Source organism: Oryza sativa, chromosome 11, assembly GCF_034140825.1.
Source record: "Oryza sativa Japonica Group chromosome 11, ASM3414082v1".
NCBI classification, from domain to species: Eukaryota; Viridiplantae; Streptophyta; class Magnoliopsida; order Poales; family Poaceae; genus Oryza; species Oryza sativa.
Window position 1 is genome coordinate 18760806 of NC_089045.1, and position 72089 is coordinate 18832894.

General features: G+C 41.3%; 4 protein-coding genes across 5 annotated transcripts; 2 read left to right on the forward strand and 2 right to left on the reverse strand.

The window, feature by feature from the left end:
* Window positions 1-5308: 5308 nt before the first annotated feature.
* LOC112936989 (probable disease resistance protein At1g61300) lies at window positions 5309-8493 on the reverse strand. Its single transcript, XM_026021676.1, has 2 exons — window positions 5961-8493; window positions 5309-5823 (listed from the first exon to the last, which is right to left on the reverse strand). The coding sequence occupies exons 1-2, from the start codon at window positions 8491-8493 to the stop codon at window positions 5309-5311; spliced, it is 3048 nt and encodes a 1015-aa protein (XP_025877461.1).
* Window positions 8494-18076: 9583 nt separating this feature from the next.
* On the forward strand, window positions 18077-20544 carry LOC107276082 (putative disease resistance protein At3g14460). Its single transcript, XM_015760764.3, has 2 exons — window positions 18077-19834; window positions 19983-20544. Exons 1-2 carry the CDS (start codon window positions 18265-18267, stop codon window positions 20480-20482), a joined length of 2070 nt encoding a protein of 689 aa, XP_015616250.2. The 5' UTR covers window positions 18077-18264; the 3' UTR covers window positions 20483-20544.
* Window positions 20545-22574: 2030 nt separating this feature from the next.
* Window positions 22575-28297, reverse strand: LOC4350511 (O-fucosyltransferase 1). The gene is made up of 8 exons (XM_015762318.3): window positions 28066-28297; window positions 26484-26565; window positions 26324-26400; window positions 26136-26224; window positions 25002-25125; window positions 24628-24911; window positions 24079-24208; window positions 22575-23621 (listed from the first exon to the last, which is right to left on the reverse strand). Exons 1-8 carry the CDS (start codon window positions 28231-28233, stop codon window positions 22986-22988), a joined length of 1590 nt encoding a protein of 529 aa, XP_015617804.1. The 5' UTR covers window positions 28234-28297; the 3' UTR covers window positions 22575-22985.
* A 9793-nt stretch (window positions 28298-38090) lies between these two features.
* On the forward strand, window positions 38091-55547 carry LOC4350514 (putative disease resistance protein At4g19050). 2 transcript variants are annotated; one of them, XM_015760027.3, is made up of 5 exons: window positions 38091-38870; window positions 38968-39131; window positions 39916-40039; window positions 51724-52174; window positions 52246-55547. In XM_015760027.3, exon 5 carries the CDS (start codon window positions 52318-52320, stop codon window positions 54577-54579), a length of 2262 nt encoding a protein of 753 aa, XP_015615513.1. In that variant the 5' UTR covers window positions 38091-38870; window positions 38968-39131; window positions 39916-40039; window positions 51724-52174; window positions 52246-52317; the 3' UTR covers window positions 54580-55547. The 2 variants fall into 2 exon arrangements, with proteins under 2 accessions (XP_015615513.1, XP_066161580.1); XM_066305483.1 differs by having other exon boundaries at window positions 51724-55547.
* Window positions 55548-72089: the final 16542 nt, after the last annotated feature.

Here is a 72089-nt window from a genome sequence, read left to right on the forward strand (position 1 = left end):
TAAATTCGGTGCTACTGATGCTAGCAATGATCTGTATATCATGGAGCAGTTTCATGACTACAAGATGGCTGACAACCGTTCTGTAGTTGAACAGGCTCATGAGATACAAACCATGGCTAAGGAACTCGAACTCCTTAAGTGTGTCTTACCCGACAAATTTGTGGTCGGGTGCATTATTGCGAAACTACCTCCATCTTGGAGAAGTTTCGGTACTGCACTGAATCACAAGAGATAGGAATACTCCGTTGAGGGGTTGATAGCGTCTCTTGATGTTGAGGAGAAAGCTCGGGAAAAAGATGTTGTGTCTAAGGGCGATGGTGGGCAGTACAGTGCCAATGTTGTGCATAAGGCCCAGAACAAGAGAAGGGGAAATACAAAGCTCAACAGACCACCAACTTCAAGAAGCAGAAGAAGAACAACAATAATCCTAATCAGGATGAGAGGACTTGCTTTGTGTGTGGCCAACCTGGTCATCTGGCTAGGAAGTGTCCACAGCGCAAGGGGATGAAGACACCTACAAGCCAGACTTCTAAGTCTGCTAATGTGACCATTGGCAACACTGGAGATCGAAGCGGGTATGGTAATTTACCTATTGTTTTTTCAGTTAATCAGTCTACTAATTAGTGGGTTGATACTGGGGCCAATGTACATGTTTATGCTGACATCTCATTGTTTTCTTCTTATCAGGTCGCACGGGGTTCCACCGTCCTAGTGGGGAATGGGTCACATGCTTCTATTCATGGTGTTGGCACGGTAGATATGAAGTTTACTTCGGGAAAGATCGTGCAGCTGAAGAACGTGCAACATGTCCCTTCTATCGACAGGAATCTTGTTAGTGGCTCCCGTCTGACTAGAGACGGATTTAAGTTGGTTTTTGAGTCTAATAAAGTAGTCATGTCTAAACATGGATATTTTATTGGTAAAGGTTATGAGTGCGGAGGCCTGTTCCGCTTTTCCCTTTCTGATTTCTGCAATAAATCTGTGAACCATATTTGTGGCAGTGTGGATGATGAGGCTAATGTTTGGCACTCACGTTTATGTCATATCAATTTTGGCTTGATGTCTCGGCTTTCCAGCATGTTTTTAATTCCTAAGTTTTCCATTGTCAAAGGTTCTAAGTGCCATAGTTGTGTGCAATCGAAGCAACCTCGCAAGCCTCACAAGGCTGCCGAGGAGAGAAACTTGGCACCACTAGAACTCCTACATTCAGATCTTTGTGAAATGAATGGGGTGTTGACGAAGGGTGGAAAACGATATTTCATGATGTTGATTGATGATGCTACTAGATTTTGCTATTTGTACTTGTTAAAAACGAAAGACGAGGCACTAGACTATTTTAAAATTTATAAGGCAGAAGTTGAAAATCAACTTGATAGAAAGATAAAAAGGCTTAGGTTTGATCGTGGTGGAGAGTTTTTCTCAAACGAGTTTGACTTATTCTGTGAGGAACATGGCATCATACATGAGAGGACGCCTCCCTATTCTCCCGAGTCTAATGGGATTGCTAAAAGGAAGAACCGCACACTGACTGACTTGGTGAATGCCATGTTGGACACCGCGGGACTACCTAAGGCACGGTGGGCGGAGGCATTGTTGACCTCGAATCATGTGTTAAACAGAGTTCCTAACAGAAATAAGGACAAAACACCATATGAGATATGGATTAGGAGAAAACCATCACTTTCTTATTTGCGCACATGGGGGTGCTTGGCGAAAGTCAATATACCAATAACGAAGAAGCGCAAACTGGGACCTAAGTCTGTGGACTGTGTCTTTCTAGGATATGCTCATCACAACATTGCCTATAGATTTTTAATAGTTAAATCTGAGGTACCTGACATGCATGTTGGTACAATTATGGAGTCTCGTGATGCTACCTTCTTTGAGAACTTTTTCCCAATGAAGGATGCACATAGTAGTTTGAGCCAACCCTCTGAAGTAATTCCCAGTCCAATCACACCACCAGAACAAACTGAACATACACATGAACATGTCACTGAGGAGGATGTCAGTGAAGCTCCTCGAAGGAGTAAGAGACAAAGGACGGCTAAGTCCTCTGGTGATGATTTCACTGTGTACCTCATGGATGACACTCCTAAGTCAATTTTAGAAGCATATGCATCTCCTGATGCAGACTACTGGAAGGAGGCTATCCGTAGTGAAATGGATTCCATTATTGCTAACAGGACTTTGGAGGTGACAGAGCGACCCTATGGGTGTAAACCTGTGGGGTGCAAGTGGGTGTTCAAGAAGAAGCTTAGGCCTGACGGTACTATTGAAAAGTACAAGGCTCGGCTTGTTGCTAAAGGCTATACTCAGAAAGAAGGCGAAGATTTCTTTGACACTTACTCACCTGTTGCTAGATTGACCACAATTCGTGTGCTACTTTCCCTAGCAGCCTCACATGGTCTTCTCGTTCATCAAATGGACGTTAAGACAGCTTTTCTTAATGGAGAGTTGGATGAGGAGATCTATATGGATCAACCTGATGGGTTTGTAGTTGAAGGTCAAGAAGGCAAAGTGTGCAAATTGTTGAAGTCTTTGTATGGTCTGAAACAGGCTCCTAAGCAATGGCATGAGAAATTTGACAAAACATTGACATCTACAGGCTTTGCAGTCAATGAGGCAGATAAATGTGTGTACTATCGCCATGGTGGGGGAGAGGGAGTTATTCTGTGCTTGTATGTTGATGACATACTGATATTTGGGACAAACCTTGAGGTGATAAATGAGGTTAAATCATTCTTGTCTCAAAATTTTGATATGAAGGATTTGGGAGTAGCTGATGTTATCTTAAACATTAAGCTAATTAGAGGTGAGAATGGGATTACACTGTTGTAGTTCTATTATGTGGAGAAGATCTTGAATCGCTTTGGCTACATTGATAGTAAGCCTTCTCCAACACCTTATGATCCTAGCTTGTTGCTTCGCAAGAACAAGAGAATTGCTAGGAACCAACTGGAATACTCCCAAATCATTGGCTCGCTGATGTACCTGGCTAGTGCAACTAGGCCTGATATCTCCTTTGTTGTGAGCAAGTTGAGCCGGTTTACCTCTAATCCGGGAGATGATCACTAGCGTACGCTTAAGCGAGTAATGCGCTATCTAAAAGGTACTATGGAATTGGGGCTTCACTATTCTGGGTATCTTGCGGTACTGGAGGGATATAGTGATTCTAACTGGATCTCTAATGTGGATGAGATCAAAGCCACTAGTGGATATGTCTTCACACTGGGTGGTGGTGCTATTTCGTGGAGGTCTTGCAAACAGATCATTTTGACGAGGTCAACCATGGAAGCAGAGCTGACGGCACTGGATACTGCTACTGTTGAGGCAGAATGGCTGCGTGATCTATTAATGGATCTGCCTATTGTTGAAAAACCGGTGCCGGGTATCCTTATGAATTGTGACAATCAAACGGTAATTGTCAAAGTGAATAGTTCTAAGGATAATATGAAATCGTCTAGACATGTGAAAAGACGATTGAGGTCTGTCAGGAAATTGAGAAACTCCGGAGTTATAACGTTGGATTACATCCAAACAGCTAGAAACCTGGCAGATCCCTTCACGAAGGGACTATCACGAAATGTGATAGACAATGCATCGAAGGAGATGGGTTTGAGACCCATGTGAGTTATACTATGGTGGTAACCCAGTCTATGTGATCGGAGATCCCGTGAATTAGAACCTGGGAAGAATAAACCATTAGTAAACTAGAGGAGAGTACCAATCTATACCCTCTCTAAGTGAAGATGCATGTACTCTCGTGAGCTGCAAGGCAGGTTGGCTATGCCTTAATGACTTCTATTGGCTTTAATTAGCGAAGATGCTGTCCTGCAGAGCATTCTTGAAAGAATTCACCTTTGTAAGCTTGACTGTTGGTCACAGTCTATGGAGATTTTGGGTGAATCTTCTAGGAAGCTTACTAAAGACCTAGGAGTATGACTTATACGCTCCACCCGAGGGGTAGTCTACAGACGGTCTAGTACCAGATAAGACTCTGAGTGAAACTTGCTTGCACAAGACTTGCAATTCAAGGCGTAGTCCATTGTTCAAGTTGTGAGTAAGTGTAGCTTGGAGTTCTAGGTGGATGTTCAACCTTAATCAGTCTCCATCGAACCGCTGGTATATAAATAGTACATTGGAAAAGGCAAATCTCAGTGGGATTTTGAGATTTGGTGGGGGATTGTTGGAATTAATAGATGGGCTAAGGCCCATTCGAAGATTAATTCTATGGAAAATCACAAAAGCCCACCTCATGGGATGGCATGCATGTGGAGTTTAGTACCGCCTTGCTTATTCCAGGAGAGGGGGACCTCCTTAAAAGGGAGGATGCCCTCCTAGCCACTTGAAGCATGTGTGGTGGAGAGAAGAGGGGAAACACATGCGCGCACTCACTCGCCTCGCCTGGCCTGGCATGGCAGGGCAGGCGGCGCGCGTGCATGACGTACGCGTCGAATGGTCCGCAAAATTGGCTTCTCACCCTTGCGTAGATGCAGCCTCCTTTTGCTGTTTTGTTTTGCTGCGGGAAATTCAGATTTGTTTTGTTTTGGAAACATTCCGAAAAATTCGGTGTGTGAAAACGGCGTGGAGTCCGGATAGGTTACGCGCGACTTATCCGGTTCGGTTACGCGGGCGCCTTGATCAGGCGACCTATCTCTATATAAACTGAGCCGCTGCCTTCACGCAACATACGCGAAATCAATCTAGGGTTTGCCTCCTACTCTGTACTGCGCCGTCACTCGTAGACTACTCCATCCCGCTCGCCGGCGTGCACCAGTGATCGGGAGAGCAGGTCTCCGGAACCTCTGTCTTCGACGTCCTGCACCGGGAGAAGGCGGCATTAAGGTTTTTGGGAAGCGCTTCGCGCAACTGCTCCCTGTTCGTCCGCGATGGCTCGCCTTCCTCTCCGCTCGCGTGCTGCGCGCCTTCGTCGACGCCCGCAACCGCGAGTAGTTCTTGCCGAGCAACCGGTCTTTCCGCCACCTCGGTACGTGTTCGACATGTTGCGCACATTTGATCTGTTCATGTTTTACTGCTTAGTTTACATGTGTAGATCTAATGATGCGTTCAATCTAGTTTACATCTGCAATGTCATAATTTATTTATGGAATAAATTAAATCATTATGTGCTTATAATTTCAACATTTTGACTTTGCATAACATAGTTTCTATAGGAAGGGGGGAAATGCTGGAGGAATAGTACATGTTACAAATAGTTTCAACAAGCTTTAATAGTTTATGAAACATAACAAGCTTTAATAGTTTATGAAACATAAATTAAGATTAAGATGGAGTCACCGGCCGATTACTCTTGTGTAGTTTTGAATCGTTCAGCCAAAGATGCATCCTGTGATATCAGCGTTTGGTACCAGCTTTTATCACCATTATGTACTAACTCAACATTCTTCAGTCCTGGAGCACTTGCACCATGGATTGGGAACCCTTTCAGGGAGTGGCAACCTCCCAGCTTGAGACTTACTAGTGATTTCCAGGAGAATCTCATGATTTCACCTCCGACCTTGTAGAAGTACTCCATTCCAGGTAAATCCACAAGAGAGAGATGAGTTAGACTAGGAAATGCTTCTGGATCCAACGAGTCACCGACATCTGCAGGATGTGCCGGATATCTGGTATCAGCACTGACAATTTCGTTTCCAACAGTTTCTTCCATTTCAACATGTTCGGCAACAATCTCCTCCATCCTGTAATCATCGGCCACGACCTCCTTCAGAGCCACGTTGCTTTTCAGTGTCAACCTCTCAAGATTACTAAGCATAGCAGCTACTCTTGCAACAAGGACAAAGTCAAGTTTTCTGAGCGCTGAACATTGAGTTCCTTTAGGTTTGGACAGATATGCTGTGGTGGTGGATTTCCTTCCCAACTCCAAATGCTGACAGTTTCTTGCAAGTTGATTAGTTGGATTATCTTCAAGCAAGGAAACGCAGACAAGTTCTTACTTGTGCTCTGGAAGTGGATCACAGACCTCAAGCTGTCGCACTTTGTTATGTGGAGTTCTTCTAGGTTGTGAAATGCAAATTGTTTCTGGTCGTCACACCAGACAAGGTGTGTCAGGCCGTTGCAATTGGTGAGTCGCAGAATCTTCAGAACTCTAAATGTACTGATGCAGCTTAGTGCAGTGAAATGCAGCATTGTTGATTCTTCCTCAAAGCAGCTGTCAAGAATTAAGTTTTCTATTTCGCCTAGCAATGCATCTACCACCCAGTCTCCTATGGTGGTGACTCCCTTGAGATATAGATTCTTTCGGTGTGACTTGACCAGAGTAATCCATTGCAACTCGGTGTAAATGATATAGGACTTCAACTTCCTCACAAAATCAATCCTGAAGATCTGATCATTTAGAGAGAGAACACTGACATCTTTGATAAACAATTGCAAGCATCTGAGCCGTAGTAAGTCATCAATCTCAATCATGAGATATGCTGTTACCTTTGAAGTGTCAACATACAGTTCTTCCAAGTAACGTAGCTTAGAAATTAGTCCCTCCAGTATCTCAAGGGATTCCATCGATGATAAATCCAATAGCCTAAGCTTCTTTAGATTTCCCAATTGTTCTGGAAGTGAATCAATTGAACAACCAGCTAGACTAAGTACTCGCAAGTTCTCCAAGCTACTGACTAACCAAATGCCTCTAGATACCTTTGAATCATTTAGACACAGTGTTCGGACCGCTGCTAGGTCTTTAGTAGAGAGAAGCAGAGAATGGATGGAAGAATTACTCATATCTAAGACAGCCAGCTGCTGCATGCTTTGAAAGAAGTTCTCTGGAAGTTCATGCAGACTTGAGTTATTCCTGAGCAGTAACAACTGTAGGTGCTCGCATACTGGTGCAGTAAGTTTCTCGATGCTGGTATTTATAAATGATACTCTCTTGCACGTTTTAAATTTCTCATTTATTTTGTCCTCAGCAATTTCATATGGTGCAGCAAATTGTTCACAGAATCTTGAGGCAATAAAAACTGCCACATCTCTCACTATATCGTGCATCATGACACATTTGGTATAATTAATTGGCAACAGCAGAAAAGAGTCTTCTATATCTGTGATCCTCATGTGTAATTTTCGCCTGGTTTCCTCTAAAGTATTGAACTCGTTGAAGATGTCCTCTCCTGTCCAGTAACTTGTTAGCTCATTTTTACTTATTTTGTGTCCTCCAGGAAACAAGCTACACAACAAGAACAAAGATTTTTTCTCATCCCCTTCAAGATGGTTGTAACTGGATTCCAAGGGCATGTATATCTTTTGCAACACTTCGGCCTTCTCAAGAGGGTAGGAACTCTCAAGCTCTGACAATGCACACTCCCAGTACCTCTTGTCCTTTCCACACAGGACTGTCCCGATTACATCTAGTGCAAGAGGTAAACGGCCACATCTTTTCGCTATTTTTCCTTCCACGGTTTCTGTTCCAGATATGTCAGGAACTCCTGCTTTGAATTTGCAAAGTTCCCATGATTCTTTCTCAGTTAAGAAGTCCACCGAAATCTCTACTTGTGCTCCCATGTACTTGCAAACTTCGATTTTTTGTGTAGTGACAATTACTTTGCATTCCTCGACTGGTATGCCCATCTTCCAGAGGTCCAAGCTTTCCCAGGCGTTGTCCAAGAACAGGATAGACTTCTTTTCCTTGAGTTTTTCTGCCAGAAAAGCTGCTCTATGAGCATTGAGTTTTGCACTGTATATCATTCCCAATTGCTTGGCGAAACTGTTTTTAATCTCCTCTAGTCCTGGCTTCTCTCTAAGGTCAACTGTTATGACTTCATCAAATTCCTTTTGTGTTTTCATCTTCTCCAAAATTGCAGCCACCAAAAGACTTTTACCTATGCCACAAGGTCCATAAACACCTACTATGTGCACTTTATCTTCTTTGAGTGCGTTAATTATCTGGCTCACAATTTCATTTCTAGAGCCGAATTCCATCACATTATTTCGAAGCATCAGAGTGTTTGGTGGTCTTCGGCAAGGTACAAGCAAAAAAAGATCATTCCTGTGCTTAAGCAGTTCTTCAGCTCGAGCTAGTAGTTTTATGGCTAATGCGCCAATCTGCAGTCGGCGAATTGGGTTCATGACCTCTATTTTCTTTCTAGCTTTTTGTGTGGCATCTGCATCATGCAGATCATGCCTGGCTGGATTTTTACCCTTGCATTCAACAACCAAATCTTTAGCTTGAGTTGCTATTTCTTCAACATCTAATATCCATTGTTTTGTGGCTTCGGATGCTACTCTGCATTCATAATTTGCATGCTCAATGATGGTCTCCATGTCTGTCTTATCTCGAAGCAGTGAATCTACCTTCACCTTCATCTTGTCGACTTCAGCCTCACATTTTACTAAGTGGGTTACCCTGGCCCATAGATAGCTGCCCATACTCTTCACGGGTCCCTGAGCCATATCTATTCCAGATTTGGTTACGCCAGCAATGGCCGCTGTCTCCACAGGCCTGGAGCAATGAATAATGTCAGATAAGAGTTTCATGGAGGTCCTTAGGAATTGATGTGTCTACGTTTATAAAAGAATATGTTAATAATGTGAGGAAGGAACTGAATAAAGAGTTTGCATTGGAGACCTGGGAGTAGTTAGCTATGACGGGGAAGACAACTTCATGCTAGTAATTTTCTAATGTTGTTTCGCTAAATAATACTGCACATTAAGTTCATAGCTGATCTTAAAAATAAATAAAGTCAAAGTTTGACTAGAATGTCTGTCTTTATCTGACAAACATTATTTCCTAGAGTTTACATCTTGTGCAAGTTTCTCTTTGGTTCAAGATTGAACTTGATTTTTTTCCTTACTTTTCTTTGCTCCTTTTGTTGTGCCAATAACAGAAAATAGGAGAGCCATCAAGTGCCAAAATCTCAGTTCTTTAAATAAGGAACATAATCTCATCCATGTAGTCCAAGTGTAAACAAGTTTGTATTTGTCTCAGTTCTTGTGCTGCAACAATCATAGGAGAGTAAGTAATTCTTATGATTCGAGTGGCTTGTTCTTGGAAAAAGGTCCAAACAAGTTAATCTTGGTACGATTCTTCCAATATAATGATCCTTTTATTCAGATTTCGAGTTATTGAGATCTCTCTAGAAATTTCTTCTTTTTTTTTTTGGTCTCAATTGCTTATGTGGTTTATGTGATCTATTCAGGTTGTATCTTGGCTGTCCATAACCTCTGTTTGATCTCCTGTTTCACTGTGGCTTGTTCATATCTGGTTCGTCGAGGATCTTTATGCATTCTTTACGTTTTGATTCTAAGCTTTAGTGGCTTCTTGCTACCTATTTAAGATGGAAGATCACCAAACTATAGATTAGTAATAAAATTATCACAAAACTACTTGTTTTGCACCATGTTAAGTACAAAACTATGATATTTATAACTCTAATATAACAGTAGTGATATTAAATCTATAGTTTTGTGATACTTTGTTTTCAATATGTAGTTTTGTGTTAAACCTATAGTTTTGGGATACAACACCATAAATATGTAGTTTTGTGATAATTTGAACAAAGTACCTATATTTTTGTGAAATTTACTCATAAAATATATTGAGATAAAGAGTAATGTTTGCTACAGAATCTTCTTAACCTGGTTCTAAATTGAGTTTGAAATTTAAAGGGATGGTTGGAGTACCCCATGTACTGTTTGCTCAAAGTTCTAGGGAATTTCTGTAGCTAATCTGGTACTTAAACCAAAACAGGTTGCATCATTGAACAATTCATTGCAGCTAAATCATATATGGTTCACATACGTCATATTGAGGATTTTGTGTGGACCCTGAGATGAACCGGCCTTCTGGTCCTGCAAGTTAGACATGAAATCTATATTACTAAAAGAGACTTTTCAACTTTGTGACAAATCCAGCAAGCTTGTGTGCAAGGGAGAGATCAAAAACTCCATGATACAAGAGCTCAGTCACATCAGAAAGAGATCAGAACTTGCTGAGTTTAAGCATGCCCCATCAACAAAATATAGATAATTAAAGTTTCCCTTATTACCTTCAAGTCAACAGGGCAAGTCAAAACAAAGAACTTGAGCGGCCGATGAGGGAGGGCTGCATGCTCATAAACATATCAGCGTTACTTCTGATTTCAGAATCTGTAGTCTCGGAGAGCTATATAGATCTATGGATGTGTGATGAAGGCCAGCAGTTTCTATCGTAGGTTTCGTTCCATGTTAGTACGCCCCCCACTACTTGCTTCAATATTATAATTCAAAATGACACAAACTGAACACATTTATGCCTTCTATTATAGTGTAATATAGGAGCATGTTCTATGCAAACAAGTCTTCTCGTATACACATCGTGTACATCAACTAATAAACTTCACAAAACATTTTAGAAAAAAAATGTACATGCACTTTTAGTAGTATGTGTAAAGTCCTATTTTCAAATTCATTCTATATATGTAGCATAAAAAAGATAAAATTCTGAAAGATTTATACCCTTAAAACTATTAGAAATTTTTATCTTATTTACATCGCTAACATATAATGAATTTGAGGTTAAGAATTTATATATAATAAGTGTAATGCTATTAGAAGTACATGTATAATTTTTTTTTAGATTTTTTTGGTAAATTTTGTTAGTTAATGTGCACGGTGTGTACCTGGAAAGTTTACGTGCATAAGATACGTTCCCATGTAAAGTTGTCTTAGAAGAGGATGGCTATATTCTTTTAACATGTCTGTTGTCAGACGCCACGCTCGAATTTCACCCTGAACTACACACCGTTTGCCCTTACCCATAGAACATGCAAAACCAAGGCACTACCCCTGCCCCTTCCCTCTCAGTTCCTTGTAGCGACTGCTAAAACTGTTTTGATGACGATTTTGCCAACATGAATGCAATGCTACCTGGATTTTGCACTGTGCTCTCTTCCTCTCACAAAAACGATTAGCTACGAGAGTGTTTTTCTACGTTGAATGGAATGGAATTAATACAAAATAGCTGAATAGCTAAATGCTTTGAGGTAATTAACTATTATAAAGTTGAAAAAACTGATTTAAAATGGTATCTAAGAAATTCATGTGTATAAAGGTTTTGCAAAAATCACAACATTTAAAAGCTCATGAAAAGATACCAGAATTAGAAAATAATGTTTTGTTTTTACTTGAATTTCAATCCATAAGAGGAGATGATATATGGTGGTGGCGTTCCACCCAGCAAGAATAAATCCTATTGTCCATACATATTATATTACGCACATGAGTATGTTTTTAGTAGAAATTTAGTGGGGCTAAGGATTTACCAGTGGTTTCCGTCCCTTTTAGTAGTTTATGTTAGGAGTCATACTCACCGATGTATTAGTGTGGTGTGTGCAGTTGTGTCTCTCTCTTGTGTAATCGAAAAAAAATCCATTCACTACCAAGTAAGAAAATAAATGCAAACCGACAAACAAAATATACTGTCATATGTTCCATACCAATGGAGTTATCTGCATAGATTATAAATATCCAATGTGAGTATTTGAGTACACATGTTAGCGAATAATGACTTAATTAGTACTCCATCCGTCTCAAAATAAGCGCAGCCAATGAGTTTACGTGTCTAACTTTGATCGTTCGTCTTATTTGAAATTTTTTATGATTAGTATTTTTATTGTTATTAGATTATAAAGTATAAATAGTATTTTATGTGTGACTTATATTTTTTAGTTTTTTCAAAAAAAATTAAATAAAACGGACGATCAAAGTTGGACACGGAAACTCATCACTGCGTTTATTTTGGGACGGAGGTAGTATGTCTACTAAAAGGAGTTGATAAATGATCTATAGTGACATGTGCATTAAATATTATAAAAAAAACCTAATTGGTGCAGACGTGCTAGCTCTGTTGCTGGCGTGCACGCCCGTGATGGTTGGCGTGTCTGCGCCCCGACACGCGCGCAATTTTTTTTTTTTGGAACTTTTTTCATTGTATTTTAGAAATTAAATCTTTCACCTTCAATTTCAGTTGACTGTTTTGAATTTTAAGATGAAATTTTGCAAATTTGAGTTGAATGTTTTGAAATTTGAGATGAAAGTTTTCAAATCTTGACTTAAATTTTTTCCAAATTGAGTTGAATGCTTTCAAATCCAAGTTAAAAGTTTTCAAATCTGAGTTGAAAATTTCTAATCTTGAGTTAAAAAGTTTAAAATCTTCACTTGAAAATTTTTAAATCTTGACTTAATGTTTTTAAATCCGAGTTAAATGTTTTTTAACGAGGGAAGAGAAAGAAGATTGGATCACTACTTCGCTTGATAGTGCATATGCGCCAAATAGGAAACCCCACATATTATTTTACCATGTATGTCGTGTAGTTGTCAGATGGAGATACATGATTGTATGTATATGCAATTTTTTAGTATAGTATAATCATTTTTAAACTTAGAATCAATTGTTTATATATTTTTCATGCCCATTGTAAACGTCGGGGACGAAGCTACTTATAGTAAAAACTAAATGTCACAGTCATGTTTGCTCCTAAGTCCCAAGCAAAGTATACATAAAGATTGTATTCTTGGTACTGCACAAGGATAGGAAGAATTCTGTCAAGCCGTCAGCTGTTAGCTTTGATTTTCACTGATAAAAATGAGTTGTCTTGCTTAAAACATTTGCTGACCCAGCTGCAGACATTTAAGCAGCTGACAACATTCTTGAACTCGATCTGTGTGCGAATGATGGAGAGATTAATATAACAGAGGTACTGATAGAATTTAGTAACCTCTTGGTAACATTTGACAAACTCTCACACATGCTTCCTTCTGCGCTCCACTGAAGTTCCAACCTTGTAAAGTCGACCACCAAGAAGATAACAAGATTCTTTTGTTCAGAGTTTCTTCAACTGAAGCACTCTACTGCACCAGGTAAAGAAGTTATCTCTACCACCCCAAATGCCTTCTATGTTTTAGTTATGTAGTAGATCTTTTGTAGTTATATCATTGCTTGATATATTGTCTTCCTGCTTCATGGATATTGTTTCAGTGATATTGACTACATATGGCACTAAGCTGTAGTGACTTCAATATGAATGGTTTTCCTTGCTTTTTTTTTCTTGAACGCGCAAAAGAATTGCACGTTAATGTATTAGAAGAAAAGAATGTTTGTTACACGACACAATCAGTCAGACCGACTTATGCCAAGGAAGGGAAAAACATAAGGCCAAACGACCTAAGGAAAAAAAAAGGAAGGGAATGGTTTTCTTTGCAGAGAAAATGGCATTATATTCTTTTTTATAAGGAAAAATCTAGAACAATTGTTGAAAAAAAAAAGGAAATATAGGGAAAATTCATAAATTTCACTTGAGGTCCCCAAGTGTTCCATAAGGCCTCACTGAAATTAAAGCGCCCCTTTTATAAGACAAGAATGAGAGAAGAGTTCACACAATTACAACATCAGATTGCTACCTGTTCGTAACAAGGCAACACGACCTTCCCATGTTCAATTAATCCTATCACCGAGAGAGCTCAAAGCTATGAGGGAGACTGGTGATGTAAATGTGGAAATCATCCACAAATTCAGCTCACAAGCACTCTTGACACCCACCCTGGCTTCCTTGGCGTTGTCCTTATTAGCTAGGGTTCTCACTAGATTTTTTATATTCTAAGCCATTTTCAAAACCTTTTTTACATATAGACCCCTAGAAAAACTTATTGTACAAATAGACTCAAAACTCGATGTTAGAGTCCTTGGCGCCAAGCCTCAGTTCTAGTTTCCTTTTCACTGACCTCCCACACTCTCATCGCATATTCAAGTCTCACTCCTTAAAAATAAAAACAAATTACAGGAAATAAATAAAAAAATGTCACTTTGGCAATTTTTCCACTTTATCGGACATCAAAACAAAATAGAGGGCATGGGAGGAGGATGGGACCTACACCCTCATCCTTGAGATGAATGATACATTGATTGGTCCATTTTTTTCCAAAATATGACAGCAAATTAAGGGTGGGAGAGGAGGGGGGATCTAGTTCGAGATAGACTATACGCGCAGGTTTTTGATCGGAGTTTCACTTGGAATCTTGTCCCACGTTGATACCTCAAAATTTCATGGTTTTTTTACTAGCTTTCATCGAAGACATAGCTCTGATCTTTTCTGATTAAGATTTAGATTTTATCTCGATTTTCGTTAGCATGTTTTTCAAACTACTAATCGGTGTGTGGGAAAACTTAGAAGTTGCTTTAAAATATCAAATATATCCATTTGTCAAGTTTGTAATAATTAAAACTTAATTAATAATGTGCTAATGGCTTTCTCGTTTTATGTGCGCTAACTTATTCTTCATCTTCATCAGTTTCTAACACCATCTAACTTTGTGCGAAGCTATAAATTGGCAAGATAAAGTACTCCCTCCGTACTCGTAAAGTAAGTCGTTTTGGACAGCGACACGGTCTCCAAAACACAACTTTGACTTCTTGTTTCTATAAAAATATTTATTGAAAAGTGATATATGTATACTTTTATAAAAGTATTTTTCAAGACAAATCTATTCATATAATTTTTATATTTTCAAACTCAACAACTTGAGAGTTATTCATGATTTATATTCCAAAGGTTTGACTTAAACATTGTCCTAAACGACTTCCTTTACCTATACGAGTACGGAGGGATTACCTTGTCACTGATCTTAGGGTGACAGGGCCCACATCGCCTCCCAGCCTGCTCGTCATCCAGGTCATTTTTCAGAGTCCTAAACAAATGGATGTCATGTAAGAGTGATTTTATGGTCTTGGTATTGGGAGGTACTACATTATTTATGTAAAATTTGGTAGCTCTCGATACCTTTAGTATTAGAAGCTACCAAATCTATATTGGGTATTTTTTTTAGAGAGAATTCCTTATATACCACTTAAAATTGGTCTGGTCCCATATATACCATTCGAAATTGGCTCATCCTTTCTATGCCACTGGATTAAGTTTGCCCTCCCTTTCATGCCACTACCGCCACTCCACCGTTGGTTAGCTTCTACACATGTCAGTTTTTTTGCATAAATGACCAAAATAACCTTTGGCCAAAACCAACAACAAAGCATCAGCTCGGACATGCAGGCAGGCGTGGGCAGCGGCGTGCGATCGTGGTGGCGTCTGGAGAAGGCAGGCGAGGGGGCGGCGCCCGGAGCAGGCAAGCGAGGGCGGTGGCGCCCATTCGTGCTGGGAGGGGCGATGCCCTATAGCGACGGGAGGAGCAGCGCCCGGCCGCTGCAGCAAGGGCGACGCCCGGTCGCGGCGGGAAGGGTGGCGTGTAGCAGGCAGGCGACGACGGCGGCATCCAGGGCAGGAGGCCACGAGGCGAGGGCGGTGTCTCCCATTCGTGGTGGGAGGGGTGGCGCCCGGTCGCGACGGGAGGAGCAGCGCTCGGTCGCTGTAGTGCTGGGAACGCCAACGCGCCGTGGGAGCTCGAGGGCACACCCAGTGCGCGGCCGTGGCGTCGAGCTCGTGTTCCGGCCGCCATGGACCATCTCGAGTCGAGCTTCCTCGCCAACACATTCAACTGCCTTTGAGGTCCAAAACCCCCTAAATAGCCCCAAGATCCATGCAGCGTGGTGGGAGATCGGCGTCATCTTTCCCAGCTCTGGCTGAGCTCCGCCTCACACGATTCTAACTACAGCTGCCGCAAATCGAAGTCACCCGCGAGCCTCTAGCCATATCCGGCGACAACACCACCACCGGAGTGCATTTTTCCCCTCTGTGTTTTCTCTTTTGGGACCAAACCGAGCCGGTCGCCGTTCGTCGCCGGCGCCGACGAGAAGCACCGGTGGCGAAGCTTTCCCGTGCCTCATCGGTTCTGGGCTGCTGACGAGTGGGCCCGGCCAGGGAGGAAATTAAGCAAAAAAGTAAATCCTTTTTGAGTGAACAATTTTTTTTAGAACCAGTGAAAAATTGAAGGGCAAATACGTCTTTCTGCTGTGAAGTTAACTGTCAACCAACGGTAGAGTGACGGTAGTGGCATAGAAGGGAGGACAAACTTAATCCAGTGGCATAGAAGGGAGGAGTCAATTTTGAATGGCATATAAGGGAGCTGACCAATTTTCAGTGGCATATAAGGAATTCTCTCTATTTTTTAAGTATCGAAATCAATTGGATACTTGAGTGTATGATACTAAAATATCCTCAAGGTTGGATAGTTGGGAAAGAAACCTGAAAACTACTGTTGGATCGAAAAATAGACGTTTGAGATTTGTTCACGTCATTAGAAGTAAAAATTTTACTCACAGGTTACTCATGAGTACTCATAGTGATATGGACGAATCTTGGATGTTCATTTTTCGATCCAATAATAGTTTTTAAGTTTTCACTACATATGTGGTTTGCACTACATATTTTCCCAGGATAGTTGGCCACCAAAGCATGATACTAGGTTGCAGCAGGGCTAAAATGTCGTCACCACAGAGCATCACCATTATACATTCCATACACTTCATTTGAATGTTTTATTTTTCTCTCAACAGGTAATAAAGCAATTATATTTTTTTGCAACACAAGATTAGCAAGTAGCTTATCCTTGGTCACAATGGACTCCGAAGGGACAGAGACAAGTAGGAGAAATGACAGCGTTGGACAGGATATTAGGGCTGGCTTTGGTTTCTTTTGGATATTGAGGGCCATACTTGACAGGGCAGCATTGCTAATACTTACAACTTTGCAGAATGATCCAAGTTGTCTTGAGAAAGACAAGCCAATGAGAGTACCCCCAAGTAGCGTGGAGCATTCAATCATCCAACATCTAGTAACAGGAGCATCCATTTATCGGCAAATTCCCGTCACAAATTTCATGTGTAAAAGTGAGGACATTAAGCCGCTGTCAAAGAGATATTTTAAGTTTGATGAGGAATTACTTTCACCATCAGTGAGGCGTGCAGAGAGGACGACGACATCTGGATCATCAGGAGACGGCTCCATGATAAATTCATCCCCATCCGTTGACACGGTGATAGAGGATCTAGTGACATGTCTGCATACAGTACAGGATGTTCTTTCCAGCATGGAAACACAGGTTGCAGGTCCTATATTCTGTTATCAACCAATCTTGGAGCAGCAAGACGGCAATTTATTGATGATTGCCATGGGCATAGAAAGGAACTTGGACATGCTTGAATACCATCAGGTTAAGAAGGATGAGAACACTTCGATAAGAATATTCAACCACTTGAAACACTTGCTGCAATCCATTTTACCAGTTTTATCAACAACATTTGAGGAATACCTTGTGAGCATGAATCTGAAAAGGGCAACCTCTGTTCTTCAGAGGCCAGGTGGCTTGACAGCACCCATTATGCCTAATCTGGATAACATCAGAAGCCAACTTGCCACTGCCAGTCCATCTGTGGAGATGCAAAACCAGTCAGGAATGGAAGAAACAATAGAGATGCAGCTTGTGGAGAAAGGACAAGATGGTATATATTTAGTGCCGTTTCTTCTTTCTAATGAGGCTGAAGATTTTGTTGTCCCAATACAGAATATATATAATAATGCAAGGGTGAAACAACATTTTGACGCGAGAATGCTGGTTAACCTTTCTGGCGGATCCACAATGATTTCCTCTAAAGTTTCAGTTACGAGCTGTATAAATGAACTAATGAATGCCCATGTAATCAACTCAGACAATCATTTGCCTCCTGTGCACAGCCATGAATTTATAAACTGGATAGAAAATCTATTTTCTGTTTGTGGTGGTAGTCGAAAGGCACATGACCAAAAGATGAAGGATCTTGAGGAGGTTATTCAGTGTGGTTTGGCTGGAAAGAAGTTTCTGTTAATTTTGCATGGTATCTCTGAAGATCAAATGGCCCAATGGGAGTATTTGTTCAGAGCAATCAAGTCTGGCAGCAAAGGCAGCAAAATTATTGTTTCAACAAGAAGTGCAAATGTGGAAAAATCAGTGAGAAATGTAAATATCCTGCAGAGTGATGAAGTTGAGAACAATGTATCTTGGCGCTTTTTCAGAAACTTTGCCTTTGACAGCTTTAACATAGATGGTTATCAAGTGGAACTTGGCATACAAATGAGTACTCTGTTGAGGCGGTTTCCTATAGCCATGAAAATGATTGGATGCATGTTAAAAAATAACCCTACGAAGAAATTTTGGAGAAGTGTTTACCAAAACATAATCCAAATAGTAATAGACAGAAAAGAAGCAGATGATCACGTCCAACTTCTCTCACTCCTCAAACTGTGTTATGATCAATTGCCTGCACCTGTAGGCCTGTGTTTCAGTTATTGTAGCTTATACCCTAAAACCTGGAGGTTCACAGATCAAAGTTTAATTCACATTTGGATGTCGGAAGGAATCACGGAAGATGTAGGGAGGAGATATTTTGACTGCTTGTACTCAAGAGGCTTTCTTGAACTATTAAATCTGCATTGCAGACAATCTCCAACATGCTATGTTATGCATCGTTCTGTTCACCGTTTGGCAGAAGTTGTCTCTGCAAAATGGTTCCGTAGAGTTGAGAGCAATTATCTGCCAGCAAGTTCACGACTTATGACCCATATGTCAGTTACGAGTGGTTTTCTTCCCACCTTACGGAAGTTCAGATGGCGAATCACTGAGCTGCATCTGCGCACTCTAATTGTGTTTGGTCCATCTGAACATACTGAACCCAGCACAGAGGACATTCTTGATGAAATTCTTAGAAGCCAGAAGTATATAAGAGCACTTGATTTAACTGGATGTGGTATGCAGAAGCTGCCTGAACTGTCCAATGAGTCGAGACATCATCTTCGCTATTTGAGCCTCCAAGATACCGGTATTGGAACACTGGAAAATTTTGACAAATTTTACCATCTCCTGGTTTTTAACATCCGAGGTTGTCAACTAAGAAGTTTGCCAGATCATACTTCACAAAAATTATTGAGAGTAAGGCATATCATTGGACCTGCTTCCCTGGTTTCATCAATACATCATATCGGGAATCTCAAGAATCTTCAAGAGCTACAAGAGTTCAGAGTTGGTAAGCGACCTGGGCATGGTATAGAGGAGCTACAAGATATGAATCTGAGAAAGTCACTCTCTATTACAAACCTCGAGAACGTAATAAGTGCAACAAAAGCAGGCGAGGTTAACTTAAGCTTGAAGACTTGTCTTGTTTCTCTGAGACTAGAATGGCATTCCGCAGAGGAAACCTCGCAATCGATGAGCACAGTAGTTCTTGAACAGCTCCAACCACCGAACTCTCTCAATGAACTGGAAATCAATGGGTACCCAGGCTTCGTATTTCCCACCTGGTTTACCGAAGATCATCTGATAAATGTGAAGAAAGTCACACTGAGGAATTGTTCGTTTGTCAGTGTGATTGCCCCTCTGGCCAAGTTTCCTAGTTTGGAAGAGCTGATTTTAGAGAGATTTTCTATGTTGGAGAGAATATCAGAATCTGAAGAATCTGATCGGACAAGTTACTTCAAATATCCTTTCAGATTTTTAGGGTTTCCAGCAGAGACATCCTGTCGCTTCCCAAGATTGGTTAAACTTCGCATTGAGGATATGACAGTACTAGAAGAATGGACAGAGCAACAACCATGCTTCCCCTGCCTTGAGGAACTTACAGTAAGGAACTGCCCGAAACTCGCTGTTTTGCCTCCTCTTCACCATGCTAGAGTTAACAGGATGCATATAGAGGGGTTGCCATTGATATCCTTTAATTCTTCTAGGATGGGATCAGTTGTTCCTTTTGGTGCATTTCTGGATGTTCCTAATCGATGTCCCAATAGAGTTGAAGCTAGAGCATTGCAGCCATCTAGGGTGTTCATCCTGCGACATTGCCCCAACCTATCAACTTTCACAATTACAGCAGACAATTCTAGTTCTAGCCACGGCTTTGGGCCTCTACTTCAGCTAGAAATAACTGGTACGAAGTGCACCCCTTCTACTCTTTTTTATACGACGGCTTATCATTTTTACTTCTGAAATAGTAACTGCACACATTTCTCGTAAACTAACACTATGCTCTCCCTTGAAATCTGCTAATTATGGCCATCATCATCTGCTCGCTGCAGACTGCAAGAAACTGAAGTCCATTCAAGGTGCATTCGCCTTTGTTGAGAAGCTGTACATTGAGAAATGCCACAGTTCTCTGAAACTGCATAATGGCAATGCGATGAAATCACTCCACACTCTGCATATCGACAGCGTCGCAACGCATATGGATCCATTTCTGCTTGGCCTCCGGGCTCTCAGAATCCTGATCATCAAAGACAGCGAAGAACTGAACTCACTCGATGTATTGCTGGAATCTGACCATTTGCCGGATACACTGGAGCAGCTGCAGTTGATCAACTGCAACAGCATCAAATCGCTGCCATGGAATATGGACCGGGTCCTAGTTCTTGAGAGCCTCCAATTGATCAACTGTCCTAACATGCAATTCTTGCCTTGCCTGCCTAATAATCTGACTGAACTGCGCATCAGTGGTTGCCCCATTCTGAAGGAGAAGTATGGCGAATATGGTCCTGAATGGGACAACATATCCCATGTGCCTTATGTTTCTTTTGATTAAGAATGAATTGTTTTCTGAACGATGTGTTCTTATTAGAGAATGTGTGTTCTTTGACTTGTAGTAGATTTTCATTTAGTGATTATTGGTATTACATTATGAGTAGTAATATTTCTGGGGTTGTAAATCGCTTCTTGCGTGACTACTGACTAGAGTATTATTACTCATCACGCTTCTAATTGCCAAACACTTCGAAATTTAGGGTTCACTACTTCGGTATAGCACAAAAATAAAAAAAAATGATGTCGGAGGTCATCTCATCGAACTTCAGAAATTTCGGAAATCCTATTAATGATAAAAAATAAATTTCAGAAATATCTAGAATGCTCTCGGGAATTTCGAACGAAAGATTCAAACAAATTACTAATAAATTTGAATAGATTTTGCTGCATTTGAGCTTACCTTACCCGTAGCTGCTCGGCTTGCCCACCTATCCTTACCGGCGGCGACTCCATTCCCCGCCGACATCGAGACCTCGCGCCGCCGCCGCCGCCGCCGTGGGGAGCCCTCGATTCGAATGCGATTGCTGCTGCGCGGAGACGAGAAATCGCGATTGGTGAGGGAGAGAGAGGAAAGGGGACGGGAGATTATTAGGGATTTCGACCGTTTAAAACAGCGGTTTTGACCGAAATATTCGATCGCAGGTCACTGGCTGCCGGGGCCCACACCGATTTTCGGCGTTCTTTTCAGATTCTCCCCACGTTCACGGAAAACGGAGCGATCCATTAGCACATGATTAATTAAGTATCTGCTGATTTTTTTTCAAAAATGGACTAATATGATTTTTTTAAGCAACTTTCGTATAGAAACTTTTTGCAGAAAAGTGCACCGTTTAGTAGTTTAAAAAGCGTGCTAACGGAAAACGAGGAAAATCTAATCCTACTAGCCTGAAAAGAACGCAGCCCCGAAATTGCAAACCCATTATATTTCGTGAAACCGTTTTTGCCATGGAGCATTCGGTTTTGGCATTTAGTGCAGGGCAATGGGTTCCAGATTTTGGCTGTGTTCCCAACCTCACTTTCTCATTTACTGCGCGCACGCTTTTTAAACTGCTAAACGATATATGTTTTGTGAAAAATTTTCTATAGAAAATTTGCTTTAAAATATCATATTAATCAATTTTTAAAGTTTTTTTAGCTAATAATTAATTAATCACGTATTAATCAATTTCTCCATTTTCTATGTCTGGATGTGAGGGCTCTCAACACTCACCTAAAAACACAGCCTTTGTGGTTTGAGATTTAAAATTGAGCAGTCAAGAATGATCTCATTTTTATTTTAAGAAAAACAGTTAGGATTGCATGATTACGGGTTGTAATAAGATTTCAGGAATAAATAGCTTGCACAATGGTAATTAATAATGGCTTTTACGCTTGCTGGTTACGAATATTTGCTAGTATAGAATAGAGATAAAACATTGTTGCTTTGGTCAACAACTTAACAATGACTCTTAGTTTTTATAAATAAAAACTTTGTTGTACGAAGGTGAAAAAAAAAAGAATAGTAATAAAAATATATTTTTCAAGTTAGTGTTAGAGCCTTTGTTATCTCACTATTGTAAGGGTGTAGAATTAGAATAAACTTGTAGGAGTATTATATTAGAGCTCATACTGGTTATAGCTTTAAACATGCCCTTAAAATTCCTTTTAGGAATGCGTTCGTTTGGAATGGCTAGAATCTTTCTCCCCTGCACATGCAAAACAAAGTCATTAGCTCACGACTAATTAAGTATTAGCTAAAACAATTTTTAAAAAGAACTAATATCATTTCTTTCAAATAACATTTCTATAGAATTTTCCTTTTACCAAAAACGAATCATTTGGCAGCTCCAAAGCGTGTGCATAAAAAAATCGAGAAAGTAGATCGTAGGAAATGGAAGAAACGAGCATTATCTTGGAATGTTATACTCCCCAATAAGTATTACAGTTTGTATCCATTCTCATTTTCCTGTAACCAAACGCGCATGAAAAGTCACCGTACGGAAACAACGAGCGAAATACAGTATGCCGACCAATCATTGGTCTCCTCCATCACTTGACAATATCAAAGAATGCAGTCCAGCAACAAAATCAGTAGAAAGGCAAGAAAAAGGAAATTCGTGCAACAGTATAACATTTCAGCTGCAATATATATCCCGTATAAAGGCAATATATCCTGTATTAAGGATTCCAGTCAATGTAGCCTCATCATACTTACACACCACATGCCGCACTCAAATCTTTAACAAATGAATAGCTAATATAGACAGAACGTGTATGGTTTTCCCTCTGAAATTCCTAGTTGACCAATCTAGCCAAAATGTGGTTCACTGCTCTCCTAATTCTAGCCTCTCTTAACAGTTCCAGTTAGACAGAATCGTGTCTTGCCTGTGGTGACCAAGCTTTCAACACTCAGCATTACACCATCAGATTCATCCTTTCAACTGAAAATGCCATACCACCAGTATGCGGTGGTCAATGAATGATCCAACATGGTGTTCTCATACAATCGCAGTTAGCCAACTCAATTAGACCACTAATTCTTCTATTTGGCTCGTTGAGTCAGTCTGATTAGTGGATTTCACTTCTTCGATATCTTCTTCACCCTCTACACTCTGAAATTGGCTCTCCAGAACCTCATATATGTTGTCCGGAGGGCATTTGTCTGCACGGTTCCTTGGATTCGGTTGGCAGAAGCACTCAGGCCATGAGTTTGTGTAGAAAGATTCTGGATGGACACGCTTGTGGGGGCCACCAAAATATGTGTTGAACATAACCTGCCTGACTCGCTCCTCAAAGCGAGCGGCGCGACCTTCCTCCCTGTCCATGAATATGGGAGCTAGGGCCTTCCTGTTTGGTGTGATTGTTGTCCGGAAACCATAGTATAGGCGGTGGCCCATTAGGTTGTTTGCAAAGTTGCTCGGGCCATCATATGTAGGAATAAAAATGTCTGACAGGAGACAGACCATGTAATCCACTGCAGAACCCGCGAGCCCTCTTGTATTTTCTTCCAGCTTTCCAGGACCAACAGTGCTGTGGTTTTCTAAGCGTGGAAACATAGCCTTAAATGGCTTCATGAATCGTTTCCCACCAAAGAGATCGCCAGAAGCAAGGTAGATTCTTGTTTTATTGTCAAATCCCATGGATCGAAGAATAAGACCTACCTGCACATTAATAATGTAGAACATGATATTGCGTCGGTTGTTTACAAAAAGTGTTCTTTAATGGAAAAAAATGTCAAGTGGTATGTTTTGCACTTCCTTTCTACAATTTTCCAGCTTTACTAAAGAAACAAAATTTCTTTGCATCTGCTTCAACTTATCATATATGGCATTTAAGGCAGAACTACAAATTAACTACAGCTAACATCAACATTCAACAGAACGAAAATCAAGAAACATGATAAAGAATACAGATTCCAGATCCTGTTTTAGTGGAAGGATGGAACTTAAGAATTCAAGTCAAGTATTAGACATGGTTTAAATCGTGGAATGTAAACAAAAATAAAAAGGTTTGATACCACACAGTAAGCAAATCATCACTAATTTGGATACATAACTGAATAAATAATATAATTGAAATTATCCAAAAAATATATATATCTAGAAAAAGGTTCAGTACCTCTTCTGGAGTTAAAGGGCACTTCCCGATGAGCCTTCTTTCCCTATAAATAAGTTCCTTTTCTGCAAAATGTTCCTTGCGGTACTTGATCAGAATTTTCTGTTCTTGAGGTGTGAATATATCAATGCACCTGTAATTTTCATTTTGGAAATAAGGAAGGTGGTATGCCCAATAATGCACAACAACAATATGCAATATGTGACAAGTGCATGACTTAAACTTTCATGCGTAAGATACTGATAGTAGTGAAAATAGACAATCAGCTATCAATCTGAGAAGATAAATGAACTAAATTGCACATGAATAATGGGTTTTGTTTGAATTAAATGAACTTAGCATGAGTATCAAGGACTGCAAATGACTAAGATTTTCAAGCGAAACTCTAATTAGTTCTTATGAAGACCTCTGCTAAGTCAGGCATTATAGCAAGCTTATACAATGCTAACTGAACCTCAAAGTGACACTTCTAGGCTTAAATGAAGTAGGACGATTTATTCAGCACTCATGCAAGAACACACAATACCTCAGCCAATGTAAATACCCACTTACCCAGCAAATGCAAGCATATCCATCTCAAATCGAAGGTGAATTGACATGAAATGGCCTTCTGTACGGAGCTTATTGACTATCTCACTGCTTGTTTTCATTATGTGAGGCTTGAATCGTAGTGCATGGTAATTCACCCTGCATCTCAATCTCTGGAGCTCTGGATCATCAATGTCTTCTGCCAGGCGGTGTGAAAATGGGGTTAAATATATAGCTCCATACTTCTTCATCTTCTCCAAAGCAACTGTTGTATACCACGTAACTGGTGCATCTCGAGGCGGTCGAATCTGTAAGGAAAAAGGTATTTTATAGTGCACTATATCTCTATACAAACTGATTTTGTACAACTCAAACTAGGGAGTTCATCATCTATTCACCTGATGGGCTTTCAGCTTCTTGGTCTTTCCATTTGTAGTAATTTCTGGAATGACCATAGCAATTCGAACATCATACTTTAATGTCTTGATGAAGTGGAGCACATCATAAATACCTAAAAAACCACTGGGTGCATATATAAATGCAATAATAAGCGAACATTAACCAAGAATCAGTCATTAATACATCATTCAACATAAACAAGTTAAGAAATAATGCATTCTGAAAACACATAAAAGAAGCATAATGAAAGCAAATGTCCGCATGGATCTCATGTGTTTAGGAAAAAAATAACTTGTAAGAAATGCAGCTATGATGGTCTTGCTATGATCACATGTTTGACATGGCATCAGTGCAGTAGCTATGATAGGAGCTGTATGAAATCACAAACAAATGTGCCACATGTTGCTCTACAAGTTCTGTAATATGGTAACACCTCTGCAGAAAACATCCAACAGACCAACACTCAACAATGCAATCCTTCCTAAAACGGGACAAGTTTCTATCAAACATACTTTGAGAACACAAGGCAGTATACTGGTTACATAAATCTGCCTGATGTAGATATTAATTTTCTTTAAGAAAAGCAGATCCTAACATTTTCAGAATGATAAGAACTTGATACTGTGCAAGTCCAGGCACGGATACAATGTGCTAAATTTTACAAAAAAAAAAAAAAATTCGACTGCACGAATCAATTCATAGGAAGATATTTAGCATTATTAATTATGGTAAGTGTCATATATGCTAAGTTGCTAGTTATCATCATTTAGCTTACCAAAAATACTACCAGGGCATTAACCTACATGGCACCAGCTACATGGAAATTATTGGTTTCAATATCCGAATATGACTTTATCACAAATAAGGCATTAAAAAAGCAAAAAAAAAAAAAGGTAATAATCAACTAATGCCAACAATAGAAATATGTTGTGGGAATAACACAACTGAGATGCGGTTGAACCAATAGAATATAATAGTTGTGCTATTTGTAATAAAATTTATGTAGAATCTACTACATAAATTTGCTTGCAGGACATCAGACTTCACAAAGGACACATGGTTTCTTCTAAGCTAGAGTGCTAGACATAAAATAGCCTTGCCCTATCAAAGACCAGTATAAACAAAAGAGATACCTCTCATCATGCCAGAAAGAATTTGTGTCCAGCTCTGGCAGCACTAGTGTAGCATTCATTATTCGTGCAGCAACAACAGCATTACATATCTATGAAAATAGGATGATACCAATATTAATTTCCTTCATTTCATATCAAGAATAATAAGAAATTTGCATGAGAGTGAGATTTTCTTGTGTTCATCATACCGCACTACGTTGTTGGTTCAAGCCACCATTGCACCGGACACGTAAGTAACCATTTGACTCAGACTCTATTGGTGGAGCTGCAAATAGAGATATGACTATTCATCAGATCCACTATACACATCACTAATAACTTCCAAGGAGGTCACGGAGACAAACATACGAGGCCAATAGGTGCGCGGTGCAGAAGATGCCCTCCAACCATTTGAATCTGCAGTTCTCCACAACTTATTTACATCAACATCCTTGAGTAATAGCACTGATGTCAGTGTGAGAACTTTAAATTGGGAATCTAACTAAGAAATGTAAAACTTAAATACATTACATTGGTAATGTGGTAATCCAAATGGGAATTAAAAAATAGTGTGCATAAAAATTCTAGGAAAGATTGTCACTTCCTTTCAGAGCTATTATTTGTTATTCAGATAAAATCTCGCCAAATTTTCCACTTGAAATTACGAGCTGTTAATATGTGTACTAACTATTTTCATAGAAAAGGTGCAATTCTACCTACTATACAGATGCATTTATCATCTCCAACTGTAATTCATGCATGTATGGAGCACAATCAGTTTTTCAGCCAGGTCTCAACTAAGAAAATGAATGGTCATAGGTATATAATTTTCATTTTCTTTTTTTAGTATACTCTTTTTCTTTCAATTAGAATATTTTGACATACAATACTGTCCAATTGGCTATGCAATTCCACAATGAATGTGAAATCACACTTTGTTGTACTATTTAAATGCAAGTATGTTATCCCAGTCATGTCATTCGAAATTGCAGCTAAGTGAAGCACCAAAAGGGATCAGAAAGAGGAAATGCTGATAATAGTTTTATGGTAGCCCCTTCATTACCCCCATACACTTCACACAGCCACAAGATCTGTCAACATTGGTTTGGTGACCGAACTTTGGTCTTTATCCACCACAATACTGAGAGAAACAGAAACAGTTCACACTCACTTGTTTCTTTTCTTGTAGTCCTAAGTAAATGTCACAACACTATCATCACCATTTCCACACCACCACAGTCCAAAAAAGGTTTCCATATAAAGAAGTCCTATTGGACAGAAATTCATATGCAGATGTGATGAGGGACAACAGAAGGCAGACCATCTACATCAATCAAGTGTAAGAAATCACCATTTGCAGTTCTATTGATCATGTTCATCTGTACAACTTCGGGGCTTTAATGTGCAACAAATCATACACGAAGGTAACCTACTCTAAAATAGATGAACTAGCACATTCCTTGTAGAACGAAACAATTACTTAACGGCAGTTTTCGTGCAAGCAAGCTATCGATGTTACCAAAAAAAAAATCTTATCAGTTCCATTACCCATAATAACCTCTTGGCCAAGTTCACACCGCAAAAAGAAAAAAAAGCTATAAAAGGGTTTGTTCGCACTCATGAGGATGTTCCAAGTGAAATGTACACCCATATATATTACTTCCCTCCCAAGAGGGAAGGGATTGAGGGGGAGGGGCATTAATTCCACACCTCATCAATAGGTATGTTGTAACTAATCCCCTCATAAATCCTAGTGCTGTTCTTGCGTTGTGCCAAAATAGGCGAGGCTGCCTAAAATCAGAAGAGAGCACGGAGAATATCCCCATCCTCAAATCTCGCTCCATTTGAGGGTATTCCCAAGATCGATCGAACAGCACAATCATCACAACTGGAAGGAGTGTTGTTGCTGTTCACACGCAAGAGAGGGAAGCAGGAGGCGGCGCACACGCACCTGGAGTCCGTAGGAGGAGCGGGCGAGGCCGAGGCCGAGGCCAGCGGAGGAGGAGGAGGAGAAGAGCCAGAGGGTGCCGGCGAGCAGCGCCAGCACCGCGACCCACAGCCTCGCCGGCCCGCGCCGCCGCCGCAGCAGCAACGCCTCGGCGTGGCCGCCCCTGCGCATTGGGGGGGAGTCGCGAGAAGAGGCGATCAGATCTGGGGGAGTGGAGTGGGCTGCGTGCGCGTGCGGGGGTGGGTTGGGTGGGTGAAGGCTGAAGAAGGTGCCAGGTGTTTGCTTGTTTTTGTTTTGTTGAGATCTTTGATGTGTGGTTTTCGTTTCGGTAGATTTTTCTTCCGGTACCATATATATACACGATTTCGTTCACCTAATCCCTTCTATTCCTCTGAATTTTGCTCAATCTCTTACATACCCCTGAATTTTAGTTTGGATCCCTTCCATGCCCTTTCCATATGAAAGGGATCCAAACTAAAATTTAGGTGTATGTAAGGGATTAAGCAACATTTAGGGGTACAGAAGGGATTAGGTGAACTTTCAGGGGTACACAGGGGAATTTTCTCCGTAGTATAATCGTGATTTAGTTATACTGTATTTGGCATAATTTCGGATCCAAAATTGTATGGAGTTGGGTATTTCTAGCTCCACAAATATATAGATCTGGATTTATGATTACGTATATAATATTTGAATAAATCAATTTGTTTTTCTTTAGGATCAAATTTACAATTTTAACCTACTATAATTTAACATATAAACATCTTGGTTCTATCGTTTGGCATATTTGCAAACGAAAAATAATTTGTGAATAAAACTTTTATATACCTGTTATTAGCGATCAAAAAGTAAAGGCTGAAAAATAAACTTCAATAAAGAAACCCCAAAATCAAATTTAAATTTAAAGTTGAAAATTCAAATTTTGGCTAATAAGCATAAACATAAGCAAAAACATGAGGCCCATCAAATCTACCGTGAATCTGAGATCTGGAGCTCTGCCAAATAGGGCTTTAATTAATTTTTAAAAGTCGCAACAACAAATGTTATTTTCGTGAAACGGTGAATCCTCTCACATGCGCATGCGTTGTGATTTTTTTCCTTCCTCACATACGCGAATCGTGAAACAAATCTAACGTTTCAAAATTATGTGCAAGTTAAATTATAGTTACATGCAAGTTAACGTAATTATACTATAATTGTACTATAATTATATTTGTCAAATTTATAGGAGAAAACTTGTTAACAAATGTATAGCAAAATTGTTTTTCTAGGTGCCTATGCCCAAAATTTAAATCTTAGAACTGAAATTTTATTTAACTTTGAGGTTTTTCTTTATCTTAGTTTGTTTTTATTTATTTGAAACGACCCACATAAGACAGTACGAAATTCCATATTGATATAACAGGAAAAAGTTATAGGATTGTAATAGTGAGAGTCAGTGTTATAAACAGGAAAAGAGACAAACACACCACTACCACCTACCGGTAGCTCCTCGCTCAACCTCGGAGAAGAACATCAGCCACCCCAAACCCTAGAGAAGAACATCAGCTGCCCCAAAACTCCGCCCAAACAAACCTCTGCCACCACAAGGCTAGGAGTACTGGCACTGCGTAGCGCCACAGTGCTTTCACTATGATGTGCTTCTCCTTCGGTCCTTCCCCAACATCACCTTGGAGGAAATTATGATAATTCTACATTAATTACTTCAGATCGGTTCATCCGTCAATGGGCTGCCCGAAGCATACTACCAGTAAGCCACATGATTATATATATCAAGTTGGGACTTGGGAATGCCATTCTCCAAGCATTCCGGGAGTATTAATTCATAACTCAAGCATTTCTTCTATCCTAGTAGTTGCAGTGACCTGAGTAGCACCTCAAGGTCCTGAGTTCAAATCTCCATAGGATCGAATTTCAGATTATGTTATTTGAGGGCTAAATTTCCTGTTTGATAGGCTAAGTTTCTAATTTAAAAAAGGTTGCATATATCCGGTTGGATATAGAGAACGGGTAAAAAAAACCCTCTCCAAAAAAAATAATAAAAAAGCCTTTCTTCTATCCTGCAACCCAAGCTCACGAGGCTACTGAAACTGCTCTGCACGCTTCTTAGGGTGATGAGACCATGGATATGCCAATTATTTCAGCTATAAGTAAGCCTGAAATTTATGGAGAGAAGCAAATAATTGTTTTATTCGGACTGAGGCTTTGTCAATTTTGATAAAGCAAAGGATCTGAAAATGTGTCTTGCAGTGGGCTGTGCAGACCAAGCTATATGGTGGAGAAAAAAACATATATAGTTTATAGAGATGTGGGATCGATTTTGGGATAATTTATATTTGCTTATTTTATATCTGTATGAATTGAATATTCAATTCAAGTTTGCACCATGGTCCGTATTCAGTATATGTACCACATATATTTAGATATTTGACTAACTTGTTACTATCGTTTCCATTTTCTTTTATTTTTCCTAGGTTTCAGCTATTTGGTTACTGACATATTACCTTCATTTTATATTATAAGTCGTTTTATTTTTTTTATATTGTAAGTCGTTTTGATTTTTTTCTAAATCAAACTTTTTTAAGTTTAAACAAGTTTATAAGTATAGCAATATTTTCAACATAAAACAAAAACTATTAAAATATGTTCAATGCTAGATGTAATAAAACTAATTTGGTGCTACAAGTGTTACTATACTTTTCAATAAACTTGGTCAAATTTTATAAAGTTTAATTTTTAAAAAGTCAAAACGACTCATAATATGAAACGGATGGAGTAGTTGATTTGTCATAAATTATGGACAGTTTCTCATTCTTTAGTGGTTGAAGGATGTGGCAAATATCATGTACATTTATTGGTTGATTATCATCCGATCAGATATTTGAAGAATGTAATTCAACAAGCTGAGTGACGCTCAAATATTTCAATTAATGGGCATGTTAAGCTGATGGTGTTTTTTTATCAATATTTCAATTACGATCTTTACCAGGTGAATTTATGTCTCGGTATATATATGGTGATATGTTTTTCACAAAGTTCCCATCAAGAGAATAATGTCAGATCCCTGCAGAAAATAGAAGAAGAGAAAGAATGAGATCAGATCATATTTTTTTAAAAGATTGGGTTGTCTCCTGTCTCAAACATGTACTATATGTCAGTCAATTTCATTTTCTCGTTTTCCTAGTTAAGCACCTTTGGTGCCGTATTGGTGCAAGGATTACACATAAGTTGGATTTAGCCGATCGCAACAACTGTTTCATTGTTTATCTAATCATTCGGATTTAACGACATTGGACCTCCAGCCAATGTATACTTTAACCTTCGGATCAACGCTTATTCTATCATATCACTATTAGCCGATTGACTTCTACTGGATTATATTATTATTTCATTACATTATCATCAGCTGATTATCTTTATATCAATATTTATTCAAGCATCAGAATATACATTGGATATATATAGCCAATTACTCAAAACCCTATCAACATCTGCTGGATTTACTCCATCGACTTGTCAGCCGATCGGTTCTTTGATATGTTGTTTACATGTCTTATCAGTTGTAGAATCAAACTGACTGGCACGCCCGTATCTCATCAATATTTTGAAACTGTACTGGAGCTAAGCAGATCTCACATGCCGTTGTGTTCGTCGACTTAGTTCGTGCCAACATAGATCTAGTACCATTGGCCAAGCGTGAATTTTTCGTCAACAATTTGCCAACCACCGCTACCTGAGTGGAGATACCTCAAAGTATATATAATATTTAGTTATTTTTACTACTTTAAAGCTTTTATAAAGTCTTATAGTAATTTCTCTTTCCTTCTCAATACTTAATTTGCTCATATAGCATGTTCAAAACTTCTCTCTCATGCCCGCAGCAACACGCGGGATATCATCTACTTGTATATATACACAGTCACATACCATTATATATACCACCAAACAATCCACATATTTCACAGTGCTCATCCCAGCTTCCATATATCAGCATGTCTAAAAAAGGAGAAAAAATGTATCTGCATTTTAGTACCAACATGAGTACGTTCCCCGCCAGTATTGGTGTGCTTATACACATACTTATACATATAACTAGTTGCACGTGCAATGTACGTTTTTCATATTAAATATTGCATCATCCTAACATTTTGCTATCACAATATGTATGCAAGGCGATTTATTTCAATGTGGTGATAAAATAAATAAACCAAGCTTCTTGTTAATTCCCATTCAAGCTAAAACATACGAGAAAAGAGCTCATTGTTGCATACAATTAAAATACAATAGCACATGAAATTTATATTGGTAACAAGAAGATCACTAAAACAGAAAAGGAATTAAACTTGATTTTTATATAGTCAAGTCAAATTTGAAAGAGAGTAATGGGTTTTGAAACTAATAAGAACGCATTATTATAAAGATGCTGTTATTCCATATATTTTCAAACTGAAGTTGGATCATCCATTAAGATTGCTTTGAGTTGATTCTAGTTGGAAAAAATAACTCTTCTTGAAGTTGAACTCCATTTAACATACACGTAACAAGATTCAAAGAAGAGAGGTTCAGGGTTTGAGGCAATACCAAAGTAATCCAACGGCAAATCCTGCGTGGATCGAAGCAACCTTTGTCCATTCAAGTAAGGCGAGGCAGAAGAGAGCACGGCAACGTCAGTTGAAGGGAGAAGGCACGCAGCTGAGAGGACCAGCGACCGGGGGCACGGTGGAGCTGTGCATTGTGAGCAGAGCCTGCACCTTGCATTGCAGCAGCTGTAGAAGGGAGGACGACCGGGTGGCGCGACACGGTGGCGATGCCGCAATGCCGCCAGAAGTGAGGACAACAACGGAGATGGATGCGCGCGGCGAGTAGGACTGGTTGCCGGGGCGATGTTAGAGTAGGGGAACCGCCGAGGAGGATTGGAAGGCAAAACTCATCCTTTTTATATTACTATAGATATATTCAAATAAAAGTTTAGCTTCCTTACGTGATCAGTCTCATGGCCAGCCATCCGGTGACAACTAGACTAGTTTATCCTATGTAAAAGTAAAAGTTTGCTTCCAGATATTAGCGCTCCTATATAACAATTAATGCTATTACTTTAGTGTATGCCTTTCTTGTTGTAAAGCACGTAGTGATGTGTGGGGAATACGATATAAACTTGTTAGTTAATTATAAAGAATGAATTGCCAAGTTTCACTAGTGAGCATTTTCATCTTTATGCCTAGCACTAGGTTGACATATTCATCTTATTTAAATGTATGAGTAAATTGCGTTCACGGTACACTAACTTAGCAAGTGGGTGCAATTCAGTACAATAACTTTAGAAATGAGTATATAAGTGTAATAACTTGGCAACTAGAAGCAATCTAGTATAAGAAAGGTACAACAACTTGTAAGGTGGACGTGATTTTGGTATAATAACTTAATAAATGATGTTGTCTCAAAAAAGACTTAAAAATGATGCAACAACGTAATTATTTTGAGCAGTTTTTCCTAGACACATCTAGTTTTTAAGTACTTATTTTGTCAATATACCTGCACAAATTTGGATAAGTACATTTGTTCAATCTAGTCACTAAAATTCAAGTAAATTTTACTATGGGGAATTTTTTTTATTTCTGTTGAGATTTGAGAAGGTGAAGAAAAAAACTGGTGGTGCAAATTGAATGAGCAACATTTCTTATAGATTAAATCCAAAATTGTAAGGTAATATCCTCATGATTCACTATGTGATGGCATATTGTCATCGTAAAAAAACTCATCTAGCACTCGTTGACTACAATAGCACATACCTAGCCAAGTTGTCGCATCAAAATACTAGGTTGATGAGTTATTGTATTGTAACGTACCTACTTGCCAAGTTGTTATACTGGGGCATTAAATTTTTAAGTCTTTTTAAGTAAACAGCCAAGTTGTTGTAGTATGAATGCAATTTACTCTAAATGTGTTATCTTCTTTATCAGCCCACCTTTCTATTGTGTATTCATCAGTTTATTTTAGTCCCTCAACTATATATTCATTTATTGGTTAAACCTTTTATTTGTGATACTTCGCATCTTAAATTCTTCAGAACAAGCCTGATACTCATGATGAAGTTCAAGTTTCTCTTCAAATACACAGGAGACATGCATATTATTTCATTAAGAGAGGAAGAAGGTGGTCGGTGAATCCCATCACCAAGATGTTACAACAGATAACACCAAACACAAAAGAAAAACACAAAAAACAAAAAACACCCACACCGGTCAACCTCCCTATGGAGCTAGCACTATTGCTATAGCAAAAAGCTCATGTAGCCTTGATGCTCCTGCCAAGCACCAAAGGGCACCCTCGTAGCCACTGCTTGGAGGACAACTTCCACATTACGATTAGCCCCACTAAAAACACAGTTGCTTCTATGTTATAAAATCTCCCAAGCTACCAACATAATCAGTGGCGGAGGATGAGAAAAAAATAAGTTGGGCAGCAACATAATACTAGGTAAACGCTATGGATTTGCAATGTGCTCCCATGCACCGCTAGAAGTTATTGCAAAATTGTTTTGATGCAACAAATCATATTAATCTGTGTTAGGATTCAAAATTCCTGAACGAAATTTTCAAAAAACTTTTTTGTGAATTTAGCAAAATATATCCAAATTTGATCAAATTTTGTTCAACTATTATTTTTGGAAGATAGAAATTGCCAGACCAATAGATTAAACCTTTATCTAACTACTAGAGCTTATATACTTAGCTAATTACACGAAGTAAAAACAAGATAATCGGTATAGGTTGGTTGCTTCATGTAACTAACTAACAACAAAGTCAGACCAGCTAATTACGCATGCATGCACTTTACCACCAGTGAAGAAGTTAATCCAGCTAATCACGCATGCATGCACTTTACAAGGAGTGAAAACAAGACAATCAGTGAAGAAGTGCGAGTGCCATATCTCGACATACCGGAACTTCCACCACTCAAAATAATCATCGGGTTGAGCCCCCTTTTACTCATTCTTTCTCAACCCTTTCATTGCTCTTGACCACCAACTAATTCTTTCTCAACCTTTTTCGCTGCTCTTGACCACTAACTGGAGAAGACTCTAGTAATTTGATCGGGTAGAGTGAAAAAAAATACAAGCCTTTGCAAGATCAAAATCCAAACTTGCCCGCTAAACACATAATTGACCAATATATATTGTATGGATTCCATCGCTTGGTCACAAAGAGATCAAGCCTCCGGATGGGGCAAACCTCGCTTGGCAAGACGGTTGGCTGTCCAACATATGTTGTAAACTACAAGCCATATAAAAAACTTGCATTTTAGAGGGGCTCAACTGATCCAAATCCTACTCCAAGGAGCAAACCGAATGGTTCCAATAAAGAAATGTCGTAAGCAGATTTGGATGTGTATAGTCCCGAGCTAGTAAGCTTCCATTGGTGATGATCTAGCCCATCATGTAGGATCACCCATTGCAATATCTCCGGGATGTGAAGATACTATGTATTAACCACAACCGTTGAAGGCTCTTCGATGTCCAATACCCAATTTTGGTTCTCCAATGCTTAGCGAAGGCAAACTTGGCAATGGCAATGAAGTTCAAGTTGTGCATTGCTAACTTGGCAATGGCAAGGATAGCTTGGTTTTATAAAACAAGTTTATACATTTATGCAAGGAAAATTAAAAATAGAGAACCAACATATTAAGAAGAGAAGTCTTTCCTCTACTAATATTTTCTTCGCTCGCCATTTCAAGTGTCCACTATCTAGAATGCAAAACAATATATGTGTGGTCTAGTGCAAGGAACATCGGCAATGACGTGCGGGATGTCTCGAGCGGCTGGTATCTCGTGTTCTCCCCACATCATTTGTAAGATCGAGACAAGGCAACCAAGCCTACTAGAGGGTGATGAATGGTACCTGAAGTCAGTGGAAGCGTTTCTCAAAAAAAGAAAAAAAAAAGGTCAGCGGAAGCCATGAATTCAAACATTGAAGTATCGAAACTCACCCAACCTCAAAACTCAAAAGCACACATATCTAACTGTCTGTCAGACAAGGATACAGGGTTTGGTCCATACCCCTGGAGCTTGACAGAGCTTCTGTAAAACACAAATATCATACTATTGAACTATTGGATTGACATATACAAGAAACTAAACTTCACGACAAAACTAGCCCAACAAGAATCATTTCGGACTTGTGTAGCTTGAGATATTGCCTCCAAAAAATTATTGTAGTACAAAACTTGGAAAACATAAACGGAATATAGAAACCCAAATTACTCCAAAACTACGGACAATAAATCAATCAAGAGTAGCTGTAGGCTGATGATGACAATGGATCCAGATCAGTGCCATATACCCAAGTGGTGACGATGCGCGGGGGTGGTGCTACTGCTGCTTGACTCGATGACGATGATGGTTAAGAGCAACGACAATAAACAAAACTAAATGGGTGGCTGCCCTCAGTAGATGAATACACCCAGGGACGATGGTGGCGAAAATGTTAGAGCGGCGGTTGAAATTTTGTACAAGAAGATGTGCTGCGTAATATTGGATTCGATTGTATTTAACCTCAAGGGGCCGATATGGATAAAGAGTATATGAGTTGGATCTCAAATCCTAGATATATGTAGATGAAAACTAATCCTATCTACTGCAACAACTGGATACTCTGTTCCATCGATATACTCCAACACAAACTTTTTCATAACTCTTCCCTAGTGTCCTAACTCCTAACAAGGTTTTGAGTGGAACAACTTGAATAAATTTGCACGAAAAAGTGAAGTCATGTTTTAAGCCAAAACAAAGCAAAATGGAAGAACATAAACAAAAAGTTGCAAGATTTCCACATATACTTCTTGCTGTATTGATGACAAAATTTATTTCCTTGAAGTTTTTTAAGACGTACCCACAGCATCCCTCTGAAATCATGGGCTAAACCCTAGATGGATGAGCGAATGGACTAAAGCGTAATTTTGTCCACAAGTTTGTCTCATTTCTTGCATCATCCTCTAGCCTATTTATATCTAAAACCACATGCATCGCCCTAGCAAACCACAAATTACATTATTTATAACTCATTTTCCATATACGCACACCTCCATATATCTCTGAGAGCAAGTTCTATGGTACAGGAGACTACTACCTTCAGTTCTTCTATATTACTCACTAATAAATTAAGAGGCAACATATACAATATATTACCTCTAATGCACAAATATCAATACCTCTAATACTCTCACATCTATCTTAAAGTTTGTGTGGAGGTTGCCTCCTGCATAAGAGCAAGTATAATAGTAGGCTGTAAGCCGATTAAATGCTGAGGTGGATGAGAGAAGAGATGAGAGAGAGGAGAAGCGGGCTGTAAACTTACAGCCGGCTTGAACACAAGAACCAAGAAACTCTGTGAGAGAGACAAGTGGGGCCTATATTAATTGTAAAGAGCTAACTATTATATGGGTGGGCTGAGAGAAAGCTGTAAAGAACCATATATCCTTATAATCACCTCTAAAAGACTTGGCTAGCATACCTCGATATTGACAAAGTTACAACGTTCGCCTTCCTATCAATAGATATGTCGCCTATAACTGAAAGAATAATTAGCCGTAAATACGAGCACCCATGTTAAATTTAGGATTTCAATTTAGGTGGGCTAGTTTCAAAAAAAGAACCTAACCAGTTGAGCTATACTTATTTCACAGCTGCAGAATAGAGAAAAATAACTCTAGCTTCACCCATTAACCCTTGCAGTTGTTCTACTCATGATCATTCGTTGAGGCAGATTGCTTTGGATACATGGCCGAGCATAATCATTAAAGCAGGCTTTGATGCACATGGCAAGTCGTTTTCTCCTTGTTTCTTTTGCTCTTTTCCTTTAAAGCATGCAGGATACGGTTCGTTGCTTCCGACATATGTGTTCCTTTAGGCTTTACCTATGCAGAGAATATCATCCCTTGCTTTGTTCTACAGATAATTAAAGTAACCTGTTGATGTCATGCCCCTCTGTTATATATGAGAGAGTGCTGCAATGGCAGGTTTCCTTGCCCCCTCCATTCCTTCCTAACTAGCCATTCTTTTTGCTGCAATCTGCTCACTGTTCTTCTCTTAAGCTTCCATTTAAGCACTTGTTTGTAGTAACCAGTACAGAAAAAGAAAAAAAAACTACTCTTGTTCCATTCTGATATTCTATTTGTCAAAAAAAATAAAAAATCCAAAAATATTTCGGCTTCCACCCAAATTAGGTTTCTCTCTGTAGTGGTGACAAAAACCTCAGAAAAATCCAAAAAGAAAAACTGTTTTTCCTGCATATTAGGTTCTCTGTAGTGGTTGATAAAAAGACATCCAAAATATCCCAAAAAAATTGTTTTCCTCCCACATCAGGATTCTCTCTGCTGTGGTTGATAAAAACCTCAAAAATTCCAAAAACAAACTGTTTTTTCCCGCATATTAGCTTTCTTTGTAGTGGTTGATAAAAAGACCTCCAAAAAATCCAAAAAAAAATTGTTTTCCTCCCACATTAGGCTTCTCTCTGTTGTGGTTGTCGAAAAGCATCAAAAAATATTTTGGTTTCTCTCTATAATAATTGATCTAAAACCTCCAAAACTATTTCGGTTTTCCCACACAATAGGTTTCTCTCTGTTGCAATTTATGAAAAACTACCAAAAAATCCAAAAATATTTTGGTTTTCCTGCACATTAGCTGTAGTTTTTGATCAAAAGCTCCAAAAATATTTTTGTTTCTTCCTTGTTTCAATATTTTTCAAGCTGTTGACAGTTTGTACTTCCTCTTCTCTTGACGTGGAAATTGCATTACCAAGATAACCTGTCAGGTAAGCATTTGTTTCATTGTCCCACTTCTACGTAGTTTGAGAAATATGTTTACCAAATTATTTATTTATTGCTTCTTTCTTTTTTCCATTTTCTCAGAGGCACATAGTTCGAGCTTTTCAAGTAGGGAGACTAAATATACACTGGAACCATTATTGGATTAATTCAGGACAGCGAGTTGCTGCTTTGTTGGTGAAAAACAAGCATTGCATTGTATTCCAGAAGGCTCGACGTTTCACTACAAGTAGCAAAAAAAAGCAGAGGTAAACATTGAGTTATAGAGTTTGATCAAATATTATATCATTCAAGCTTTCTGTGCAGTGAAAGTAAACCTGACGTAGTGTTAGGAATGTGTAAGTTATTCATGTTTTGTGATATACATTTCAATATGTCACCCTCGATGCAAAATCACATAGTGTTGAATGACAATCATTTATGATTATGTAATATTTGAGGGTTCTAAAAGACAACCATCTGAATTCTCCGGGAAGGTTAGCTTCTGTTAAAAATTATTCATAGTAATTTTTTGTTAGATTACCAGCAGTTTACTCCCTATAATGTGTTAGTACTAAGCTAGAATGGAAAACCACAACTATTGATGCAACCAAGAGGGATGCGCGGGAATCTTATTTAATGCTTCGTATTTTAAATTTGGTTTGACTTTTTTTATTTAAAATATTATATTCTTTTATTTTTTTTAATCTCATGATCTTTCTCTCAAAAAAATATGATTAGTTGTTTTGAAGTCAATTATTTAATGTCAAAATTTTCGATGGAGAGAGAATATGGTTGTAACAAGTGGCAAAATTAAAGGAGATTTTTTTATTAAACTACTCACACCAATAGCTTAAAAAAACTCCAGAATCCATCCTTTGTTATTTATATACAAGGGGAAAAATGAAATTATCTCTTTTTAATAAATTATTTTTATCATAATACTTAAGATTGTATACATTTATCCATATAAGTAGATGTTTCCATTTTCCAATGCAGTCAATGTTGTAATTACTTGTCATGACTAATCCATTTCTCTTTTTGCGCATACAGGTATTATCGATATTAAGATTTTCATTCACCAATAAGTACAAGCCACCAGAAAAATTACCATGGGCGAACGGTATAGTAAATGGCATAACAAATGGCGTGATCTTTTGCGAGATGAAAACTTGTGGTAAGTATATAGCTTCTTATTTGCACATAAAGGCCTTCTTGAGAGATCATGAAGAAAATAACTTAGGGGCTATATGTTGTGTTCTTAGTTCTTACCCCTACTTTGAAGTCCGAGTGTGATATTAGCCTTTTTTTAGGGTTTACGTTTTCTCCCTTTTTTTTTGAAATGAATGAAAGATTTGCCCTGGTTTGAATGATCAATTTAACGTTGTTAACTCAAGCGCGAAAACACAATTATACCCTTCTTTGCTGTTGCATATCTGTCCCAACTTTTGGATAGCACTTGCTTTTACCCCTATTTTGTGCATGAAACTTCAAAACGTTTTCAACTAATTTTTTGTGAAACAATTTAAATATGATCTTATTTTTGACAAATATGACAGTTCGATAGAATTTGAATTAAATTTTGGCAGGATTTGATAAAATTTTGACAGAACTATAACTAGCACATGATGGTTAAATTAAATAAGGAACGAATTAGCAATGAAAAAGATAATCAAAATCATCAAGGATTAATCCCCTTATCTGTCATCGGTTGGATCAACGGTGACCACTGCAATTTTTTTATTTTTTGTAAAATTTAGCACATTGTATCCGTGCCTGGACTTGCACAGTATCAAGTTCTTATCATTCTGAAAATGTTAGGATCTGCTTTTCTTAAAGAAAATTAATACTCCCTCCATTCCAAATTGATCTACATATTTCATAGGTACACCAAGACAAAAAAAAAAGCTAATAACTCTCTCATACTATATTTACTCTAGCAACAAACTCAATGCATACACCATCCCCAATATTTCCTAGCCAATAGCAAATCAAGATATTACATGTGGATTATAAATACTTGTGTGCATGAATGCATGCATCAATGTCCATTTACTCCAATACACAAATAACGAATAGGCTTAATAAATGAACACAAATATGTCGAACATTTAGAAATAACCTAAAAAAACTATATGTAGATCAATTTGGAATGGATGGAGTACTTAGCATCAATCAATAGATCGAGCACACATCATCCTAGTCTTTCCTCTCGTCCCTAGCCAATGGCGCAGGCACCCTAACGCCTCTGCATCGCTGCCGACATCTCCGCTCCGCCACCGCAAACATTCATTTTCCCACAACTGTTGGCACCCATACAAAAAAAAAAATGTGATTCCGACGATGCCCACGATGGAGGAATCAACCTCATCACCGACGACAAGAAATCGATTTGGCCAGGGATACAAAAACTATTTTGGTGGCTGCAAATCAAGGAGGAATTACGTACATATTGCATGTAGGAAACCTCCCCTCCGGCCGTCTGCCTTCTGTCATGCCCCACCGAGGAGACGCCGCCGCGGCCTGCTGCATGCTCGATCTCCTCCCCAGGATTAGGGATGAAACTGGTTCGGATAGTTTCCGTTTGTCCGGACCAATTTTCGGATTCGGAAAAATTCGGTCGGAACTATCCGGAATTTCTCGGATTCGGAAACGAATTTGGATTTTTTTTCTCGGATACGAAAACGAATACAGTAATGGTGATATCCGACAGAATCGGAAAACGGTCGAAAACTATCCGGGATTTTTTCCGGATATCGGAGTACTCCATCAGCCATTCATATGAATCAGCCAAGGAGCAGCCCAAGGAGCCCAACCCAACCCAACTATGCGTGTACTGTGTTATGTGAAGTTTCAACTAAACCTAGCTAGCTAGCAACAGACAACACAACAGCCGCTGCCTCCCAAATCCCCCACGCATCTAGGCGGCCGCCGCCACTGCCCACCGCTGCCTCGCCCCTTCACTGCCGCCGCCGTCTCGTCTCCCATCACCACAGCCGCCGCCTTTTCGTCGGCGTCGTCGCGTCGGCCAACAGCCGCCGCCTCTTTGTCGGCGCCGCCTCCTCGCCCGCCACAGCCTCCGGCGCCGCCGCATGAGGCCGGCGGCGAGCAGGTAGGACACCGCGAAGGCGCACCATAGGACGAACTGGACCATGGCGCTGCTGCTGTAGCGCCTGGACCGCTGGACGAGCCGAGGAAGACGAGGAGCACGAGGACGACGGAGCACCAGGGCTTCGATCCGGGCAAGCTGGCGGAGGTTGCAGCCGGCCGGTAGTGGCACACCTGCAGCTATATTGCAGACCAGTGGAGTGGACGCCGGCGACGGTGCAAACATCTCGATCCGGTCTGAACAAACAGAAGCGCAGGAAATGGAGGTCGTAGGATTAATTTTCTGGAGGGCAATTTTGAGTTGTGACTGTCGTTTAAGGGTGAACGACTAACATGGCTGATGTCCTATTAAAAAAATAACGAGTTATATTTCTTCGTTGACTTGTGATGCTTAGATTGAGGGTTTTTTATATTCCGATTAATATCCATCACCGTATTCGTTTCGCTTCGTATTCGCTCCGTATTTGTATTCGATAATATTCGATTCCATTTTTATATCCGGGTTTCCGATTCCGATTTCGATTCCGAAAAAAAATATGAAAACGAATATGATAGTGCTAGTTTTCGACCATATTCGAACCGTTTTCATCCCTACCCGGGATGGAAACGATGAGGTCTTGGGAGGCATCGATATTACTCAGGGGTAGAAGAGTAATCCCATATTTCGTAAATCATCTTTCCCTTTCCATTTCTATTTCTTTAACTCTCAGTACTGTGCGCGTGTTGTGAGCGCCTGCGATTGTACCGTGTTTCTCAACAAAAAAAAAAAAAGCTCTCAGTATTGTGGAACCGATCGATCTAACTGACATCCATAGTAAGGAAAAATGGTGACTTCATCTTAAAAAAAATGTTGAGGTAAATTCGTAAACACTAAAAAATAAGGGTAAAATCATAATTGAGTTTGACAGTTGGGGCATAAACATGATTCTCCAAAGAACGTCATTGGCTACTAATGAATTCTCTCCTGATTATCATAGAGATCAATTATTTACTCAAATCATATGATCTAATGAATATTTGAACATGGACAAACTTTGATGATTGTTTGGATAAAATGAAACCAGCAGACCAAATAAATCCTGGGTAAAATCTGATGGATTTGTATTTTCATAAAGCATCACATTCCTTATTTTAAAACAGAAATAATTGTTTTGGCAAATAAGCACCCTGAGCTAGGGGTGAAAACGGTACGGAAACTTTCTGGATTCCAGACCTATTTTCGAAAATGGAATCTGTCGGTCGGAATTTTTTTGGAATTTTTCGGCAATGGAAAAGGATTCGGAAATATTTTCTCAGAAACAGAATCGAAAATGATAATGGCAGTTTCCGTCGGAACTCGGAATCAGTCGGAAACTTTCCGGAAATTTTCTCAGAATTTCTGAAATTTTTATCGGAATTTCCAGAAATCACAAAATAGCTTGGATTCTTTTTTTAAGCACTGAATAGTTAATACTATGGTGTTTGGCTGTTATTTTTTTAAAAAATATTTGTTATGCAAATCTAAAATTACATAAGAATATTTTTTCCCTGCATTGGGATTTATCAACAGCATTACTAATTTATTACACAGATTATGTTTTATGATGTACTGTTGATACTTAACAATTGGACTTATATGATTGTGTTTTATGATGAATTGTTGACCATTGAGAGTTGAGAATTGGGTTTATTAGTTTAAGGGTTTTTTTTATTCCGATAAATTTTCGTTACCGTATTCGCGCCGGTTCGTTTTCGCTCCTTTTTCGGTTTCGATAATATTCGATTCCGTTTTCGTCTCCGGGGTTTCCGATTCTGATTTCGATTCCGAAAAAAATATGAAAACAAAAACGATAAAGATGATTTCCGTCCGTTTCCGTACCGTTTTCACCCCTACCCTAAGCTTTGCAACTTTTAGTTCTTAATTGGAAGCGCAGAAGGGTAAAAACCATGAAGTCATGTGACTCATCATGCATACATATAGTGAAAGAGTCTCTTGCCCCCACCTTTTTTTTTTTAACTTGTGACCTGCATCCATAGGAAGCCACCAACTAGCTTTCGGTTCTATCCTCTCATCTTTCAAAAAGATAAATACATGGTTTCTTCTTGTTACAGTTTCATATGTACATCTTAGTATTATATCGTGTCATTAATTTGTTCATCCAAAAAAGAACTAACGAAAATCGCATTGTCCACTATATAGCATCAGCCGCAAATCATATCATGTGTCAGTTATTGCTTATATACAGTGCATTCTCTTGGCTGCAAAATCAAGTTTTGTGATATATAATATTTACACAAAATGAGAATTTCTATGGAGTCCTTCACGGTGGGTCCATGCTAGGTCTATCAATGAGCCAAGCTCAAACGAGCTTTACCTGCCAAGGCTCAAGCTTGGTACAGATTAGAGCCAAGCCCAGTATGTTCTGAATTTTGACTTTTCAGGTGCGAAAATTCTAAAAAAAATCTTCCATGTTTTAATAGATATGTATATATGCCACAAAGTCCCAAGTCACTCAGTTTTTCAGATAAAATACGTGTAGTAGGGGGTGAATGGTAGGAACAACAAAAACAAAAAACTTTTAGCGAAAATAAAAGTTACCCTCAAATTAGACGAAATTGCACCGGTCATACCGCTGGATCGCCACCGGTCTCACCGTAGTACCCCCACCGGTCTGACCACTGCTCGCCATTGGTCTGACCATCGTCTTGCCACCGGACGGACCTCCCGCCCGTTAGACCGCTCGGTAGATGCCAGTCTAACCGTTGGGATCTAGAAAAACACGTCTCGACCAAACTCTTAAAAGTAGATCAACTTTATTACACGAAGATGTGTTTACAAATTGCATGAATATGTGTTTAAAAAGTGCATCTAAAGCACTTATATGTTAACTCACAAACTAAAATTGAAGCCTCGAAGCAATCTTTAACTTTTCTCTTCTGAAAAGTTGATATACTTCTAGCCTCAACCCCTCTTCTATTTATACGCAAAACATGGCTGCCCCTAGCCACAAATCCAACTAGAACCGGGACTCCTAATCACATAAGAAACCTACCAAACTAGGGAAACAAGATCCCCTTTCAACACCAAACTTTAATCATTCCAAACTTGGAGTCTAATCCAAATTCGACCTCTCTTTTCATACACACACAACACCACGTGTATATCATATGAAATGGAAACCTTTACCTCTATGTTCATTACACTACTACAAAACATCAAATAGGTAGTGCTAAAATCGGCACCTATAGGCCTTTTCCCACGTACTCGGGTTGAAATCGCAAAAAATCGACATCTTTAAGAAATTATATGTGCCGGTTATATAGGTGTCAGTTAATTTAAAACCAACACATATAATATATTATAGGTGTCGGTTTTTTTATAAAACCCGGCACCTAACAAACCGAGCCGAGTCGACCACAGCGCCAAGCCGAGTCGGCAGGGCCCACCGAGGAGATAAGGCCTGAGTCTTATCCATCCACCATATCCACTTGTTTTCCTCTCCTCTCTCTCTCTCTCTCATTTCTCTCTCGTTTTCTTCTCTCTTCAAGTGGAGGCGGCGGCAGGCGGGTGAAAGGCGGCAGGCGGCGGTGCAAGAGGGGAGGCGGCGGGCGACGGGTGGCGGCGGCAGGTGGAGATGGTGCAGCGGCGGCAGCAACGGGAGGCAGCATCGGCGGCGATGGCCGCGCCCTCCCCTCCGCCAGATTTGGTGGGAGGGGAGGCAGCAGCGGCGAGCGGCGCCTCCCCTCCGCTAGATCTAGCAGGAGGGGAGACGGTGGGCTCCCGTGGCCCCTGCGGCGAGCTCTCCATGGGCGGGGAGGCAGTAGGCTCCCGCACCCAGCGGCGAGCTTCCCCACGACAGCGACAGCGGGATCTCCACAACAGCAGCGGCAGGCTCCCCACGGCGGCGGTGCTTTTGAGTAATTTTTGTGATTGTTTTGTGTGATTTTTGTTGGTGATGATTGTGATTGCGGTAAGTGGGTGATGTGAATGTATGATTTGTGATTTTTTTATTGATTTTTTTTTTTGGCTTGGAGGCATCGGCTCGAATTGAGCCGAGCCGAGCCTTTTTTTTTTTGGCGATCCATACACCTCAAAGGTGCCGGTTCTTGAAGTCGGCACCTTTGAGAGAACTCAAAGGTGCTGCCTGCGAGGTGCCGGTTGCCAAATCCGGCACCTATATGGGGTTTGGAACTGGCACCAAATAGCCTTTATGTAGTAGTGTTATTCTCTAGCCTGAGCATTCCGCGTGATATTCTTGACCGTCTGGACATCAACTTCTCCCAAGCCTAGTCTCGATCCATCACCAGCTATACTCATGTGGTCTCAAGCAACACCTACACATGAACAACAAAGAAACTTCATATTCGAGTACAAGTTCACTCCAACTTGACTCACATTAGCACACAACAATATGACATATGTATAGAAACCATTGAAAAGACATAAACATGAAGTCTGCCGGTCTAACCGTTGAGCAACCCAGTCAAACCGCCCGAATACCTCCGGTTTGACCGGCGGCCACTGCCCGGTCTGACCAGCCTCCTAGCCAACAACTCCGTTCACAAACCGAAAACACTATTCACTGTATTTTCAGCAAATACTTACCCTTGACAATTGTTCATCACATGATTTTTAAAATGTCCTTGTGCGGTATATGAGATTCGATCCTCAGATCTCTCTACATGTATAGCCTCCTTACTATCTCACATACATAGCAAACTTGTCTACATTTTTTCTTCTGACTCTCCCTGTCTGAAACTCCCAATATGCATATTTGAGCCTCCTGATGACTTCAAATAAAAAAGTTGTCAATTACAACATTACAATATTTGTCTCCAACCAAGGTTGCATGAAAACATTACAAACTGTCAGCTAATGAAAATATTTGGGCATTTCTAATGCGTATTTTGGCATGTAAAAGAGCTGAAATGAAAATCTAGTCAGCTGCAAATGTAGATGTCGTGAATCTACAACTTTGATATAAAACTTTTCTTCATATAACTTTATATGAAAATTGTATACATTGTTTTCAAAATAGCAAATACACTTATCAGTTATCAATACCATTTCGGTACTCAATTGATAGGACCATCCGGATAGTACGTGGATTTCTCACACATTTGCTTGCATGTCACTCTGTTAGTGCCATAACATAAAACTGACTTGCGAGTAAAGACATATCAAACACACTTGCGGACGTACCATTGTATTTTTTTTCCAATAATAACATCATGGAGAACTATCAAGTATCAAATGTGTCAAACATTAATTTGATTATGTAAACATTACATACCTTATTGCGCATTGGTAAAATAAATAGTAGGGTAGCTGGCGCAATATTGCGCGGCTAGCACCAATACAAATTTATATTATGATGCAAAATTATCTTATTTTTTTCTACACATAAATATCTTTAACAATTGTTAAATAGTTGACTCTTATCCCGGGATGTTAAAAGATCAAACCTTATCATCATATCATTGTGTTTCCCATGTTATGATTTTTAAAAGTTGCACTAGCCACCACCACCTACTCCTTTGCCACCCCTCCACTTGCTCGCTCGGCAAGCCATCCCTTCTCGTGACCAAACAAAAATCAAACCTTGTCTCGACAGGATCCATCTAGTTTTCAGAAATCATGTCAAACCTTGCCGCCCTATTCCTTTGCCACCCCTTCTCTCGCCCTCCCACCGCCCTCCTTTTTGTTGCCATTAGGATTTCAAAAATCAATCTTTATCATTGTTGGATTCTGTTTTTATAATTTTTAAATGTCTCGCTAGATGCAATTGTAGGGTTATTGGTAATCCATAAACCTACAACAGCATCGGATAATCTATAATTGTTTAGCCATACCAGACGACGCGCCGAAGAAGATGATTGCATATTTGCATCTATATATCTATAATCACTAATCTTGATCGACTAAGGTATCACACTACTAAGAAATTAACATTTGTTGGCGGCTAGATCGCATTTTCTCCGGTGGCTGGTGGCACGCCAGCAACTGATGGCGAGAGAAAATGTACTAATTTCATTGGCGGCCACAAACCGCCAATGAAAAACTTTTGTAGGTGGGCACCCTAAGAGACCTCCTTGCAAAAATCAATTTTTGCTGGGGCACCCTGAAGTCACTTGCCTGCAAAAATGATTTCTAGCAAAAAAAAATGAAAATCCATATCCAAATACCCTCCAATTTAGATCTAGTTATCCTCCGATTCACAATGCAATTCCACCGTCACAAATTCAAAAAAGATTTGACCAATTCACAATGCGATTCTGCCAAGAACGTTGTCGTCGGTATCCCAATGCTAGAGTCATGCTTTGTAGTGTCTTCTCTTGAGGGCGAAGTCGAAGCAACACACCAGCATCGCGTCGGCAAGGGAGGGGGTGGAGGCCAGCCACGACAGGGAGCACGACGAGGTCGGCTGCCTCGGCAAGGATGGTTGTGATGAGGTGGATGGCTGAGAGCTTCTCGACGCTGGACTATGCCATGTGTGGCCCACTAGAGGTGGGTTTATGCTCTTGAGGTCGCATCGTCGCGATTACCGTTTCCGAGCACTACGAGCCTCCAGTTGAGATCCCTTTGCTGGCTTCGGAACCTCAGTCGCAAGGCCCACTAACTGCGGGTGTGGTCAGCGATGGTGATAGCGGCAAGAAGGGGCGGAGCTAGGTAGGAGAGGGGGGTGCCCAAAAATCCGGTCAAGAAAAGTTTTTAGCTATAATTCATCTATTTTTACCATATGTGCAACCCCCCCCCCCCCCGCTTCAATCCAAACTCAAGCACTCATATCAGCCTAAACATGATCTAAAGTAGAGTAAAGCAAGCGAGTGGCACCCTCTCCATTTTATTCTAGCTCCGCCCTGGCAGCAGTGAGCGGGAGACCGGGAGCGGAGGAGGAAGGTCGATGGTGGCATGGCAGCATGCTGCCTAGGAGAGGGAGGAGATGGTGGGAGGGAGAGAAGTGAGGAGGGCTGAGAAAGCTTAGGGAGGCAAGAAGGAATAAAGGCGCTGGTGGGTGGGAGCAACCGACCCCCGATCTTCTAGGATGCCATGTGTGAAAATTAATTTTCATAGGACCAGCAGTAAAAATATTGCTATTTTTACAAGCCGCCGACCAAAAACTGTCGTCTGTTGCCTAGCTTAATTGGGGACCTCTCTATACATTTTCCTAAGTACAGAAATCATTTTTCCAAATGGTCAAAACCCGGTTTTTGCATGCGGCTGGGCAGCCCGTCTGGACCCAAGTATCTCTGAAAATCAATATTTTTCCATGCGTGCAGCCCAATCTTATGCAAAAATAGAAGTTTCACACACAGTCCATTTTCGCATGCAGTCACCTATACCGACCGCATGCGAAAAAAATTTGGGCGAAACAAATTCAGCCAAAACCCTAGATCCCCTTTCTCTCATGAAACCCTAGACCGCCACCGCTGTTGTCATCGTCGCAGCCGCCACCGCCGCCTAAGCCCGCCGTCGTCGCTCTCTGGGATGGGGGCAGCCGGATTCACGCGTCGGTACCGCCTACCCCCAAGGCCGCCTTTGCCTCCGCCTCCGCTAAGCCTGTCGCTACGGCTAGATTCGACAATGCCCATCCCCTCAGTCGCCGCTGCTCCCTAGGGCAGGGGTGCCGGATCCGTGCACCACTGCTGCTCCCAACAACGGGGGAGCCAGATCCGGCCAACCCCGAGGCTGCCTCCGCCTCCGCTAAGGCTGCGGTCATCGCTCTCAAGGGCGGGAGTGTTGGATCTGCGCACCACCGCCGCTCCTGAGGTGGGGGCGCCGGATCCACGCACTGCCGCCGCTCCCAAGGGCAAGAGAGTTGGATCCGCTTGCCCCCGAGGCCACAGCCGCCGCTCTCGAGGGCAGGGGCGACCGGATCCGCTTGCATGTGAGGCTGCCTCCGCCACCCGCCCGCGAGGCCGCCATGTCGACCTCAGCCATTGAAGGTGGAGTAGAGAAGGGGGAGAGGGAAGGGGAAGAGATGAGGTGGAGTGGGAGAGGAAAGGGAAGAGAAGCGGTTCTGGAGGAGAAGAGAAAAAATGAGTAGTGATGCGTTGGAGATGAAGTAAGGTGCGGAAGAAAAAATAGTACGGGGATGCATGGGGCCCACATGCTATCCAAGTTGCCTGCATGAAAAAAAATATTTTCGCTTGCGGTCTCATCACAGGTCTACTTGCGAAAATTGATTTTTTTTTTTCCATGCGAGATTTTTGAGGAGCCGTAAGCAAAAAATGCAGGTCGATTTTGCAGGCACGACCAAGTACGGTCTGTTTGCAATTTATGGTGACCCTCGTACAGAAAAATCAGTGTTTTTAAGACCGTATGTAAAAATAAATAGGCTACCTAAAAAGTTTTTTTAAGTAGTGTCAGGCAGTTCATCATCCGGTTGGTTACTTTATCCAATGCTGCGGGTCATGCATGCTGCCAATTCTTGCCTTGTTGGCCGTGAGCCATCGTGAGTTCCTGAGATAGCTCCCTCTTTGGCGACTTAATTTGTGGCCGACGATCGATAGACTTTGCGTCAAGCAGCAGCTGCTCAACGCTACAACAGATACATTGAATTGGGTCACTGATTAGTGATTAGCGGTGGCAATAAGCGACCGGGCGGGCAACAAAAGCATGTTATCTAACGGGCCGTGCCCTAGTGGGCCGTGCCGTCAGTGTGCCGTGCCGTGCTGGGCCGGGCCGCCCGTTTGGCCTGCTATATGCGGTACCATCCCAAGTACCTGGCGATACTGACGAATAATAGCCTTTGGATCTGATCCAATCAATGGCTCATATTTGGTACCGTCCTAACCTGTTGGACTGTAAAAAAAACTCAGATAGAGTTTTTGCATGTGATTGGTGGCCCGCCTGCGCCCAAAGTTGTGCGAAAATCGGATTTTCGCATACGACCAGCGCAACCGCATACAGTCACCTATACCAAGTTACCAACCTCATGCGAAAATAATTTAGATAAAAAAAATAAAATTCAAAACCACAAAAGCCCCGAAACTCTAGCCCGCCGCCGGCCCAAACGTAAGGTCGCCGGAGTTCACCATTGCTGTCGTCATCGCCGCAGCAGCTCCCGAGGAGATGCTTGCTCTGTTATAGTACACATGAAGACATGAATGTCTTAATGCACATTGTAAAGCGTGTTACTGACCCATGTATTTCAGAATTAAAATCGAACTTAATATGTTTTGATTTGGGGATTTGTTTTTTAAGATATTTTGGGAAGGACTAAATAAATAAGAAGATGCATGTTTGGCAGGACCACCTAGACAACAGTAGAAAAACATGATTTTTTTTTTTTTGCAATTTGCTTTGTATTACATTAGTTTATTTTAACACCATGGAAACCAGGGCTTTACATGTGAGTATGTAAATTGAATGACGTGTAGACTATGCTTTACGTACGGTTATATATCCCTAGTATGATAGCTGTTTTTTTTTTTTGTTAAGTAGTAGTATATATTAGTGCTGTGCGTAAATCATGGATCGATTAAGTTGAATCTTATATATAGCTCGTATATATCCTATGGCTTGAAGATTAATTAGAACAATCATATCACTAGGTAGGAGTACAAATTAACTGCTTCCTCCGTTTTACAATGTAAGACTTTCTAGCATTGTCCACATTCATTTAGATGTTAATGAATCTAGACATATGTATGTGTTTAGATTCATTAACATCTATATGTATATGGACAGTGCTAGAAAGTCTTACATTGTGAAACGGAGGGAGTAACTACTAACTAGTAGTGTCCTAATTTGCATGTTTTGGCTGGCAGGCTAGGCGGCTACAACCAGACAGATGAACGTCGTCAGATTGCGGCATGGTTCTTATTATGTGAATTGGAATGTCGGGGTCGGGCCGGCCGCTTCCTTCGTGCAGGCCATTACAAGGCTCGCTGTCGAGGCGATCAGCGAGGTATGGGGTCCCTTCGATCCCGTGATCAAGGTGCAGCTGATGAAGCCGCCGCCGCCGGAGGAAGCAGGAGAAATCCATGAAAGCTTCGTCATGAGATTGGACCAGCAGCTGGCCGCCGCGGTGGCAGAGCAGCTCGGCCTGCTCAACAACGACCAAGAATACCGCGAGCGCAAGGAAGCCCACGAGGAGGCGCGCTATTTCTCATGGGGCTCAGTGGAGAGTTACGGAACACGGCCGGATTATGCCGATCTACGGCGTCGGATCAACGCCATACTGTCCAGTAACAAGTACCTGCTGGTGGTTGAGAACCTGTACGAGCCCATGACGCCCTATTATTTCGTATACTCTGTGGGGCTTCCTTTCCCTAATTACTCCTTTACAGACTCTCGATGGCTCATATCCACCGTGTCCCAAAAAGTCTGTGACAAAAGCAAGTCAGCACGTGATCAAGTGTATGGTCCCTTCGATGATGACGACACCATGGTGCTCATCCTCTCCTCACTGCATCAGTCGGCCAAGGACATCTCCAAGGCTGTCGTCGGGCACGACGACGATGAGGAGCACTGGCACCGTGCCGCACTCCGGTGTTTTCACTACGCCCTGCTGCAGCTGCTCATTCCATGTGAACAAGACAACAACAGCAATACTACTAGTCACTGAAGAGCTCATCCGTCAATGGGCTGCCCAAGGCTTCCTTGCAACTACCAGCCGTTGTAAGCCAAGAGCAGTTCAAGCAGCACATATCCGCATCAAGGGGCACCATGCTAGTGATATATATCAAGTTGGGCACGCAATCCTTCAAGCATTCTCAGAGTATTCATTGCTCAAGCTACCCTTTTCTCCAGCAAGTGAAGCTAGTAAGGCCACTGAGACTGCCGCACACTTCTTAATATATCATCATCTCGTTGCATCCCAACTCAGTGAACATGAAATATTTCATGAGGAGGAGGAGGAGGTGGGGTTGAAAAACAGGAGATGGATAAGAATGACCAGCAAACAGCAAGAAATGGAGAATCAAGCATGGCATTTGAGCACGCAATTGCTGGGCAAAGAAGAATCCAATGACCCAACCACATTTATTTTAAGGCACTTCTTGCACACATCCAGCCTGCTTAATCTAATTGACAACATCTTGCCTAAGCTCCCTTGTCTTCGTGTTCTTGACCTCTCTTATACTCAACTAGAATCACTCCCTCCTACAGTTTGGTGTCTCTCTAACCTCATACTGCTTTCTCTCAGAGGTTGTCGTGCCATCAAAAGCCTACACAGTGTCTCCAATAGTGGTGGTTCTCACCCAGAAAATGAAAAACACCGAATGATGAACAACTTGCTTTACCTTGATCTCACCCTTCTCAGCATAAACAATTTTCCCAATGATTTTTTCCAAGGCATGACAAAACTTGAAGAGTTGATGCTTGCCGGGTGCTCTAGCCTTGTGGAGTTGCCTTGTTCCATCTCTGCTTTATCCAGCTTATTGACTCTTGAGGTTACAGGGACTAAACTTACATCACTTCCAAGTTCAATGTTTGCGGGGATGCAAAAACTTCAATCACTTAAGCTCATTGACAACAAATTGTTGAATTCAATTCCAATGTCAATTTTAGAAGCCCACGGTCTTAAAGAACTACATATTCAAGGCTGGCATTCAAGGATGCAAGAGGAGATCAAATTGGATGGGCATCCTACCCTGAATTCATTCTCACTGATCAATGCTCCTCACATAAAGCGCTTGTCCCTACAAGGATGTAGAAAGCTTGAATGTGTGGACTTGAGGGACCTTGGCACATTGGAAGACCTGGACCTGTCAGCTACTGCTATCAAGGAGCTCCCAGCTAACATCCCTAATCTGCCTCAGCTGAGGCGACTAATTCTGATGGGTTTTCCAAACCAGAGCCGATTTCCTTGGCATAAGCTGCAGCGGTTCCCTAATGTGTTTTGCTTGGATCACTATGCAGAAGGACATGACAACCATTATGATAATCAGGTTGCTCGTGTCTACGTCAAAGATTCCAGATTGTTTTACAGCTTTAGTGAGAGCACAAAAGAATTAGTACAAGAAGGAGAGTTCTTACAATCTTTCTATGTTCAAATTGCACCATCCACCGTTAATATTAGGAAGCTAGAGGATGAAGAAGACAAGTTGACCAGCATGCTACAGGAATTAGCACATAAGAGATCTCCTTATGGTGATGTGTACCATCGTTGCATAGCATTGGAATTTTCAGTGATGTACATGGCCAGATCTGCCATTCATCAAACCGCGCGTCATGTGCATATGTCTACAATAGATAAGTATCCTCATGGTTTAAAGTATCTTCTGGAAGTTGCCAAATCAATTTATGTGATAAATGATTCTTTTGTCGACTGCCTTACTAATCTGAGCAACTTGGACGAACTGGAGGAATGCAAGCTTCATTTTTGCCATCGGATGAAGCATGTATTTGAAACAACATATCACATGTGGAGAGATCTACCGAATTCATGGGACTCTCAACACAAAAGTGCATGGGCCTCTCGACTCAAAAGTGCATGGGCCTCTCAACTCAAAAGCCTAATTCATTTCTACATACTTGCATACACAAATTCGGCTATTGAAGCTATCGGATTCACTTCACTAAACCACCTGCACTTGGAACATTGCCCAAGACTGGAGAGCATCATGCCACGCAATTGTGCACTACCAAGACTCACAACTCTTAACATCCTATTCTGCTAAAACATCAGCACAATCTTCTTCAAAGATCATGAAAAGGGAGCAATCAACGTTGAGTTCCCAAGCCTTCAAAGGATGCGCCTCCAGGAGCTGCCACTATTGAAGCACCTCTACGACGGCGACGACATTGTCTTATCTGCACCGACATGGAAGGAGCTCCATGTGCGTGGGTGCTGGAGCCTACAGCATCTCCCACGCCTCAGTCAAGAAGACCTAAACCAGGCGGTGCAGGTGAGCGGAGAGAGGGCATGGTGGGAGAAGCTCATCTGGGACGATGACTCATCACTCACTCACCGTAGCTACTACAACTGCAAGTTTCCCCCGCCATTTGCCTCCTTCAACGAGCGTGCCACAGTGACGAGCTACCTCAGGTGAATCGCATCCAAACTCATCAATCTATTCACCCATATATGGGATCATGACTTGTCAAGTGACTTTTCTCATGACGTCCTCAGCTAGCTAGATCATCAACCATATACTCACCACAGGCTATCACATGTACACCTAGCCTGATTGGCAATATTCCACCATACAACCATTGTAGTACCATATACCTATCACATACCATTATACTGCCGATCAATCCACCACATCTCACAATGTGCATCACCAGTTTCATACATGCATGTGTCAAGAGAAAAGGAAAAAAATGCTTGCCCGTGTTCTAGTACCAATATGAGTTCTTTGCCAGAGTTGCTTTGTTGGTGTGCTTATACACATCATATAAATATGTCTAAATAAAAGTTTAGCTTCCTTGATTATAGCCGACCAGTCTCTCGGTCAGCCATCAATGACAGCTAAACTAGTTTGTTCTGTGTGAAATTAAGTTTTCTTCCTGATATTATTGGAATAATATCAGTATTTCTATGTAACAATATCACTGCTTTAGTGTGTATTGTGTTTGTTGTAACTTGTAAACCATGTAATGTTTGTGTGGAGCATATTAATATATGAACCCATTAGTCAACTAAAAAGAGTTGTGTGTAATGTTAACATGTATGCATGCACATTTGATCGTCGTGCTAAAATTACATATATATGTTTGCATGCTCCGTTTCCTAAGCTTGTATCATTACATATTCAGCTTCTCGTTGTGTAGAGACTATATGAACTATCCAAGTAAGTTGATAAAAAGTTGTAATCACAGCCGCTATGCCAATAATGAATTTTGTAGATCATGCAAGTAGCTATATATATTACCTCAAAGTTGGCAAGGCTTTAGTGTTAAAATAATTCATGGGGTGATGACATGAAGTGAATTCTGACATATTAATCAAAGCCAGGATAGTAGAAACGTTTTCCATACTAGTTATGTGTCTTAATGAATTGAATAGCCCTTTTTTTTCATGTTTTATGCTGAGCTCTGGTTTAAATGTATTTTGTTCCCTTTTTTCAGTCCACATCGATGTTGTGTGCTCCTCAGCTTTTCTTTTAAGAGTACTGGAGATAGATATTCATTTTTGTTGAAATATTTTATAGGTGATACTTCATGTCTTAATATCCACATTCCTTATGTGAATTATATTCTTCGTAATAATCCAAGCACTCTGTTTCTTGTAAAAATAAAGATACATATACAACATGTGTAGTTCAACTCGCACAACTCATTCAGCATCAACGATAGCGTTGAGACAAACATGTCGAAGGAACTCGGAAAAATGAACCCCTGTAACTTTGGGAGATGGGATGCTCTCCTATCTTTTAATTTAGGAAAACACGTGACACGTAATAGGGTTAGCTACTGTTTACTAAAAATAGAGGACTCATGTAAGTCGTAGCATGATATATTCAGTCTGACACCTACGCTAATGCGACAAAAGATAAAACCAGAAAGCTGACATATTTAGCAAAGTAGAGATTTTTTTTCCCACCAAGCTAGAAAATAGCGTTCCCTTGCTAAGGGCCCGTTTAGTTCCCAAAAAGTTTTTCCCAAAAACATCACATCGAATCACATGTATGGAGTATTAAATATAGATAAAAAGAAAAACTAATTGCACAGTTATGGGGGAAAGCACGAGACGAATCTTTTAAGCCTAATTAGTCCATGATTAGCCATAAGTGCTACAGTAACCTACACGTGCTAATGACTGCTTAATTAGTCTCAAAAGATTCGTCTTGCGGTTTCCTGGCGAGTTTTGAAATTAGTTTTTTCATTCGTGTCTGAAAACCCCTTCCGACATCCGGTCAAATGTTCGATGTGACACCCAAAAATTTTCTTTTTCCCAAGCTAAACAGGGCCTAATATTTTCTTCGCTCACCATTTCAAGCATACACTCCCTAGAATACAAAATAGGATACTGGTGTGGTCTACTGCAAAGGGCCGGGGATGGATGACAATGAAAAAGTAGCTGCTAGCAGCAATACTACTGACATGTGGGCATCTCCTAAGTCGTAACAGCAGCAAATAATACTACCTTTGCTATGATATGTAGCCATTGTAGTATCCAATGTCATGTAACGACAAGAGGAGCGAGAACGGAGGACAAACTTACAGAGGCATTTCATCGAGTAGTGCATGGGTGCTACGTAATGTACCTTAAATTATAATCCTTGGTCATTCTCTTCATCCCATCAATAAATCAATCCCAGATGATCATTGATCCGATCAATCCGCAGATGAGCAAGGATGAGAAATCACGGGCAAATAAAGAGATGAGGAATGGATTACATTGTAGGATCGAATCACAAGAACTAATCCAACCAGAGGGGGTGAATGGATGGTATACCCAAAAACCAAAAACTTTTAGCGGAAATAAAAGTAACCCTCGAAATCGATGGATCGCGGTCTGACCGAAGTAGTTGCACCGGTCTAACCGCCTAGAACACGCCGGTCTGACCGAGATCAAACTCCGGTCGAACCGCCGAGATCGCCTGCCGCTGCCTGCCTGCACCGCCGGTCTGACCGTCCTAGCGCCGCCGGTCTGACCGTCGCTTGCCGCCGGTCTGACCGCCGAAACCCGGTGAAACACAAATCGAAGAACTCTCAAAGTAGATGACAACTTTATTGCTTCTCTCTGTGTTTACAAAGTGCACCAACAGCACTCCTAACAAAAATCTCTACTAAACTCGAAACCCTAGCTAAACTAGCAACTCAATTGCTCTCAAAGCAATACAAAAGCGATACCGGGAAGCCTCACGCTCCCCCTCTATTTATACATGAGATAGGCAGCCTAAAGCCACGAACCAAACTCATACTAAGAGTCCTAAACACCTTAGGAAACCCTCTAGTACAAGAAAGAAACTTTACATAACCAATAGCACCAAATTTGGACTCTTTCCAAATTCGACTCCGCATCCCATACGCACACAATACCTCCATCGTATGCCATATGGAATCTCCATCAACCATGTGCGTCAACTCTAGCCTTAGTATCCCGCATGATATCTGACCACCACGGACATCGTCTTACCACCAAGCCGACTCCCGGTCCATCACCGCAAATACGCTCCCGAGGCATCGAGTCACCTACACATGAAACAAACAAAGAAACCATATTCTGAGACCAAGCTATCACAACTTGACTCATTGTTAGCAAACAACAGTATTACATACGTATAGTATCCATCTAGAAGCCATAACCATGAAACAATCACGGATATCCAAAGAAACAACCCGAAACCGAAACCGACACAGCATCGGCCGGTCAGACCGCGGGCCGGCCGGTCTGACCGCTACACATGAGCCGGTCTGACTGGCAACCACCGCCCGGTCTGACCGGTCCCGACAAACCAGTAAACCCTGTTCATCTCCTGAAAAAAAAACCACTTCGACAATAATCTCCAAATATCAAAACCAATAATCATATATGCCAATTGTTCATCACAGAATAAGAATCAAAACACACGTTGATCTTACAATCTCCCCCTTGATGAACACATTGGCAAACCCATTAAAAATGTTTTGGTGTTTGGAAAAATAAAATCAAAAGCGGTAAAAAACACACTTCGTACAAACGTACACATCATGCTCGAAAATCCAAAAGAAAATTTCTCCCCCTTTTTAAAAGAAAGAAATTCCCAATTGAACCAAAAGAAAACTTCTCCCCTTTTGAAAAGAAAGAAATTCCCAATTTAATCAAAAATATGCTCTTCTCCCAAAACTCATCTCTTCTCCCCCTTTTGACAATGATTTCATCAAGCATAGGAATTATGTTCATTAATGTATAAGAGCTTAACATACATATAGCATATCATGTCATGTGTTGCAATAAAAAGAAGATGAACCCATCTATAACATAACAAGCATGCATTAAAGTATAACCATGAACCAAAGATTTTACAATTAAGCTTGAATCAACAATCAAAATTCATGATTTCATACGATTTATAATGCAACATCTTAACCAGCACATAGGTTGAAGAATAAACACTAAACACATATAACTATTGCATTTATCACTCTTTCTCAAATAACCTTTTGCACAAAACAACAAAGAGAATTTGATTTTTTTTTCTTTTTCTTGAGCCTTTTTGCTCATATATTTCTCTTTATTCCGGGTACGTTCCTGTCGTCAAGAATGTTTCCAAGGATTCGGCACCCATTATTTTGCTCACATCGAATACGTCATTGTCGTCAAGACTGTTTCCAAGGATTCGGTATTCATTTTTTTATGTTTTTATTCTCTTTTCACAATGAGCAATTAAAGCTATTTGAGGAATAACAAGTCAATAAAGCATATATATAAAGCATTTAAAAATCAAACCACATGCTAGCTTCAACATTGCATATTTTCTTAATTCAAGTATAGAATTTAAGTGTCATGCATCATCTCCCTTAAAAGCAAAATCTAAGTCTCATGAAAAGACTAGAATACATACAAGCTATGCTAGAGACAAATAAACCTTCAAAGTATTGCTAGCATGCACAAGAAAATACCATATGTATAGAACAAAGCTCTCTTTTATTAATTTTTTCATTTTCATATTTTTGCTTGATAAAACCATGAGGTACAAACTCCCCCTCAAATCATGCCAAAAGGAATTCATAAAAAGCACTAACTCCCCCTCAAAATAACCTCCAATTCTCCCCGAAAAAAAATTAAGAAGAAATCAAAGATTTTGAAAAAGACATCCAATTGCCAACGATATCACCAAAATTCTCAAGAATTGACATACATCCAACAGTATTAACCAAAACTACAACCTCAAATACTAGCATATGAAAAAGCTAATAAACAAGAGAGTAGACCAAAATTATGTCAATCCAAAAGTAAAGTGATGTTACCTTGCTATACAATCGTCATCTCAACGTTAAACGCACATGGGGAGTATGCCACCAAAATACCTACGAACGAGAAGATGTCGAAGACTCCGTGTTGGGGTTAAAAATAAGAAATTTTGGAATCCAACACTGAGTCACACGACCACTAGAACCAGTAGGTACATACACACTTACAAAATCAGAATCAGACTTACCAGAAAACTTACCTTTTTGCTTCACAAAAGTCCGATTTGAATTTCGCGCAAAATCAACCCGAGACCGGTCTGACCGCCGCTGTGCCTACGGTCTGACCAGGCCTGGCAACCGGTCTGACCGCTGGCCAATCTGACCAACTGGTCAGTGTCGGTCTAACCGTGGTCCTCGAATTAAAACCCGATTTTTGCCAACGTCGTTTTGCAAAAGCAATTTCTCTTTCCTTTTTCTGTTTATGGGCAAGTCTAAAACAAAAACCAACCAAATGTCCATTTTTTCCACAAAAAGAACAAGTGTACTTTTCACGACAAGTTTGTGAAGTAGATGGTTTTGAAATTAATGGTTTTTCAACAAAAGAAGGTTTTGCATTCACAACATTTGATTTCGAAGAAGATGCATTCAAAGAAGACATGATGCCAGCAGATTTAAACACAGTGTTCTTAGGCTCAGATTCAATCAAAATTTCACCTCTCCTAGCAACACCTAAAACAGTAGGAGGATGTCTAGCATGATAAGCATAAGAATCAAAACCTAAACCACGATTGTGTGTGCTAACCTTAGATTGATCAAGAATCATGTTGAGGTTCTTTTTACCATTAGAAAATCTTTGCAAAGAACTTTTCAAATAAGAAACCTCCTGAGTAAGAGTAGCACAATTTTTGCAAGCATCCAAAAGACCTTTTTGCTTTCTACAAGTTGAACAAGAAAACACCACATCTTGTTTAACAATTTCTTCCATATGTTTAACACGCCCTAAAGCATCTTTCAACTTCATCTCATTCAAAACACACTTTGAACAATCTTGAGAAATCAAAACACCATTGTTTTGTTTTGCCTTATTTGCACATGAAGCATTGACCAAAGAACTTGCACAAAAAGCAACTTTCTATTTTTTTCAACACATTGTTTGTCAAAATCAACTCATCAAGAATATGAGCATGTAAAGCAAATCCAAGAGTAAAAGAAGATTCCAACTTTTTAGATTTTTCAATCTCAAATTCCAATTTTTTGCAATTAACAGAATTGACATCTCGCAAAGTATTAATTTCAGAAAATAAAACTTCACAAGATTGACAATTATCATCATCAGGAATCGAAGATTTTAATCTATCAATTTCAGCATTTAAAATCTCAATTGTGTGATCCTTCTCATCAAGCGCAATAGAATATGTTTGAAGTTTCTTAGCAAATTTGTAAGCAGCATATTCTAATTGATCATAACTAAGCTTTTCTTCATTCTCACCATCAGATTCATCAACATCAGAACTTGCATTACGAGCAATAAAAGCTAGATAAACAACTTGCTTACCTTTGCTCTCATCTTCACCTTCCGATTCATCAAAAGCTGCTATGATTTCTTGGATTAACCACTGCATGCAATACTTCTTCTTCTCCTTCATGTTCTTCTTCTTGTTCATGTCATCCTCTTTGAATTTTCCATCATCTTCCTTCTTGCCTCTCCCAACCTTAGGACAATGCGAGTGAAGATGATCAAGTGCACCATACTCAAAACAACAATTTGGTTCTCCTCTTTTCCTGTTCCTAACATTTTTCATAGCTCGAGAAAATTTGTTAGATAGCAAAACCAAGTCCTCCTCCTCGAACTGTTCGAGTTGATCATCGGACATGGCATTAAATAAAGCAAGAACAGAAGACTTCGATGAAGAAGCACCAACATCCAAAGAAGTTGAAGACGAAACCAATGCACTAGACTTAGAATCACCTTTACGAGAAAGAATATTCATCTCATGAGTTTTCAATTTAGTGTAAAGCGAATCAAAGTCAAAGTAGACATGTTAACAGACTATTGAATAGATGTAACTTTCATCTCCCAAATAGACATGTCAAGACGATTCAAAAAGTGGCGAGAAATCTCAAATTGTGGATAATTAGCATCATAGGAAGAATCAATAGATCTAAGATCACTCAAAAATTTATTAAACCTAGAAAGATAGTCGTCCAAAACTTCTCCAGGTTTCATCTCAAATTTAATGTACTCCTTTTTGAAAAGATTTCGACGAAGTTCTTTAATGTTATTTGTACCTTGATGAAAATTACTCAAAGCAATCCAAATCTCATGAGAAGATTGAAGATGAGCAACATGATCATAATCTGAACGAGAAATACCACTCAAAAGAATGTTGCGAGCTTTGCAATTTTGTTCAAAAGCAATTTTTTCAGCAACAGTATTAATAGCTTCAGGAATCACATAAGGATGAGAAACTTTTCTCCCAAGATCATAATTCTCAGCCATAATGTAAGATTGCATCCTACTACACCAATGAGAAAAATCTGTTCCATCGAAAATATGAGGCTTAGTTGTAAACTTATTAGAAGTAGCCATGGCAAAAACTCAAGATCGGTAAAGATCGAAAAGAGCAAACGTGGCTCTGATACCACTGGTAGGATCGAATCACAAGAACTAAGCCAACCAGAGGGGGGGTGAATGGTTGGTATACCCAAAAACCAAAAACTTTTAGCGGAAATAAAAGTTACCCTCGAAATCGATGGATCGCGGTCTGACTAAAGTAGTTGCACCAGTCTAACCGCCTGGAACATGCCGGTCTGACCGAGATCAAACTCCGGTCAAACTGCCGAGATCGCCTGCCGCTGCCTGCCTGCACCGTCGGTTTGACCGCCCTAGCGCCGCCGGTCTGACCGTCGCTTGCCGCCGGTCTGTCAGCCGGTGTGTCGCCGGTCTAACCGCCGAAACCCGGTGAAACACAAATCGAAGAACTCTCAAAGTAGATGACAACTTTATTGCTTCTCTCTGTGTTTACAAAGTGCACCAACAGCACTCCTTACAAAAATCTCGACTAAACTCGAAACCCTAGCTAAACTAGCAACTCAATTGCTCTCAAAGCAATACAAAAGCGATACCGGGAAGCCTCACGCTCCCCCTCTATTTATACATGAGATAGGCAACCTAAAGCCACGAACCAAACTCATACTAAGAGTCCTAGACACCTTAGGAAACCCTCTAGTACAAGAAAGAAACTTTACATAACCAATCGTACCAAATTTGGACTCTTTCCAAATTCAACTCAGCATCCCATACGCATACAATACCTCCATCGTATGCCATATGGAATCTCCATCAACCACGTGCGTCAACTCTAGCCTTAGTATCCCGCATGATATCTAACCACCACGGACATCGTCTTACCACCAAGCCGACTCCCGGTCCATCACCGTAAATACTCTCTCGAGGCATCGAGTCACCTACACATGAAACAAACAAACAAACCATATTCCGAGACCAAGCTATCACAACTTGACTCATTGTTAGCAAACAACAGTATTACATACGTATAGTATCCATCTAGAAGCCATAACCATGAAACAATCACGGATATCCAAAGAAACAACCCGAAACCGAAATCGACACAGCATCGGCTGGTCAAACCGCGGGCCGGCCGGTCTGACCGCTACGCATGAGCCGGTCTGACCGGCAACCACCGCCTGGTCTGACCGGTCCCGACAAACCAGTAAACCCTGTTCATCTAATAAAAAAAAACCACTTCGACAATAATCTCCAAATATCAAAACCAATAATCACATATGCCAATTGTTCATCACAGAATAAGAATCAAAACACACGTTGATCTTACATACAGTAGCTACTTCTAATGACCAACCTATGCATCAATGGTAGCTGGGTGAGGTATTGCCCTGATTCCTGATAAATCAAGTGGATTCGATGCGACAGCGACGGCGACGGCGAGTGGAAGTGCGGTGCCAAGAACGATATGTGATTGCTGGAACTTTTAGTGCTAGCAAATTGCCCGTGCATTGTAACGGGATTTTAATTGATGAAAATGATCATTAACATGATATTATCATTATTTTATTTTATGTATGTCATCTCTTAAATTTTACATATATTATATCTAACATATGGGTCCTATGAACTCATAATATCATCTTACCTTCCCGTAAAAAGTAGAGATGGTGGTGGGGGTGGTGACAGATTCACCACTCACCACCATCACTACTTATTATTAAAGTAGTATAGATTACACACATTTGATCATGCTTTCTATAGGATGTTATTGTTGGACGCCGTTGTGTGTCAGAGCAATACCCATCTGTGTGTGGTATTTGTCACGGCAGTACCAATCGCTACAATCATATATTAGAGAAGGAAATATATGTGCTTATGTATGCATTAGTAGCATGTGTATTTATAATTCTATCTTCACCAAGGTTAGGGATTTGGGTGGAGAAATTTTTCACTCGAGAGATAGAAAGGGAGGGAGGGGTATTTTTTTTATTAGATTGCCACATCATCTGTCACGTGGGTGTGCCAGGTCAAACAAAATGGGCGAAACAATACAAAATTGGTTGTTGGGGTTGGTACCGAGAGATTGAATAGTTGGAGGGGTATTCTATCTAGTATCGTAGTTTAAGATGGTAAAATGTACTTTCACAAAGTTTTGGGGGTAAATCAGACTTAACCCTACTATGGATGATAGTTAGGTGCGTCCCACAATATTGGATTAAAAATAGAAATGAAAAAGAAAAAGATGATTATGAAATTATTTTATTATCAATCTGCCCTAGTAATAGTATCATAACATTATATGTTCTCCTCACCCCCCCACCTCTCCCCTCCCAAAATTGTAGATAGATCACGCGGTGGCGGCGCCAATGGCGGTTCCGGCGGGACGGATGTTACCAACCCAATCAAGACTAGGCCTAGGAGTACAAGATAGAGACGGCCCAATACTCGTCTCTATGGGCCGGAATGGGTTGCGTGATAGTTTGGCTCGCCTGTGTCTATAAAGGCAGAGATCCAGCATGTAAAGGGGTATCGAAAAACATTGTACCGAATCTCTCTCTCAATATTCAAATTCTCTCCTTCTCCAACTCCTCTGTTTCTTCTTCCTTTCAAATCCCTTCCGCTCTCTTCCAACTGTTCGGCGAAATTCCCAGGAGAAACTCATAACAATTTGGTTTCAGAGCGATTGACCCTGGATTACCTCAAGAAGCCACGGTATCATTCACGAGCGCAAATCAAGGCCAACGAGATGGAGCAGCAACTGTGCGACCTCATGGCCACCATGACTTCGATTCAAAAGCAGAACGAATCGATCAAGGCTTCGGTGGGATCTATCAAAGAAATCAAGCCTATGGTGGTTGAGCTGGCGGGGTGGAAGCCGCTGGTGGAGAAGGCGGTAACCGAGTTGCTAGATGAAGTGGGCGACCTCCGAGCACAGTTCGATCTGTTCGTCAAGACTCCGACGTCGCCGCTCAAGCCGGAGGACTTGCTTCCGACTCCGCTGGGACCAAAGCTACCGCAAGTCAAGGCGGAGGTCGAGCGAGTCAAGGCGGAGGCCGAGCGCTCCGCGGTGATGGCGTTTGGCGAGGGAAATAACGGGCAATCAAACCACCACGAGGCAACGAATCACCGGGGGAAGGCTGTGTGGGGCAATTCTTCTCCTCAGTCTCTCCCGGTCAAGGGTGAGTACAATAACTTTCCCCTTCCCATTCTGTTCATGAGTTGGGTGGGAGTTTTCGTGGTTTCGGTTTCATGAATCATAATTTGGCTTCGAAAGTAGAATGTCCTGGGTTTGAAGGGGAGAATCCTAAGGCATGGAAGTTGAAGTGTGAAACTTATTTTGCGTTGTGTGGGACGCATTCAGATCATTGGATAGGTGTAGTGATTCTCTAGTTTTCGGGTGCTGCATTGACTTGGTTGCAGTCTACTCATGCTCATGGAGTTAGTGGGAATTGGGAGGAATTCGCGGCTTGGGTTTGTGGAAAATTTGGTAGAGAGGAGTTTCAGTGCCTTATTTGTCAATTTAATAGGTTGAGACAAACGGGAACTGTGTTGGCTTATGCTGAAAAATTTAATGATCTGATGCATGGGTTGCATGCGCATCACCCCTCTTGGAATCCTGAGTTTTTTGTTACTCAATTTGTGGACAGATTGAAAGCAGAAATTAGAGCTGCAGTGATAATGCATCGTCCTTCCGATTTGGATACTGCCGAGGACTTGGCTTGTTTGCAGGAGGAAGTATTGGAGTATAGTCGCAAGGAAGGGCGACGTTTTGAGCCAACTTTTGGGGGACGTGGATTTTCTAGTTCTGTGACTGTGACGCTGCCGCGGCAAGTTGGGAATTCAGTGCTCAAAGGGGAAGAAAAGCAGACAACAGATATCTCTTCAATATTTTTTTAATTTTTCTTCTTCGATGTATATAAACCCTTCTATTTTTTATTTTATTTATTTAATATATCACAGTAGGAGCCTCTCCTGCTGTTTCTTGTCAAAAAAAAACAGATATCTCTTCTACTGAGAAGGTGGCCGCTCTCAGAGCTTATCGCCGGCCAAAGGGACTCTGTCATACTTGTGGTGAGAAGTGGAGTCGTGAAGCATCGTTGTGGCCCTACAGTGCAACTGCATGTTGTTGAAGAAATTCTGCAGTTGTTTCCTGAGGAAAATTCTGAAGAAACTGAGTCTGAATCAGGCCCTCCGGGTGATTCTGAAGATGGGGAACTACTGGCCATTTCTAAGGAAGCTGTATTGGGTACTGAGTCTTCAAGAATAGTGCGTTTGCAAGGCCTGATTGAACGACATGAAGTACTGATGTTGGTTGACTCGGGGAGTTCTCACAGTTTCATCAGTGAGCAACTAGTTCATCGGCTGCAGGGTGTGTGCAGTTCTGTGACTCCTCTGAAAGTGAAAATAGCAGATGGTGGTATTTTACAGTGCAGCCAAGAATTCTCTAATTGTCAATGGTGGATACAAGCGGAATCTTTTTGCACTGATTTGAAGGTTCTGCCTGTTATGAAGTGATTTTGGGAATGGATTTAGTGTATTTAGTGCAGACAGGAATTCAAGGAAGGCTAGGTTCATTTGCATAAAGCCAATTTTCATAAATCATTTCACAAACCTAGGACTTAGCATTTTAACTAAAAACATCATTAAGTTGAAGTTGTCACTTAATCATTGAGGGTTCATCCACCATCCCCGAGCCGCGCTTGGTCTGGTTTACCCTCGTAGCATTTCCAACTTAAGCCGACTTCCCCACCCCAAGGGCGAAGTCGCACATCCAACCACATCTAGTCTTAACAGCATTAAAACTTACGAGTCTAGTCAAGCATAGTACAAGTCTCGGTGCTCATTAACCGCGAGCCCGGCTATTCGAATAGATTTAGTTTACTCATACTGCAGTGGATGCATGCTTTTAATCCCGCACTTCACGGCTTGCCCAACACATGAGCCTAGTCCCAACACATGAGACTTGCCACGGCCCGGTTTTTCAGTCACCCTCGCATTTCGGCACCTGCTCCAAGGACTATGTACCCCCATTGCACCACCGGCACAACACACCACCTCGAGCTGGTAGTAAGGAGAGTCCTGGTGCTCCCGAGGACTCATGAGGTTACATTACATATAAGGTTAGGTGTATTTTAATTTTTCTCGGGTACCACACATCACATCCCTTCATCACATCTCACATCACACTTCAGAACCACCATGATAGGGGTGCCGCCCCACGAGGATTTCCTAGTCCACCGGGTCTATACCCACTCGAGAAGAGCGGTCACACTCTGATCGTTTCCTGCCCAACTTCTTGACTCGGTCCTTAATTGACCAGGTCAGCGGCTAGCCGTTTCCAGAACCACCCATATTCTATCCATGCCGCCCCGTTCGAAAACATTTTGTTTCATTAGGTTTTTTATTTTCGCAAAAGGTTTTTGTGTCGTGGGTGGCGCTCATGTCTCCACCCGCCTTTGGGCAATCACTCTCGACAAGTGACCGCCACCAACACATCCATACCCAACTATTATGGAATGTACTATCGTCTATGAATAAGCAGTACTAAGCAAATGTCAATATTTGACCACGCATAAAAAAAATAGACTCAGGCAACAAGGATATAATAAAGGTAACAATATCGAGAATGGTTCATAGACAACTTTAGGTACGCATTTTATAATTAGCATGCAACTTCATTTATAAACAAAGCATTTATAAACTGGGTTCAATATGCTCAAGGAGGGGAGCGTAGTGACTTGCCTTGTTCAGTCAGTAGTTCAGCTTCGACAAACTCGGATCCGTCCTCACACACGTAGCATGATCGATCGGAAAACGAAGAATTACAGTGTAATCTAAGGCTAACGGAAAAAAAAAGAAAATACAAACAAAATAGCAAAAATGCTAAACCAGGCTCATTTTGAAGGGTTTGAAATAAGAAGAATTTTAGCGAAAGTTTCGTCGAAATCCGACTTGAAATGAAAAAGATATCCCCCCCCCCCCCCCGAAATATTGAAAATGGGAGAAAAGGAAAAGAGAAGGGGCCCACAGATCAGTCAAAGGGTCTTTTGGCCAGCCCTAGGTCTACCTGTCAGCCTCACATAATTCGCAGGCGACCAGGAATGAGGAAAAAGGAGGTGGGTCCCACAGATTAGCATTAACCCAGAGTTTTGGAAGGGGATTTGAATCGGTGGAGCCCACCTGTCGGCCACACCGGGATTTTTCCCTTCTTCCACCTCGGTCCCGCACTTGACCGGGCGAGCACTAGCGCTACGGCTGGCCCGCGCCGGTGGCGAGTGGCTCGGAAGGTGGTGCGGCCGGAAACGGCAGGTCCCAGGGGACCTCCGCTGTCTGCAGGTGGCGGCGCGTGGGCTGTGGTGCTGGGGACTGGCCGCAACACTTGGGTGCGGTGGCGGCTTACGCGCGAGTGCCATAGCCATCAACTCGGCGGCGATGGTGGGGCGCGAGGATGATGGGTTGGGGTCGGGGAGGTGGTTAGGGACTCGAAAGAGTGTGCTGAGGTCGAAGGGAGGGGCAGGGGCAATCGAAACGAGCTCACACCGCACACGCTTAACGTGGCGGCGGCGGAGGTCGGCTTGACGCGAGCAGGCCATTATGGTGGAGCGGGGGCTACGACGAGATTTGTGGACGGAGGTTTGTGGACGGTAATCCCGGGGTTGGGATGACCGGTGTCGGAGGAGGGATGGTCGACCACGAGGGTGTAAGCAGCCGGCCAGCGGCATGGCGGAGGTGCTAGCGAGGCATCCTAATAGGTGCCAAACGGTGAGGGGTTTACTACTAGCGAACGCTAAGTACCCTTTGGCGCACTCCTGCGGTTCGGGACAGCTTAGACGGCGGTAGCCAGTTGGTCCGGGCCGTGCGCATCCCGAACAGAACCACGGAGCGTTGCGCGTGCACGCACGCGTTCCCGTGGCGCGGTTGAACCAGAGACCATGGAGGCGTGGCAAGCTCGGTAGGCACGATGTTGGGGACCTAGCGTCCGAGCGCAACAACTGACGAGGTGGCGGCCATTGCAAAAAACGGACGCGACGATTAGCCCATTGGCGACGCCGCGTCACGGTGGCTACGATATCACTGGAAGACACGGCCGAGGGGAGGGTGGAAGGAAGGGAACGAGAAGAGGGTGCTCACCGTGCGGCAGCCGGGAAGCAGCACACCGACGAAGTCACGGACAAACAACGGTCGGTGAAGGTTGAGCGCGTGGTTCGTCCTCGCGCTTCAAGTGTTCGACCGGTGACCGTCTGTGTTCGTTTGGGTTCAAAGGGGGTTCGAAAACGTTCGATCGATTGGATTACAAGTTTTAGATGATTTAGTTAGGGTTCAATCGTTCGTCCCGTGCACGGCGCAACTACCTACCCCCCCCCTCCCCCATCTTGCTCAACCTAAGCTCCGGCCAGAGGCAGGCCGAGGCGGAGCAAGCGGAGCGGTGACAGCCAAAGTGCAAGGAGTGATAGTGGAGAAGAACGAGAGCGAGATGAGGTAGAGACAGGGATGGATTGGGGGCGCATGGCGTGGGGAGGTATATATATAGTGCGCGGGCGCGTGCCAAGCGGATGACGGCGCATTGAATGCGGCCTCCGTGTGCTAGGCTATCGCCGTCGCAGGGGAATGTCGAGGTGGCGGGGGCAACGGGACGGCCTCCCTGTGCAGCAGGGCGCGTGGCGGCGAGGTGCTGGACCGCGCGGGGACAGAGCAACGCGATTCGCATGACGCCGTCGCCCGGGGTAGCTGAGCCACCGTCGCCAACCATCTGTACCGGCCGATACGGCATGGCATTGATGGCCACGGCCGTTCCTCCATGCCGTTGGGCAAGGTAGTAAGCCGAGCGAGGGAAGCGGAATCCCTGCAACGGCTCGGTGGCACTGCGGTAGCCGGCCTGGGAGCGAATAGGGGAGAAGGCGACGAGTTCACCAGCGGGGTTGTCGCAGCGACCGCCGGAGAAGAGGCAGGGAGGGCGGCACAGTGGGAATCGGCGGTCGGCACGGCGTCACCGGGAAGGAGGGGAAAAAGGAAAGGGGATCGAGCCTGGCTTGCAAGGCTGGCTCGACTCGGTTGAGCCGAGCTCAGTGCTAGCCATCCATGGGAGGAAACGGTGTAGGGAGAGGAAGGATGGAGGGAGGAAATTTAGACTTTCTCCTGAGAATAGAAATTGGAGGGGGCAAACATAGACTTCCACAGATGGTCCTTAGATGGGTTGGCTCAACAGGAGAAGAAAACAAGGATAAATAACTTTTCTTTTTTTAAAAGGAAAAGAAAAACAAAAACAACAAATGGAGGCTTGGGTTCAAGATTTTGGCATAAGAGGATCATCAAATAAAAAGCAACTCGACTGAAGAATCGACATGATGCAGATTTTTGTAAAAGATTTCGGGGAGGGACTGAGATCGATCTCCGACTTTAACTAGGGCAAAATTTAGGGCGTTACATGCAGAAAAAGGATGGTAGTTGGCGATTTTGTATGGACTATCGTCATCTCAACGCTATTATAGTTAAGAACCATTATCCTTTGCCAATCATTGATGAGTTACTCGATGAATTGGCTGGAGCTTGTTGGTTAACAAGTTTGGATTTGCGTGCTGGTTACCATCAAATCCGTATGAGATCGGAGGATGAACATAAGACTGCTTTTAAGACACACCAAGGGCATTATGAGTTGTGAGTCATGTCTTATGGATTAACTGGATCTCCAACAACTTTCCAAGGTGTGATGAATACTATTTTTGAGCCTTATTTGCGCAAGGGAGTGCTCGTGTTCATCGATGATATTCTGATTTATACTTGCACTTTGGAGGAACATGTGAAATTGTTGCGAGCTGTGTTTGAGATTCTTTCAGCACATCAACTGCAAGTCAAGCGTTCTAAGTGTGTCTTTGCGCAGCCTTCTCTTACTTACTTGGGGCATGTCATCAGTGCTAACGGTGTTACAACTGATACGAAGAATATACAATTTGTTTTGAATTGGCCAGTGCCTACTAATGTTAAGGAAGTTAGAGGATTCCTTGGATTGGCGGGCTATTATCGTAAGTTTGTTCGACACTTTGGGATCCTGAGTCGACCTTTAACTGAGTTACTTAAGAAGCATGTGGTATTTCACTGGACATCTGAAACTCAGACATCTTTTGAAGCACTGAAAGTGGCGCTGACTTCTACTCCTGTGTTAGCGCTGCCGAATTTCTCTAAAACATTTGAGATTGAGACGAATGCATCAGCTATTGGAGTTGGGGCGGTGCTCATGCAGGACGGACATCCGCTCGCATTCTTGAGCAAGGCATTGGGTCCTCGGAATCGTGGTCTTTCGACATATGAAAAGAAATGCTTAGCGATCTTGCTTGCTGTTGATCATTGGCGTTCATATTTGCAATGTGGTGAGTTCATTATTCGCACTGACCAGAGAAGTCTCTGTTGGAAATATGGTCATATATCGGCATATTTTAATCCAAAATATTAAGACAATAAACATGACATGAACAATGTGTGGTGATTTAGTGATAAAACTAAGCATAACCAGGAGCATGCTTAAGATAAAATAAGCATCAACATCATTGAGACAACGCAATAACATTGCGACTAACAGATGTAACAAAAACAAAGGTAGCAGAAGGATGTTATACCATGTAAAAGTCTCTCCACTAGTTTGTGAGGCAGGATTGCCTCCGTTGGTGTTGTCGATCGGTGCGTCTCCTGCTCCTGGCGCACCTCCGTTGACGCTGCCACCACTAGACATTGCGATGCAGATCGAAAAGAACAACGATGAAGAAAGAGGAGCAGTCGTGTGGTAGCACTCCCCAAAATCCTGATCACCCGCCTACCCGGTGC

Coding starts and splice junctions, on each gene's coding strand:
- LOC4350514 (XM_015760027.3), top strand. CDS start 52,318: ATGGTCCCTTCGATGATGACGACACCATGGTGCTCATCCTCTCCTCAC.
- LOC112936989 (XM_026021676.1), bottom strand. CDS start 8,493: ATGAAACTCTTATCTGACATTATTCATTGCTCCAGGCCTGTGGAGACA. Junction 5,824..5,960: donor GATCCACTTCCAGAGCACAA/GTAAGAACTTGT, acceptor CTCAATGTTCAG/CGCTCAGAAAACTTGACTTT.
- LOC107276082 (XM_015760764.3), top strand. CDS start 18,265: ATGTCGGAAGGAATCACGGAAGATGTAGGGAGGAGATATTTTGACTGC. Junction 19,835..19,982: donor ACTTCAGCTAGAAATAACTG/GTACGAAGTGCA, acceptor TGCTCGCTGCAG/ACTGCAAGAAACTGAAGTCC.
- LOC4350511 (XM_015762318.3), bottom strand. CDS start 28,233: ATGCGCAGGGGCGGCCACGCCGAGGCGTTGCTGCTGCGGCGGCGGCGC. Junction 26,225..26,323: donor TGAACCAACAACGTAGTGCG/GTATGATGAACA, acceptor CTATTTTCATAG/ATATGTAATGCTGTTGTTGC. Junction 24,209..24,627: donor GATATGCTTGCATTTGCTGG/GTAAGTGGGTAT, acceptor TGAAAATTACAG/GTGCATTGATATATTCACAC.